A 65,890-nucleotide genomic window follows, 5' to 3' on the forward strand; every position below is an offset into this window, starting at 1 on the left:
ATATTGAGTAGAAAATCATGAGATCATTAGCATAGGTAGGATGCAAATTCCTTAGCCCATCTGACAAGGGCTTTTGAGTTTTGGCCTCTGCATGTCTCTCAGGACTATTTCCCTTCTGCTTTTCTTTGCATACATAAGATCCAGCCATATGGAACTACCCGCACTTCCCCAAAGAGAACATGGTCTTTCAAATGACCCCATTTTTATATATTTATATTTACATTTACATCTATGTCTATATTTATGCCATATATTTTCCACTTCCTGGAATACCAGTCTCCTTTGATTAACTGACAAACATACCTTCAAGATCAAACTTAAATATCTTCTCCCATATGAAACCTTCCTTGATCTCTTGGACAAGTTTGACCAATGACTCTTCTGTGGCTATAACTGTACCTAGTTCATACTTCAAATATTGCTCACCTTTTTTTTCAATTATTTGTTTTCTTTTTCTCCTCAATGAGATCTCCTAAACAAGACTCTGAACTCCTAGAAGGCAGGGTCTATGTCTTCCCTGTTTCTCTCTCTACTGCCTAGCAGAATTCTTAGAACATACTATATACTCATAAATATCTCTTGAATGAATGAAGCTTGCCCTCAACATCACTGTTTCCCCTCACTTTGTAGGCTCCCCTTGCCTAGTTTTCCTAGCCCTGGCCAGGCCATCCAGGGCTGCCTTGCTGGTCCTCAGATCTTGTATTATCACAGTTCGGTATAAGACCTGTACTGGGTATCGCTCCCAGGAGCAGTTATTTCTCTAGTTGGGTAACTCTCCAGGTAAACTAATCCACTTACAAGTGCTAGTGGTAAAGGCCCCCTCCCAGATTTGTGCTTATTTCTTTCACCATGTCCTTCAGTGATAATGTCTCTGCCTCTCTGCCTGCCCTTTGAGTGTCTCTAATGGGCATTGGTACCAGGCTGGAGGATAAATTTGGACCCATCACTGGACGACTGCGATAGCCTCCTACTATCTTCCTGCTTCTTGTTTTGCCCCTTTTCAGCCTATTCTCAATACACTCATCAAAGTGATCTTTTAAAAGTCTAGTCAGATTCATGTCTTTCTGTTGCTCAAACTTTTGCAAATGGTTTTTCCTTTCACACACAGTAAACACCAAGGACCCTACAGGGCTACAGAGTCTGCATGACCTGTTCCCCTACACCTCATCTCTCTGGCCTCATCTCCTACTCTGCCTCATGCTCACTCTGCTCCAGCCACACTGGCCTCCTAATCGCTCCTGAACACACCAGGCATGCCTCTGAACCAAAGCCTTTGTACTGGCTCTTCTCATTGCTGGACTGCTCCTTCCTCATTCACATGGATAATTCTCTCACTTCCTCCAAGTCTTTGTTCAAATGTCATCTTCTCAATGAGGCCAACCCTTATTTCTTTCTGTAAAACCGCAGCTTCCTGCATACCACCTCCGTGAACTCTTGGTTCTCCTTACTCTGCTTTTTCTTTTTCATTTTTACCATTACACTTATAGCTTTCACATGTACTATGTAATTTACTAATTTATTTATTAAGTTCATTGTTATTGTCTGAGTGGGGGAAAATGTAAGCTGAACAAAAAGTCAGGGATCTTTATTTTGTTCACTGATATATCTCAAGTCCTAGAATAGTGTCTGTTCTATGGGTGTATCATACATGTATGTGGAATGAATGAATGAAAGAATGAATGAGTGGATTATCCAGACACCTTTTTTTTTGACACCTTTTTCACAGTGGTCCTCCTGAGAACAAAGAGGACATGGATTTGCAGAATGCAGTGGTAGAATAGTTTTTTTTTTTGCGGTATGCTGGCCTCTCACTGCTGTGGCCTCTCCCGTTGTGGAGCACAGGCTCCGGACGCACAGGCTCAGTGACCATGGCTCACGGGCCCAGCCGCTTTGGGACATGTGGGATCTTCCTGGACCGGGGCACGAACCCGTGTCCCCTGCATCGGCAGGCGGACTCTCAACCACTGCGCCACCAGGGAAGCCCCTAGAATACATTTTTGATACTCACTAAAAGGAGTTATGTTCACAGAAAAAGCTCAAAACACAAACCACTTATATCTTATCACCCAAACTCACTAGAAACTTGCAAAACGTATCATTTGAGCAGTGCTACTGTGAAACTCCTTGAATTGAGAATGTTCAGCCAAACCATTCGCATATATTCTACACCCACTGTATCCATTTCTTCCTCTCTCTTTAACACTTTACAATCCAGCTTCTGTTTCTTTAATAACTGTATTTATGCTGTGCTTATACTCAGTCTGATTCTATGATTTTTTTTTAGCTCCGCAAGGCATCGGCTGAGAACCTCCAGTTTAAGAACTACTTCTCAAAGGTAAGAACTCTATTGTACTACTTTTTAAAAAAATCCCTAACACCTAATACAGGATATTGCACAGAGCAGGTATTCAATAAAAGTTCACTGAATGCATGAGTGGAGTCTCACCCTCTTTCAGTATATTTTCTGCATTATACCACATGAATGATTTTACAACATATTTGATGTGCATGGCTTCAGCATCCTTGAATGACCTCAACTCTAAATACATATGCCTCTGAAACTCAAACTCCTATCAAAATATAGAACTTTACTGGACTTCCCTGGTGGTCCAGTGGCTAAGACTCCATGCCCCCAATGCAGGGGGCCTGGGTTCAATACCTGGTCAGGGAGCTAGATCTTGCATGCATGCCGCAACTAAAGATCCCGCGTGCCACAACTAAGACCTGGTGCAGCCAAAGAAAGAAATAAATATTTTAAAAAATATATATAGAACTTAACCATCATCCCTAAGAGTTTACTTGTGTCCCATCTCAGTTAATTCCTGCCCCCATGCCCACCAGAGAAAATCACTCTTCTGATCTTTATTTTTTTAACTATAGATTAGTTTTGACTGCTCAATAATTTTCTATAAATGGAATCATAAGGTAAGTATGCATTTTTTTTTTTTTTTTGCGGTATGCGGGCCTCTCACTGTTGTGGCCTCCCCCGTTGCGGAGCACAGGCTCCGGACGCGCAGGCCCAGCGGCCATGGCTCACGGGCCCAGCCGCTCCGCGGCATATGGGATCCTCCCAGACCAGGGCACGAACCCGTATCCCCTGCATCGGCAGGCGGACTCTCAACCACTGCGCCACCAGGGAGGCCCAAGTATGCATTTTTATAAGGCTTTTTTCATTCAGTATAATTTTCCCAATATCTTGTTTAGAATATCTGCAATTATGTTCATGAGTGAGACATAAATTTCCTTTCTTGAACTGTCCTTCTTCTGGTTTTAGTATAAAGATTATTTCTTCTCTCCCCATGTTGGTTTTTCCCTTTTGCCCAACAGCTAATACAATGATTTATACATAGTGAATGAAAAAATAGATAAATAAATGGAGCTATAATAATTTCATAGTTGTTCTGCTCTAGCAAACTCATAGTCCGTGTCAAACTCTAAGGCTGTTCATAAAAAGGAACAAAATTGGCTCATTTGTAGAGATGTGGATGGACCTAGAGACTGTTATACAGATTGAAGTAAGTCAGAAAGAGAAAAACAAATATTGCATATTAACGCATGTATGTGGAATCTAGAAAATGGTACAGATGAACCAGTTTGCAAGGCAGAAATAGAGACACAGATGTAGAGAAAAAACATATGGACACCAAGGAGGGGGGAAAAGGGGGTGGGCTGACTTGGGAGATTGGGATTGACATATATACACTAATATGTATAAAATAGATAACTAATAAGAACCTGCTGTATAGCACAGGGAACTCCACTTCGCTGTACAGTAGAAACTAACACAACATTGTAAAACAACTATACCCCAATTAAAAAAAAAAATTCTAAGGCTGTTCAGTTAAGAATGGCAATACCATTAAATTGAACACTGGAAAGTTAGTCTTGACCAGATCCCAATGACAAACTTGTTAATAACAATCAAATTATAATTTTAATAATAATAAACAAAACATTTTTACTATATATTGCAGCTTACACTACTAGTTGCCACACGATATTCATCCATTGGTAACACCTTTAAGGCAGTGGCCACTCTGAAGTGCATTTTAACATTTTAACCAGGACAAAACAGATATTTATTCAGATTAAAAATATCTCCCTCACAAGGAAGAGAAAAAATTTTTTGTAACTGTGTGTTGACAAATGTTAACTAGACATTGTGGTGATCATTTCTCAATATATACAAATGTTGAATCATTGCACTGTACATCTGAAACTAATATAATGTTATATGTCAATTATAATTTTTAAAAAAGAAAGAAAGAAAAGCTCCCATACAGGCCATCACTGCTTGGTAACTTCTGAGACTGTAACTCATCGCACATGGAAAATGTCAGGCAGAAGTCACCAGGGGGTCCTGAAATTTTAGTCCAGTCAATAATCTTGTTCTATAAACCTCATGCAAACATCTATTTGGTGTCCCAGTCCTTCCTGACATCTGTCTTAGGCAAGTAACGCCTCTGTAATGAAATACCATAAACTGGATGGCTTATAAACACCAGGAATTTATTTCTTCCAGTTCTGGAGGCTGCATGTCTGAGATCAGTGTGCCAGCATGGTCAGGTTTTGGTGAGAGCCCTCTTCTGGGCTGTAGACTGCCAGGTTCTTGGTGTATCCTCACATGGTGGAGAGCAGAGCACAGGAAGCAAGCTTTTGTGACCCTTATAAGGGCACTAATCTCATGCATGAGGGCTCTATCCTTATGACATCATCTAATCCTAATTATTTCCTAAAGGTCCTGTCTCCTAATACAACACACTGGGGGTTAGGGTTTCAACGTATGAATTTTGGGGAGACACAAGCATTCAGTCCATAACAGCACTCATTCCCTCCCTGTATACCCAAAGCAAAGTGGGTGGTGAATATATGATGGGCAAGCCCACAGATATTTCTTGAGTGTCTATTATTATCAGCTATAAGAAACATTTCCTTCCCTGGCAATTCATGTGAGCATAGATATAAAAAGCTACATAGAATGAATATCAGTGGAATAATATCAGCAAGAGCCCTGCAAAGGATTAAAGAGGGGAGACCCTGACAGGATGGCATCATCAAAGACAGAAAATTTCATGGTGGAGGAGAACTTGGAGCTGAGCCTTTAGAAAGTGTTTAAGCTTTTGTGGTACACAGAAGATTCCAAAGAACACACAGATTACAAAGTGCTTTCATACACAGACCTGTGAGGTAGGTTTCATTACTGTGAAGACCAGTGGCTTCTATCTTGGCTACCTAACTCATGGACTGAAAAAATGGAATGACCTAACACTAGGAACAGAAGAAGATAAGTGGACTGCCAAATGAACTGAGTGTGAAAATATCTTCTTGATCTGGATGTCACTTACCTGGGTATTTTCACTTTGTGAAAATTCATTCATCTATATACCCACAACTTGGACATATTTCTACATATGTTATATTTTAATCTATAATTTTGCTTCAAAATACTTCTTCATTTAATTTACATATTGGAAAATCATCTTTACATCTCTAGAAAACTTAAGGGGGTTGGTCGTTCACAAATTGGAATAAATAGGTTTATCATTAGTGTTACTGGAGCCCAGTGTAAGCTAGCTGTGTAACTTAGGGCAAGTTACTTAGCTTCTTAATGCCTCAGTTTCCTCATCTGTAAAATGAAGACAGTAATAGTGTATCCACTTTAAGGGGTGGTCTGAAGATTAAATTAGTTAATGTGTCAATATATAAAGTGTGTAGAGCAATGCATAGCACATATAAGTATTTTAAAGAAAGAAAAATAAAAAGCAGGTGTTCTTGGCTTATTTCACTCTTGTAGTCACAAAAATCTAAATCAGAGTTTACAACTAGGTTCCATGGAAACTTCACATGTGGCTTCAGCAAGAAATTGTGATTGAAAACATCATTTTTGTATGTCGGGTCCTGCTCAGTACTAGTGCTTACAGTGAGGGATGGTGACACAACAACCCTACTAGCAATTTCATTAAGAGGTCTTTTGGTCCCACTGGTTGGCGCACAGTAGGACCATGTTCATTAAATTGACTTATTCTCGGTTTTCAATATGGTAATTGGTGAGTGCTGACCACATGGAAGGGAGGACTGTAGGCTTGACGATGTCAGCCTCTCTTTTCCAAATTGCCTCCCCCCAACCTCCTCTTATAAGCCACCAAGCCACCAGCTGCCTTAAAAGTGTTGAGCAAACTCTACTAGCATAATAAAGAATCACAGGGAAATTTTCATTCTAAAGAAGGAATTTTGGTGTGCCACAACTCAGCTGTTCCCTGCAGCTTTGCTATTGTTGTAAACATTGCAAAATATGGATTATCTGTTGGAAGTAAATGGTATTGTAAAGTTTTCATATTTCTTGTAATTTTCTCATTTAATTATATTTTTATACCCTTCCATTTTATATTATATTAACAGTTATGTTTTACCAACATGACCAATGATCACATGACAATTTTTGAAGATGAGTCATAAGATAAAAGGGTAAGAGTTTAGACCTAGGCCTGTGGAAAGTTTTGCTGAGGTCAGTGACAAAAATTACAGTCATTTGAATAATTTCACTGCACTGGTGCAATAAAGGACATAAAAGAAGTCCATTTTTACAGTAAAGGCTGATTATCAGTGGGTTTTACATAGGCTGGTAATCCAAGTTGTCCTAGACCATTTTGGTAGGCTCATAATGACTCTTAAAAATAGGTCCACTTCTATTCCCCAGAACTTGTGAATGTCACTTTGGAAAAAGGGTCTTTGCAAACATAACTGATGATTTTAAAATGAGGAGATTATCTCGTATTATATGGTGGTCCCTAAATGCAATCACATGTTCTTGTAAGAGGGAGACAAGAAGGAGAGTTGATACAGAGAAGAAGGTGATAAGAAGGCCGAGCAGAGTTAACATACACAGTTTCCAGGGATATCTTTGGGGACTATTATTCGGTCTACTGCATGTAGTATGAGAAACTGAGAAGGTTCCACTCTCAAACAGTACAACGAATCAACATAGTAATGACAAGTCACATGATACTGAAGAGGTTTTGTGTAAAAAACTGAAGAATGAGAATTTCTTTATCCAGGTTGATGAGTTAACAGGTTTCAGAAATAAATATGCTGTAGCACTTGTAAGATTTTTTAATGATATGTTTAAGAAAACATTTTCTGCTGCAAAGGGTAGAACAAAACAAGAAAAGGCCAGGAAATATTGTGTCTTTGTGTCTAGAAAAGATAGTTATCTTGGAGGCACTCTATTGGCAAGTATAACTAGTGGTGTCCCATCGATGGCTGGTTCCATATGAAGTTTCATTCTTTGTTGTTTAAAAAAAAATGCTGATGTTATCACAGCAGACTGCCTTCTTCAAAGAGAGGTGCTATTGAAAAACTCTTGGAGATGATACAAAAACTTATGATGATGTTGTTACAAAAATGCTTAACTTTATTAAACAGAGAACTGTTCACTCAAAAATGTTTAAAAGCCTGAGTAAACACCCAGACAAAGAACATGTCTCCTGCTACACACAGATATCTGGTAGCTGGCAAAAGAAGACCTCTCAACAGGGGGCTTGAGCTGAAAGGTGAATTGCAGGACCCCTTTCAAGAAATAGGAGGCCAGATTTTGCTGGGTGCTTTGAAGATGAAGAATGGCTACAGAAACTTTCTTAGCAGACGTTTTTGATCCCATGAGCAAGGTGAATTAGGTCTCTGTAAGGCCCTGAAGAAAATGTATGGACTTAGGTGACAAGATTCTTATATTTAAAAGGAAACTGAGTCTTTGGAAAAATCACATTGTAAAAGGAAATTTCACACTGTTTTCACTGCTGCTTGGGATTAGAAGAAACCAGCGAGTTTCAAGTCTTACTAAAAATGACCTGGAAGTACTAGAGAAAAAACTGAACAGTTTTTTTACTTTTTTCCAATCCAAATGGATGATGGGTGAGGAACTACTTCCCCCCAGCCCCGAATCTTCTGTGCTTGGCTTTGAGAGAAGAGAAAGTACTTTGTGATCCACAATCTGATCACACACAAAAGATGAGATGCACTGTCTGACCCCTAGACAAGTTTTGGATTTTGGCAAAATAAGGGTATCTTGCCATTCATAGAAAAACAATAAACATTTTGCTGCAGTATTCAACTACTTACATGGGTAAGAATGTTTTTTTCTGGTATGCCAAGCATCAAGAGGAGGGACAAAAATGATCTTATTTTATTTTATTTATTTTTTATTAATTTTTATTGGAGTATAGTTGCTTTACAATGTTGTGTTAGTTTCTGCTGTACAGCAAAGTGAATCAGTTATACATATATCCACTCTTTTTTTAGATTTCCTTCTCATTTAGGTCACTGCAAATCAAAAAATGATCTCATTTCATTAAAAAATGAAATCCATTCATGCTTATCTCAAGTTCAACTGAGAATTAAATATTTGTTTAGCAAAAAAAAAATCTAGCACAGATTAGACATTAAAGAAATAAAAATTTGAAACTAACACAAAGCACAATGTTGTAAATCAACTACAATTTAAAATTTTTTTTTAAAAAAGGAAAATTTTTTCTGCATTTGTGGTTTCAAAAATAAAACTTTCATATAAAAAAAAACCAATCATGTATATAATAATTTTGTTACAGCTACATTTGTGTTTGAGCCAGATCATGGCACTCAGTAAGAAAATATTTTTAAATTCTTGTGTAAATTTGTATCTTAAACTAGATTTTTATTCAGATTGTTTGGCTTATGATTTTAATAGCTTAACTATTCAATAAGTGTTAATAAAATGTCATGTTGTAGATGATGTTAATTAAAATAAATATATAACTTTTATTTAAACTAAATCAACCAAGCCTACCTTTAGAAAAATTGTCTCATTTTGGCTTAAGTCAGTTATTCAACAAAAATTCATTGCCTGCTTATGAATTTTTAAAAATTATGAAAAGAAAAGAAAGATTGATTTCAAAAAAGATAAGCTAAGCTTAACTCCCTATTTTTTTCAAGGAAGTTTGGCTAAAAAGTAATTTTTAGTTTTAAATAGGTGGGAAACTACTTTTCCCCAGGAAATATTCCACAGAGTACACCTCATTAGCATCTCACACAGTAGGAATTTATTATAAGACTTTTAGGCCAAGTTGGGTTAGGTAAAAAAAAAAAGTCAAAGGCATTTAAACAAAGGAAAAACTTTGGAAATTTAGGGAAGTTTTCTCTATCTACACTAATGACTTTCAGTAGAGTTGTGATCCTTTGTGGGGAGGGAGAACCACATAAAAAATACAGTAGTAATTGGACCAAAATAAGTAGGTCTGCAGGAAAACATCATTCTCTTCTAAACAGAGCATTGACCATTATTATCTACACCTTCCTGATGGCGTAAGCCAGAGATTTAATAATTTCTCAGTAGGGCTTCCTTGAGACTTGAAAATTATTTCCGGGATTTCTCCAGGGTAAGAAGACTGAGAAAGGCTGGTCTCAACAGTCAGTTGGCCTCCTCCCCCTCATCTCATGTATTAGTCAGGATCTAGTTAGGGGTCAGACACCACACTAGTAATTTGAGCAGAGAAAATTTAACATAAAGAATTATTAAGTAGTAAAAGGCAGTTAACTAAAAGGGGGAAAAGAGGACACTAAAGAACACAAGAATAGAAAATACAGGAAGCAGCTACCACCTCCAGGGTTAAGGGAAGGAATGCCCAAAGAGGAAACAAAGACTTTGGAAGAGGGTACCCACCATACAAGGTTGAGGTTCAGATCCTGTTGGAGAGAGCAAGGCCACAGCTTACCTGTAGGGCAACAGAGAAATTCGCTGGGCAAACTCACTGGAGGGTGCATTCTGTCTGGCCTCTCTCATGTCACTTGCAGCCACACTGGAGGAGGAAAACAAAGCGCCCCAGAAGCAGGGAGAGAAGCCCCATTCTCTGGCAGGGTCCCTCCAAGTGCCCTCTGATATTAACAGAGACAGCTGGCAATGGAGAAATATTCACAGGGTCCTGCTCCAGTGTCCCAAAGCAGGTCAAAGAAGGATAGATTTGAATCAGAGGCAAGAAATTGATAACTGGCAGATCTCACTGTATCTTCACATATCTTGCTAAACAAGACATTGTCTCCCAAGTGTACTACTTACTACGTTCTATTTCTGTTAACAGAGCATGGAGAATATTTCCAAGCATATATCATCACATAATTATATCTTCATAAACTTGCTAGCTGAATAAATTGAATGTAGTTATTCCTTAACCGAATACATTTCCCATCCTCCTAATATATTTCTATTCTGATCAGTGAAAACCATCAGATATTAAGTAGTTTGTTCTTTTCACAGATAGCTTAAGTTGAAGGCTTTATGGAAGTGTTATTTTCAAGCTTTTAAAGCCATAAGATTTTGCAAATGATACAGCTACAACAGCTTAAAATTTTCACTTTCATCTTTACTCTCAAGTAATAAGATAATACTTTTAATACCTGATGACTTGAGATTTTTTTTGTGTGTGAAATAAAAGAGCTAGGGAGCACTGACTTCCAAAAGAATCGTGCCTAGTCTACACTCAACATTAGTGCTCTACAATGCGCCACTGTTCAATAGTTTCACCAAGGGGTTTCTCGTGAAGCCCTACCTGAACTTACTAATTTGTAACTCACATGGCTCTCCCATTTTTATATTATATTTGCTTTTCATATCTGATTTAGTAGAATATTTCTCTCATGCCCTTTTTGATATCCATTATCTTTTGCCTAATTTATGTGTAGGTGTGTTATACCATTAGTTTCCGATACCACATGTGTAAAATAAACACACACACAGAAAGTATCTTCCCTTAGGCTTGCAAAATTCTTTATACAGAAGACTAATACAGAAAATCTTTATGGTCTATTAAAAAAAGAGTAAAATTTACATGTAAAAATCGTATGTCTAAAAATTTAAGTTGTTTTGATATAAAAGTAAGAATTTGGGCCTCCCTGGTGGCGCAAGTGGTTGAGAGTCCGCCTGCCGATGCAGGGGATACGGGTTCGTGCCCCGGTCTGGGAGGATCCCATATGCCGCGGAGCGGCTGGGCCCGTGAGCCATGGCCGCTGAGCCTGCGCGTCCGGAGCCTGCGCGTCCGGAGCCTGTGCTCCGCAACGGGGGAGGCCACAACAGTGAGAGGCCCGCATACCGCAAAAAAAAAAAAAAAAAAAGTAAGAATTTATAGAAAGTTGCCTGCTTTAATAGTGTCTGTTTCAGAATCAGCAGTTTTTCTGATTTTTTAAATTCACTAAACTCATTTGTCATTGAATTTTGTCTAGAGCCTTGGTAGTAACAACAATCAGAAGACTACAAAAAATCCTTGTTTTTGGTAAAGGTGTGGAAAGTGGCTATTGCCACCAAGTAGCAACTAATGAAGATTTTATGTCTTGGGAGAAAATTTTGGGAGAATGTAGTTTTCTGACAGGGCCAACGTGGCAGGTTAAAATCATACTAGTGGCATTAAAAACAGGATAGTTTTAAGGGTAATATCTTAGGTTCATGATCACTTGGGGAGGGGAGAGGATTGGAGGGATCAAGTATACCCATTCAATAAAACACACTGGCTAAATTTCAAAGAAAACAGCTCAAGATGGGGCTCAAAGATAAAAAAGAAGTTTTCCCACTGAACCAGTTTAATTTCCTGCCTACTACACCATCTACGTCTCTGACTCTCATCCTTATTCACTGGGTCTGCTGAGGGGGTCCTTGTAAGTGCTTACCACCATTCTAGAAAATAGAACAGATGAGATCATAGCACCATCTGTAGGTCCCAACAGGGAAGACAGTTTTAGAATGCTTCAATCTGATTCTCCCAGGCATTTTAGGGGTCAACGTGGTAAATAATTCGAAATCCAGAGAAGCATAACTAACAACTATTGCGTGCTTATTCTGTGGCAACCACTATGCTAAGCTCTTTAAACACAGTATTTCTTTTAGTCGCCATAATAACCCAATGACGTTTTAATGTTGAAGAACTGGAAGTTTAGTTAGGAGAAGTCACTTGACCAAGATCACACACATGATGGCAAAGTGGTGAATCCAGGGTTAGAAGCCAGGCAGTACAACTCCAGAGCCTAGGCTTTCAACCATCATCCTGGATATCTTAATATGTCATCTACAAAGAAATGGTATTACCTATCAGTTCTGCTGAGGCCTGCTAAATGCTTGCAGGGCAGAGATTTTAGATCATGATTACTGAATATATTAGAGACACTTTCTTCTTGAGAAATTTCATTTGCTAATTTATGGACTTTTCTCTTTAAGAATTTGCTAACCCCGCACTTCCCCCAAACCCACATCCTCCAACTAGAAAAGTTTAGTGCCTTTACCTTTCTGAGTTTTTAAGGTAGGCTCTGTTAATGCCCTATGTAATGGGCTGAGGGTCAGAGCTTGGAATTGCCCTGCTGCCATGTGGAGAGAGGTTGAACGCTTTAGTAAGAGAGGAGCAAGATCTGCTTTAGGGAAAAGGAAAACGTTCTCCTCATCCTTCACTCATCCTTATCACAATTAAGGATTGTTGCTGTTCCTCATTAGGCTTGGGATGGGTGTAGGTAGAATACAAACTTATCTTTTTCCACTGGACACCAAATAGGTTCTTTGTCAAAATCTCATCAATTTGTTCTATATTATAATACAGATCCAGGGCTTCCCTGGTGGCACAGTGGTTGAGGGTCCGCCTGCCAGTGCAGGTGACACGGGTTCGAGCCCTGGTCCGGGAAGATCCCACATGCCATGGAGCAGCTGAGCCCATGCACCGCGGCTGCTGAGCCTGCGCTCTGGAGTCTGCGAGCCACAACTGCTGAGCCTGCATGCCACAACTGCTGAGGCCCACGCACCTGGAGCCCATGCTCTGCAACAAGAGAGGCCACCGCAGTGAGAAGGGGGCCCGCGCGTGGCAGCAGGGACACAACACAGCCAAAAATAAATAAAATAAAACAAGTAAATAAATAAAGGAGAAGAAAAAAAAGAAAGAAAATGCATTGTATTAAAAAAAAATACAGGGCTTCCACGGTGGCGCAGTGTTTGAGAGTCCGCCTGCCGATGCAGGGGACACAGGTTCGTGCCCCGGTCCGGGAGGATCCCACATGCCACAGAGCGGCTGGGCCCGTGAGCCATGGCCGCTGAGCCTGCGTGTCCGGAGCCTGTGCTCTGCAACGGGAGAGGCCACAACAGTGAGAGGCCCGGGTACCGCAAAAAAAAAAAAAAAAAATACAGATCCAGCGTAACCAAAACAACAACAACAAACCCAAAACTTCAAACTGTTAACTCTCACTCTGCATTCATTTCTCTCCAAAAGAATAAATATGATATAAAATGTATTAAAAGATATAACATTAAAATATATAGTACCCATATATGAGCATAGCAAGGATCAGTAGCTTAATATCACACATGAACCCATGAAACAAAAAGAGTTTAATGAAATTTGCTCAGGCTGTAAGAACCAGAATAATAATTCATAAGCAGTGTCTTAAAATTTCAGAGGAAAACTGTTTGTACTTGAAGCAATAATAATGCAGCTCAGTGCAAATTAGTAATTAAGGAAGTTTGTTATATTAAGTAAAATAGTGACAAGTGATGATTTATATCTCTCTTTTGTGATTTTCATTATTTCAGGATCAGGAATAAAAACACAACACTTTTGAATCTAGAGACAATTCTTAATTTTATATAAATGTTTATGCAATTTCTGGATTATCAAGGCCTTTGATTTTCCTTGGTTTGGCTGACTATCTTTTCACTGTTTATTAACACTCCCACCAGAAGGTGGAGAACAGAGCAGAGAGGCTGAGAAGTCCACATCACCTGAACGTCACTGTCTGCAAAAGTGGCTTTTGTAAGAGCTGGACCTGGGAGAGAAAGGAAAGGAAGAGAGTGAAATGAATGGCCTGAGAGTGTTGAGAAGAGACTGTAGGAGGACAAGAGTGGGAGCAGAAAGACCAGTTAGGAGGTTATTTCAATAATCTAGGCAAGAGGTGATGGAGGCTTAGACCAGGCTGGTAGCTGGGAGATGGTTAAAAAAAAAAAAGTGGTTGAGTATATTTTGAAGATGGTAGAAAGATAAGAGTCAAAGAATGAGGCCAGGGTTTGGGGGCTGACTGGGGAGAAAGATCAGGAGTATAGTTTTAAATATATTAAGCTTGAGATATTAATAAAGTGTTGACTTGGCATAACCCAGTCAAAATTTTCAGGACAAATAGTTGCTGGGGCCAGTTGCCAAGAGTGACATTGAGGCATACCCCTTCCCCTTACCTAGCCTTTTCCTCAATAGTGTATACAGTGCAGAACTGCCTGCTAAATATTATCTAAAAGCCAGTTTCAAATCAAGAGATAGTGTATCAAGAAATCAAGATCTATCTTGAAGATAGATAAACACTCTGCCCTCCATATTCACGGTTTCACATTCACGATTTTCAGTCTTCTCTGGGGTTGGTAGAATCTGCGGATGTGGAACCCATGGATACAGGAGGTCCTCTGGGCTACAGGATTTTATATAAGGGACTTGAGCATCCATGAATTTGGTATCAGCCAGGGTCTTAGAACCAATTCCTCCACCCCCAGTGGATACCGAGGGACATCTATATACCACTCCATTTAAATCGACCCTCCTTTTCAATACAGTCCGCCTGCCGATGCAGGGGATACGGGTTCGTGCCCCGGTCTGGGAGGATCCCATATGCCGCGGAGCGGCTGGGCCCGTGAGCCATGGCCGCTGGGCCTGCGCATCCGGAGCCTGTGCTCCACAACGGGAGAGGCCACAACAGTGAGAGGCCCGCATACAGCAAAAAAAAAAAAAAAAAAAAAAAAAAAAAAATACACTTCTCATTGAAGTTATTTTCTCTTCCAGCTTTGACTTCTTTTCCCTTCCCTCTTGGGATGATGATACCATACCACCTTAATGGTAAAGCTTGGGGTCATCAGCAGCAGATCACTTTCCCACAATCATTATCTTAACTTTCTCCAATCTCAAATAATGAACTTTTCCTTAAGCTCTAAGCATAGTTCTTCACTTGTGCTTTTTTTTCCCCTCATTAAACTTGTCTGTCTCCCTCACCAGACTCTGAGTTCTTTGTCCAGGGAATTATAATAGTTCTTTATAAATTTTTATTGAAGTCAGGAATAAATGAATAAATGGTTTCAAGCTATCAGGCTTTTCTACCTTTCTGGATTTGGGCCCCATGGTCCTCTCTCTAGAATATTCTCTCTCTCTTGATGTAAAGGCCAAGACTAGACTGATTTTCATTAATGCTTGAGTAATAAGTGTTTCTACTATTTAGACCCACCTATATTACTAATCACCCATTTTTCATACAACAGTTGGTTTGAGACTTACATGATCTTCTGTTTGTGACTTCTTCACTTCTGCTGCCTTCATCTCTATAGGAAAATAATAATAATACCATGTTTTATAGCTTTCAAACTCTTTTCAAGCATAGTACCTTGTTCTATCCTGACAGGAATGAGAGTTGAAAAAGGCATACCTCACCACAGGCATATCTGAGTTGATTTCTCTCCTTTTATATCCCTTCAATTTATTCTTTTGGACTTTTGATCCCAAAGTAGTTTGAAGAAAAAGCCATCCCTGTTATGTTTTGACATGCTTCCTTTGAGAAGATAACTTCAAAGGGTAATATAGAGTTCTAGATAGGAAACAATAATTTTGTACAGTTTCTATAAAGAGCTATTGTTTATCAAAGATCCCTCATGATGTAACAGCTCACAGTAAGTGCTCTATAAAGTTTAGTTTCCATATTTTCTCAAAACAATCTCTCCCTTTTGATCACAGGTTAGTCTTTTTCTCCCCAAGTCACTCTACCTCTCCTTGGGCTCTGCTGCTGCAGCTCCAGCGTCAATGGACCTGCCTAGCTCTCTTGTGCCATTTGGCCAAGGACAGTGATCCTAGTGATCCTGGGATTAGACCTGGTGGGTGAATCGGTTGTCCCTCTCAGCTACCTGTTTTACAACCTGGAGAAAAAAAGCCTCTCTATCTCTGTGTTCCTCTGAGTTTGGGAGACTATTTCTGCAGTGCTTTGTGACATGGCTCTAGGGCCTCAGAGGCTGTAATTTCTCCATTGTAACAGAGGGAACCAATGCACCCTCTAAATTTAAGTTCCTCCCAGATCTCTTGAGTCACCAGTAGCCTCTAGTCCATTAAGATTTCAAATTCAAATATTTGGAGGTGATGGAATTCCCTGTCATATCTGGCTCACACTGACTTTCCCGAAAGTGCCTGCAAGAGGCATCCTGTACCACATTATCCTCCTCCATCTGAAGGGCAGTAAACTTGAACAGGAAAAGGAGTGTGATTCAGGTCCCTCAGATACCACAAGGGGACAGAATACCTGGAGGAGATATTTAGTAGTGTCAAGAAACACAGTTAGTTATCTGTAACATCTTTGCAGTCCACTGAAGAGGAGTCATGATGAGATGATGAGAAGGTTCTATTTTGTTCTAGTGGGCACTCTAAGTCTAAGCATAGGTAAGTGAAAAGAGCAAACCTTACTGAGAGCCCACTGTGTGTCAGGTACTTCATAAGATAATCTACATTTGTTGTTTTATTTAATTATAACAAAGCAGATATTTCGTCCCATTTTAAAATTAGCCAAGGAAACAAGGTCTAAGAGAGTTTGGCTAGTTTACTCAGGGACACATAGACAGTAAGTGGTAGATTGAAATCAGGTCTGACTCTGAAGCCAGGGCTTGGTCTCTAGACCTATAGAAAAAGGACCAGTCAGAGGGCCTGGCTCAGCCTCCTTCTAAAGCTGCTTGTGACATTGATGAGGATGTGGGAATTGAAAAGGTGGGAAATGTCATGACAGACCACCAATTGGTCCACTTACTTCAGGGTGTAGAACAAGGAAATGAGAACAGTCTCTTGAAATACCAGGAAGAAATGGGTTCTATTATATGAATCCTCAAGTGGCCAAAGTTTATGATAATCATTGTGCCTTAGTCAGTTCAAGCTGCTATAACAAATAACCACAGACTGGGTGGCTTAAACAACAATTTATTTCTTATGATTCTGGGGGCTGGAAGTCTGAGATCAGGGTCCCAGCATAGTCAGGTTCTTAGTGAAGGCCCTCTTCATGATTTATAAACTGCCAAATTCTTGTTGTACCCTCACACAATGGAGAGCAGAAAGAAAAAGCAAGCTCTCTTGTATCTCTTCTTATGAGGGCACTAATCCTATCACGAGGGTTCCACCCTCATGACCTAATTACCTCTCAAAGTCCTTATCTCCAAATACTATCACACTGATGATTGGGGTTTCAATATATGAATTTGGGGGCACACAGACATTCAATCTATAGCACACTGCAAAGAGATATTGTTCAGGAGAGAAGAAAGAACAGGTTAGAGAGGGACAGTAGATTCCTTACAGTTAGAGCCTGCAATTCCAAGTGAGCCTCTGGTATTTCCTGGCGTGTACCAGCCATGTGGAAAGAAAAGGATCTAATCAGAAAGACGATAGGAGTAAGGAAAGTAAAGGGAAAAAGGAAATCTACAAGGTGATCTTGCAAGAAAATTTACAGAAGAGAAAATTAAAATATCTAATAAAAGTATGAAGAAGGTGTACACTACTAATAATAACAAAAAATAAAAACTATATCAAAATATCATTTATTACTTATAAAATTAAAAAGAAAAAATTTTTATCATAATACTTTATAATGCTATGGCTATGGTAAGTCACACACTCTGACTGCTAATTAGAGCATAAATGTATACAACTAGTCTACAAAGCAATTTTTCAACAATGTTAAATTTTGCAGACATTAATTTATTCCTTTCTAGTTTAGTTTTTTCACTGCTACATTATAAATTACTCCAAAACTTAGCAACTTAAAACAATAATAAACATTTGTCATAATTTCTGCAGGATTGAATTCAGAAGTGGCTTAGTTAGGTGGTTCTAGCTTAGAGGTCTCTCAAGAGTTTGCAGTCAGGATTTCAGCCAGAGCTACAGTCATGTGAAGACTTGCCTGGGACTGGATGCTTTCTGTTGAGGCAGCCACAGGCAAAGTAGACTAAGAGGAGCACAGAGGCCTGGGCGTCCAGAATTATAGCCACTAGTGACCATAGGTGTGGAAGTGGTGTTAAATTAAACCCTTTCCTTTAGTAACTGGGGTATTTCCTCTGGGATCCTGGCTATAAGAAATGTAGGCGGGGTTGTATTTTCCTAGGTTCCCAGTGCTGAGGTGAGGTGCCTCAACAAGAAAAAGGATCAGTTTTAATTTCAGGTGATGTGTGTGAAAGCGGTTTACGTTGGACCTGGAACAGTGAGAACTCTCAAGAAAGTTTCACATCTCTCAACCTCAGTCCCTTCCTCCAAACCTGAATTCCTCTAATCAACTCTAGACCCCGCCCCTTCTGGGCCCGCCTCCTTCAGCCTGCAGGATTGGCTCTTCCTCCATTTCCGGCTTCTGGGACCACCCCGCCCCCCACAGCGCCTACGGTTTCCGGTGTCATGGCGGCCCGAGGTCCCGGCAGTCGGTGAGGCGGCTGCAGGCCCCTCCCTGCGGAGCCGCTGGTCCGGCGGGCGGGGATGTGACCGCGGGCCCTGCCGGCCTGCCCTGGGCGTCGCGTCAGCTCCGTGTCAGCGTCCTCAGTCCGCACCGATGGCGGGATCCGGCTGCGCGTGGGGCGCGGAGCCGCCGCGGTTTCTGGAAGCCTTCGGGCGGCTGTGGCAGGTACAGAGCCGCCTGGGTAGCGGCTCCTCGGCCTCGGTGTATCGTGTGCGCTGCTGCGGCACACCCGGCTCGCCCCCCGGCGCTCTGAAGCAGTTCTTACCGCCGGGCACCACCGGGGCTGCGGCCTCGGCCGCCGAGTACGGTTTCCGCAAAGAGAGGGCGGCGCTGGAGCAGTTGCAGGGTCACAGGAACATCGGTAATAGCCGCTGTCTCCCTTCTCGTCTTGGCCAAGTCCCAGTCCAGGCATGCACTCCCTCTTGCAGCCTGGCGTTCCGTCTTCCGTCTTTTAGGCTGGACAAGTGGGTCTGGCCCTGTCCTTATCACCCGGTCCAGGGCCCTTTTCCGTCCCCCTTTCACTCTGTAGTACGGTGGAGTTGGTGGTCTGCTTTGCCCGTAGTAGATGCTCAATAAATTCTGTTTTGATTCAGTTCTCTTTGGAGAATGCCGCACCTATTAGCACAGAGAATTATCTTCTCTAGTGAAAGGAGGCATATCTTTACTAGATTGTCATGTCTTATACGGAAATGTTTTAATCTTTGCACACCAGTGAAAAATGGGAAATATTTCTAGTACTTGTGACGTCAATGCTAATAACCCGTATAGGTGTTACTTGATACATATTTAGTATGGATTTGGGAGAAATGACTCCCAAATTTTACACAGTAGTCCTATGGAAGTGTGAAAATTATACATAAGCACTTCATACTTTTACCCAGGTGAGACCATGTTTCATGATTCAGATATTCGGAATGTAAGATATGTAATAGTTACTGATGATTGATGTATGAAAACAGTTTTCATTGTTACTATACCAACAGAGAGCTTATAATTAGTAACGGCTTTTGTTAATAAAGAAATGTCTTATTTCCTGGCAAGCATGATCCATATTTAATTTGAAGGTGACCTTTTTAATATTACCATTTGGAGAAGAATTTCTTAACACTAGTGTTGCTTTTTTATTTTTATTTTATTTTTATTTTTTAAGGGTTGCTAAATGGTGTATATAACCCGGGTATTTAAGACGGAAATTTTTTGCAGACCTAAGGAGTTGTTGAATCTTTACAAGATAAGGTTAAAATGTCATCTTGAAAGTCCCAATCTCTCCTTTTAATATTTAGATTATAGAGTGCTATTTTGGATCAAGAAACAATCTTCAATTTTGATTTTGCATGTTGTGACATTTGCCGTAAGAGTACTTAGTATTTGGATTTTTCTTTTGATCATTTTTGCTTGGCACCCTAAGTGCCTATTCACCCATCCCTGAGTGCTTGGGAAACACAATTTGAATTATTGTGCCATGTTTAATATCTTTGAATAGTAATCCGCTGTTGAAGGTCGCCTCATTTTATTAAAATAAAGTAACCCAGTTGCCCAAAAATCTTACTCATGGGAAAAATAAATTACAGTGGGCTTGCTTGCTCATCAAAGTTATCCTTATCTAGACTACCCCAAATTTGTATCTACTTTAATGGTCACTTACTCGGAGTCTGGTTTTTAAAGTATTATAATTCGTTTCTTTTTCTAGTGACTTTATATGGAGTCTTTACAATCCACTTCTCTCCAAATGTGCCATCACGCTGTCTGTTGCTTGAACTCCTGGATGTCAGTGTTTCGGAATTGCTTTTATATTCCAGTCACCAGGGTTGTTCCATGTGGATGATACAGCATTGTGCCAGAGATGTTCTAGAGGCCCTTGCTTTTCTTCATCATGAGGGTTATGTCCATGCAGACCTCAAACCACGTAATATATTGTGGAGTGCCGAGAATGAATGTTTTAAACTCATTGACTTTGGACTTAGCTTCAAAGAAGGCAATCAGGTAAGACATACTTTCTCTCCCCAGCCCCTCAGTGGTCTAAACAAAATATTTTTAAATAACAGAGGTGATTTAGTAGAGACTTAAGAGATATTTCTATGTAAAATACTGAAGTGCCTGGGGATGAAGCAAATAAAAAGAATTTCATTGCCATAATCATTAAAAAGGGATATATGTTTGGGTCAGGTAGGGGGTGCTAGTAAAAGAGGGCTGTGGAATTATTTAAAGTACTTTACCTACATAGAAGGCTTTTTTTTCTTTGAGCATTTGGTTAATTGCTGAATTACTGTTACTGGTGTCTTCAATGTTGGGACTCTGTCTAATGGCAGAACTCATGTGACAGTTCTGGCAAATGCTCCATTCTCCATGGTTTATCAGCTCTTTGCAGAGTGTCCTTATTTATCAGCAGTGTCGGACAGGCAAGAGAATATCTAAAGAAATGAGCAGTTGTATGGAAAGTGTACAGCTTGCCTTTGAGAACTACCCAGTTAATGAACCAAAGTATTATGGTAGCCAAGGACTCAAAATTTTGACATTCAGTTTGGCAGTGGCTCATTGCACTTTCAGAGAGGTAAATACACTGGTTGGATGGAAAGTGGGCAGTTTTTGATTGGTTACAATATTTACTCATCTTCTTTAGGATGTAAAGTACATTCAGACAGACGGGTATCGGGCTCCGGAAGCAGAACTGCAGAACTGCTTGGCCCAGGCTGGCCTGCAGAGTGATACAGAATGTACCTCAGCTGTTGATCTTTGGAGCCTAGGAATCATTTTACTGGAAATGTTCTCAGGAATGAAACTGAAACATACAGTCAGATCTCAGGAATGGAAGGTAAACTCTACCACTGTTTTGCTTTGGGGCCTTTAATCCCAATGTAAGTGTACTCATTTATAGTGATTCTCTTTGAGGACACTGATTGCTTCATCTCCTCCATATTCCTCCTACTGCATTCATGTTACCTTCAATGCCATTCCTCACTCCCGTAGCTACAGATGTGCTAGTGAGCATTGCATTCTCACTGTTTTTAGCTGAGGCCTGGCGTGTCGTAAGTGATTGAATGAATGCATTTCCCCAAAGAAGCAACAGTGATTTGTTTAGTAATGTAGTATTATATTCTAAAATATTACTAATACAATACTATTCTATGAGGACTGTTAGAATGGATATTGGTTATTCTTTTACAAATGAAAACTTGGAGGTACAGTTATGTAAAACCACTAGCTCCAGATAGTACAACTGGATGTTCTAGACCTGGGCCCCCAATTCTGTCCCTCCTACTCAAAAGTTCAGTGTTCTGTCCACAGTTCCACTCTGCTTCGTGTTTATTTGTATTCTATATGTGAACTATCCTGAGAAAGTGCTGCTAATAACATTGTTTCTTTGGGAACATGGGTTCTAAGTTCCAAACCTCTGACATAGGAATTAACCTTTCACATATTCATGAGTTAGGAATTAACTACATTATGTTTTCCAACATACTGGGGCTTTAATGTTGTGATGATATCATATCCTTTAGGTTAGAGGTTTGATAAACAGTACAATGTTTAGGAATTATTATTGGTTTTGATATTAAACAAGTATTTTTTTTGAGCATCTAATGCATAGTGTGTGGCCATTATACCATACAGAGTTTTATTTCTTTTAAACCCCTAGTCATCTATACCTGGTGAAGCAGTTCTTGGAATAAATACTTTAATAGCCTACTGGGTGTACCTAATGCTTACTTTTGGCAAAAAAAGTACTGCTATGTGAGTAAAACCAGTATCATTCTTTATCATTAGTACCCCAAACAGTCTGTTGTTCTTTCTCTAGTGCTAATATAGATAAACGGATCAATTTTCTACATTTAGCTTTGACTAACTTTGAGCTCTTTGGACTATTTCTTCTTGAGCCAGAGCCAACCAGAACTAGATCACATTTGGGCATTTTTTTGGTGAAATTTAGAGGCATGATGTGTACTAAAGCAATCCCCATTATTTGTCTCCTAGATATAAGCATCATTATTCTGTATTTTATCACTTTCTATAGAGGCAAAATTGCCGAGTATGAGCATAGGCTCTGAAGTTAAATCTCTAGGGTTTATATCTTCCCCTACCTCTACGTTATTTATTTAGGTTTACTAAGCTATGGTTTACTTTCTGTAAAATGAGGATGACAGTGTTGAGGTTAAAAAAGAGATGATACCTAGTTCCTAGCATAGCGTGTGGCCTGTGGTATTAGGTGATGATGATGATGATATCGGGTCTTTTTACTCACGTACACACTTCCACAGTACTCAGGGAGAAAATGTTATGTTCCACAAGGATTTAAGGTATGAATAATGTGACAGATGCAATTTTTAAATACTGTCCTGGTTTCTCTTTGATAGTTTATTTTATTTCTGTCTGAAAACCAATTGAAGACTCATCATGAAGACAGTGACTCACCTAGCACACATTTACTTTCTCATTTTGCATTAAACTACATTTCTGTGTGGTTGCTTTGGTATTTGTTTCTTTATTCATTCATCTGGTAAGTGTTCAGAGTGTCAGGTACTGAGAATGGAGAAAAAATGTTCCTCTTCTCTAGAAGTTTTATAATAATGTACCAATCTCCTTCATTAAGATTGTAAGCTCTCAGAAGAGAGTGTTTTCTGTTGCATTTAATTTACCAAACCGTTCAGTGCTATGTGTCCAGTACTCAGTAAATACAGACTGAATTGAATAACCAAAGGAAGACCTTTTCCGTCTTTTTAGGCAAACAGTTCTGCTATTATTGATCACATATTTGCCAGTAAAGCAGTGGTGAATGCCGCAATTCCAGCCTATCACCTAAGAGACCTTATCAAAAGGTATGTTACATGTACTTTAAACTGGCTTTTTTTTCTGAATGGATTTATATTATTATTTCTGGTTTGCTTAATCATGTAGAGCTTTTACTTCCTTAGAATCAAAAATCTTTAGATATTCTATATAGGCTAGCTTCTAATAAGAAAGCAATCAAGTTGTTTTACTAAATTTATTTTCAAAGGAGTGTTCTTTTTTCCTAGTGAGTACCAGGTATTAGGCTCTTCCTAGCAGTTATTCAGTGGAAGATAGATGATGGATCACTGTACCTTGGGCCTTTCGTAGCTCTGGCAGTTCTATATGTGATAGAGAATAGGTGTTTATTAACTAAAGACTAAGTTTACTTTGGACTACCAACTAAAAGTTTCAAGTAAAGTAATTACATATTATACTTTAAATAATTACCATTGAAAACTCTGGGGACAGATACAGTGGGGTTTTTTTAATTTTTAAATTGTTTTTTAATATAAAAATAATACCTGTCTTTAAAAATGTAGTGACATAAAATAGACTTTCTTTGAATTGACAAAACATGATTTCTGACAAACGGTTTAATTAAAAGGATGTGTACCCTATTCTTAAATTTTCTCCAAACTGGCTTTTAAAGCTTCATTAAAACTGCTCATTAGTCCACTCCTACCCAGGAATGTTTGTTTCTCAGAGTAAACCTACGGCCATTCAGATTCGGTGGCAAGTTAGTCATGCCCTTATGATAGTCGTTGTCAAACTTATTTGAGAAAGCTGGTCCATGTGACTCCTGGGCCAGGTGTTGCTCCGGAGGGTGTTCTGATTAGTGTCAGTTATTGTAAGTGAAGGTGTCTGTTTTTATCTGGCATGATTGATTGTTTTATAAATCTTGGTGTCTAAGGAAATGACACTGCGGGTTTTTTTTTTTTTTTTGACACTGCGGTTTTTGATCAGAGATAATTGATATTACACATGGGTATATAATGAAATGAGTCAGGCGGTTATGGAGCTTTTTGCTTAAAGTATACAGATGTAGTGTTTTGATTTCACCCAGTTTCCCCTAGCGGTAACATCTTATGAAACTAGTACAATATCGAAATCAGGAAATTGACATTACAGTCCATGGAACTCAGATCTCACCAGATTTTTTTTTTTGTTTTTCTTTTTAACGCTTCAAATCCTTTAATCCCAAATTATCAGTCACAGATAGCAGTTTTTAAAGGATTAAAAAGAAAGACTGCTCCCCTCAAAACATGTCCTACTACAGTAAGCAGTTCTGTAAGTTAAAAAAAAAAAGTGTGTTTTAATAAAACTGATAAATCATTCTGTCTTTAGGATAGTTATGTTCAACAAACCCACATATGCTTGATATCTGCATCTTACCTCCTAGGATCTCAAACTTTATTTTAGAAATAAAAACATGGGGAGAGGACAGTTCATTGTAAAATATGAAAAAGCAATGATTCAAGTATGTGAGTTTTTGCTTTATATTCCTAGCCAGAGCACAAATGACTGGATATTCTCATCAATACCGAGCTAAAAAAGAAACAAAAAACAAAACTGGAACCACCATGAAGACAACGCCACATTAAACTCTCTTTCTCTTGATAATTTCTGGCTTCCAGCTGACTGGATGAGTTCCTTCTGTCGCTGTATCATCCTCTCTGTACACTTTAATGTTTTTATCAGCTTCAGCTGTTAATAACCGACTTTCAGACTGATCAAAAGCACAAGCAAATATTCCTGACTCACTGTCCAAAGACCCAGGCTGCACTGCTGCATGAACTCTGTGGAAATTGTAGCCAGTTCTCCAGTCCCAAAGATGCGTAGTGCCATTGTCAGCTTCACCAGTTTTACTTGCACTTATTTGTGTGTGTGTCTTACAAATTACAGTAGTTTTAAATAGCTGTCAGTATCTGACTGATACTAGATATTAAATGTTGCATTTTATATTGAAAAGAGGCAGTGTAAAATTATATAACGGATTCTAGGATAGAAGTCAAATTATGTAATGGATGCTGGGATAGACTTAAAAGTCTAATTGACCTTGTTATTTAAGCTTGAGGGGTTTGGTTTTATTTTGTTTTTTTTTTTTTTTTTTTTGTTTTTTTTTTTTTTTTTTTTTTTTTGCTGTACGCGGGCCTCTCACTGCTGTGGCCTCTCCCGTTGCGGAGCACAGGCTCCGGACACACAGGCTCCGCGGCCATGGCTCGCGGGCCCAGCCGCTCCGCGGCATGTGGGATCTTCCGGGATCGGGGCACGAACCCGTGTCCCCTGCATCGGCAGGCGGACTCTCAACCACTGCGCCACCAGGGAAGCCCTTATTTTGTTTTTAATAATACTTTTTTTCCCCGTTTTTCTACAAGTAATACTAGATTTGGAAGCTATAGAAAATTGTGACAAGAAAAATAAAAATTATAAACTCATTTTCTACTGTTAGCACTTTGGTGTATTTCTTTTCAGTATTTTTCTTCATATTTTGTTGTATATGCATGCAAATTATTCGAACCTTTTTTTTTTATTGTAGACTAAAACGTAGATACTGAAAACAAATGTGTAGCTTAGTGAATGCTTAGGAATACTCTTGTATCCACTATATTCAGGTTGAGAATTAGAACTTTACCAGCTACTCCTGAAGTCCTCTACGTACCCTATCCCAATCTCAAGCCCCTTCTTCCTCCCTAAAAGTAACCGCTACCCTGACTTTCATGGTTATTACTTCCTTGTTTTCATTATAGTTTTATTACCTAAGTGTGCATCCCTAAACACTATGGATTAGTGTTGCCCTTCTATTAAAAAAAAACAAATCCCTTTTAAGTTTCATTTACTCTAAAAGGTCTCTTTCCATCTCCTACTCTCCCTGTTCCTTTGTTTATTTGTTGAATAGCCTGAGTTGTTGACTCAATATAGTTGTCCACAGTCTGAATTTTACAGATTGTGTTATTGTAGTATAGTATAGTCTAACATATTTCCCTATTTTCTGTAAATTCATAGTTGTATATTTGTATCTAGAGAGTTTTTTTTTTCCAGACTATAGATGGTATTCTGTTTTTTTATGTCAGCACATAATGTGGCCATCTCCATTTTGTGTGTTAAGAACTGTTAATACTTAGTGCCTAGATCCATGACTTTGTTAGGGGTTGTAGAATGGTGATGTTCTTATTATGTCATTTTCTCTTCATTTAGTTAAGACGAAATAAATGCTTGATTCTCTTGACTTGTTTTCATAATGAATTGATTCCCTGTCATCTTCCAAAGCAGACCATCCCCTTTTTGAAAGGTCAAAGTATCATTATTAATTAGTGAATTTAAATATATTTGGTATATTTCAATCCATTGCAGCTCTTATCCTAATTGAAGCTGAAATTATCCCATCTTTGAGGAATGTGAGCCTCTGCAGGTTGGTTTTGGCAGACCTTATTATCTGTAATAGTTTCATTTTTATCTGGTGTGGTAAGATGTTCCTAGTTCAAAGTATACATTTCCTGCCCCAGACCTGGAAGTAGCATTTCTCCAAGAAGCCTGGTTTCTTTTAGTAGGAAATGGTATTTTAAAAACCACCATCTGGGTATTAGGAATACTCACTGCTACTGGGGCGGTCATTGTTTCAAGGCCTATTAAGTGGACAGAGTTCATACTGATGTTTCCAGTTTAAATTCAGAACCACAGTGTTTTTACTTCTTCTGTTTTACATCTCTTTCTCTTATCTTTTATGTCAGGAACTCTGGTTCTTAAGGACAAAGAGAATGCCAGATTAGAATATTTCATAATTACTCATTTGCTTCATTCCACATTACACTAAAACAGTCTCAATAATAGTGGTATAGTAAGATTACTGAAAACAGTTGTTTTTGCATATGCTTTTCCCATTCTTCCCTCTTTTGAAAAATAGTTATATCTGCATTGTCAAATTATATAGCCATTACGTGCTATGCACTCTGTTTTCAAACACTCTCATTTAATCTCAGTTCTATGTGTAACTAGATATTTAATGTTCATCACTGATCCTTGTGTTGATGTCTCTCTAGTCATTTTAGTTTACTAAAGCTTGTTCTCTTGATCATAGGATTAATATTCTCTGAGTTCTTCATGTTTTTTTCTTTTAACATTTTTTTAAAATACTGTTTTATTTATTTTTTAATTTATTTGTTTTATTTATTTATTTTTGGCTGCGTTGGGTCTTCGTTGCTGCACGTGGTCTTTCTCTAGTTGCGGAGAGCGGGGACTACTCATTGCGGTGGCTTCTCTTGTTGCGGAGCACAGGCTCTAGGTGTGTGGGCTTCCATAGTTGTGGCGCATGGGCTTAGTTGCTCCGTGACATGTGGGATCTTCCCGGACCAGGGATCAAACACGTGTCTCCTGCATTGGCAGGCAGATTCTTAACCTCTGTGCCACCAGGGAAGTCCCTTGCATATTAATAATAGTTAAACTGTGCTTATTATAATTGAAAGTCTGTTTACCTGGGTATAAAAATCCTTAGCAGACACTTTTCTTGAGTGTCTTAAATTACAGTTGACCCTTGAACAACATAGGTTTGAACTGCAAGAGTCCATTTATACATGGATTTTTTTCAGTAGTAAATAGTATGTTACTACATGATCTGCAGTTGGTTGAATCTGCGGCTGCAGTACCGTGGATACAGAGGAACTGTTAATATGGAGGGCCAGCTATAAATTATATGGATTTTACACTGTGGGGAGGGGGTGTGCCCCTAACCCTGGAGTTGTTCAATGGTCAACTGTACTCTGTTTTCTTCTAGCATATAGTGTTGCTGTTGAAAACAGCGTGTTGATGACACTCTGTATTAAAAGTCACTTGGGGCTTCCCTGTGGCGCAGTGGTTGAGAGTCCACCTGCCGATGCGGGGGACATGGGTTTGTGCCCCGGTCCGGGAGGATCCCACATGCTGTGGAGCGGCTGGGCCCGTGAGCCATGGCCGCTGAGCCTGCGCGTCCGGAGCCTGTTCTCCGCAACGGGAGAGGCCACAGCAGTGAGAGGCACGCATACCGCAAAAAGAAAAAAAAAAAAAAAAAATTTTTTTTCTCTTTTCTGCCTTGTTTGTCTTTAAGACATTATCTCTTGTGTTTATTCATCTTTATGTCTCTTCTAGCTTAAGCTTATTTTATGAAATTATTTTTTCCTTTTGTTTCTCCTGAGTTCTGTTATCTGATTTTTGAAATTTTCTAATTTGATTTATGTTACTCTTTCATATCTTGTATCTTTGTAAAAAATGCCTTTAGCTCGTTTGAAATGATAGGTTATAGTGTTCATCTGTGTTGTGGTCATGTCTTTCTTGCATGCATTCGTTGTCTGAGGGCAGTTATTTTGCAATTCTCTTTTCTTGTATAGTAACTTAGTTATAATACTTTTTATGTGGTTCATTTTTATATGAAATTCATTTTCCTAAACTTACAGAAGAAGGTGTAGCTTTTCTAACTACACAGGGCTCCTTCTGTTGTTTTGTGTAATTTTTTTTTGAAAAAGTGTTTTTTTTCTCTTCCTGAGATCTCTTGGCTCTTCCCTGCTTTTTTCCTGGTGTCTTTGTCTCTTTCTCTCTCAATTTATTTACCCCATCAATGTGGATTCTCTTCCCAAGATTTCTTTTCTTTGCAGGACTCTGCCCTGGAAGGGAGCTTCAGCTGGTTGGTTTTGAGAGGTTCTAGCGTCCAGATTACTTCAGCCCCCTCAGGTCTTACAGAGGACCCCTTGCATTCACTTGGAATTAGAATGTATAACCCCTGGTAGTTTCAGCTGCTTTTCTCAAATTGGCTAACTGTGCTTTCCAGTGAATACCTTTTGGTTCTTTGGGATTATTTTTTTCTCTGGTTCATCAGATTAACTGTTATTTTTGTCTGCTTCCTTCTGCATACATGCCAATGTGGTGCAAGTCCTACTGCTATTGATGGTTTCTCCCTAGCCTCTTTTATTTTGGAGTCTAGTGGGGTTACCTACTTTTTTTTTTTTTTTTTTTTTTTTTTTTTTTTTTTTTTTTGCGGTATGCGGGCCTCTCACTGTTGTGGCCTCCCCCGTTGCGGAGCACAGGCTCCGGACGCGCAGGCTCAGCGGCCATGGCTCTCGGGCCCAGCCGCTCCGCGGCACATGGGATCCTCCCAGACCGGGGCACGAACTCGTATCCCCTGCATCGGCAGGCGGACTCTCAACCACTTGCGCCACCAGGGAGGCCCGGGTTACCTACTTTTGTTAGAGATGTTGTCCATAGATTTTTGATTTTGCTATCAAGTTGCTTTATTATTAGGGGGATTCGACAAGACTCAAAAGTCATCTCACCTCTTTTTGTTTTTTTTTTAATTGGATTACCCTAAATCTACATCTAGCTGTTTTTCACTTAGTGTTACAGAGTGTGGATCACTTTCCCATGTTGTATTTATTAATCAAAAAGATTTTAAATTAAAATATAATATTATGTCTTAGGTATATATAATTATTGGACTATTTACTCATAAATAGCATTTATTTTTTTGTAGATGAATGATTCAGTAAGTCATGCTAATATGATTAATGCTGTGGTGTACATTTAGACGTTCTTATTTTCTTTAATGGTTGCATTTTCAGAAGATTTGACAAAAATTGTAAAGATACCTATTTTTGTGTTTTAGCATGCTTCATGATGATCCAAGCAGAAGAATTCCTGCTGAAATGGCATTGTGCAGCCCCTTCTTTAGCATTCCTTTTGGTAAGTTGTATACGTCTTTATTTTTTTCTTGGTTATTTTACAATCAAATAAAACGTTAGAGCTAATTTATATTCCCAAGCTTCTTTGCCTGGTAGTCATCAATTTATTTGGGAGAGTTTACATTTAACCATGTTGTAATGAATTTAACAGCCCCTCATATTGAAGATTTGGTGATGCTTCCTACTCCAGTGCTAAGACTGCTGAATGTGCTGGATGATGATTATCTTGAGAATGAAGAAGAATATGAAGGTCAGTGTTTCCTAAATTATATTTTAATGTGTCTTTCCTAACTGTGTGGAATAATCATACCAATTAATAAGATTCTCATATTTTACTAATTTATATAGTGAGGATATTGAACTATATGATCTCTAAAATACTCTCACTTTTGATTCCTGCTATAGATTGAATGTGTCCCCCACCAAATTCATATGACAAAGCCCTAATCCCCAATGTGATAGTATTTAGACTTGGAGACTTTAGGAGGTAATAGGGTTAGATTAGGTCTTAAAGGTGGGGCCCTCATGATGGAATTAATGCCCTTTAAAAAAGAAGAGACAGGAGAGGTGTCTCTCTCTCCTCCCTCTCTTTTTCTCTTTCTCTGCCATGTGAGTATACAGCAAGAAGGCAGCTGTCTACACCAGGCAACAAATCTGCCTGCACCTTGATGTTGGAATTCCAGGCCTCAGAACTATGAGAAATAAATGTCTGTTGTTTAAGCCACTCAGTCTGTGGCATTTTGTTATAGCAGTTCGAGTACACTAAAACAATTCCTAAGGTCCTTTCAACTCTTTTACATCTCATAGGCCTTCACAAAATTAATAAAGAAGGCTATCTTTCCCAGCAACTTCTTTCTCCCTGTCTATTCTAGTCCTGCCCTAATCTTTCACTTCTCCTTTTAGCTCTCTTGTTTTGCTTTTAATAATTCATTCACTCAAGACATATTTACTGAGTATATACTTGCCACTGTGGAATTATTTCATGACTTCAGTGTGATCGGGGAGACAGTTATATAAACAATTATAGTTTTGATAAATCTGAAGGTAGGGTAATGTACTGAGGCAGAGAGGAGGGGTATTTAACTCAATCTGAGTGATGCATGAATGGGCATCTCTACAGAGGTAACATCTGAGCTCTGTTAGTAAACAGAATTGCTTGGCTAAAAGTTGAGGGGTTGAGCTAAAAGTAGCTGAAAGAAATAGAGATGAGAGAAAGTGTGGCATGTTCAGAGAACAGCGAATTGTTTGGTATGGCTGTATCTTAGGATATTTATTGGGGAACAGTCAGTTAAAGTTAAAGAGGTAGCCAGAATACAGATATCTAATAGACTTGTTTGCTGTGTTTAAGAATTTTGACTTTAATCCCAGAGGTAGTAATATTGGAATATAAACTACACAAGAGAACTTTGCATCAGGGGTAGAATAGTCCCTGGCTTCTGATAAGTACTCAATAAATATTTGTTCTTTGTTAAATGCAATAAAGAGCCATTAAAATTTAAACTAGGAGAGTGATATAGTCAAACTTGTGTTTAATAAGAGCATTCTGGAAGCAGAGTGGTGAATGGACTAAAAAGCAGGACCAGGGGCTTCCCTGGTGGCGCAGTGGTTGAGAGTCCGCCTGCCGATGCAGGGGACACGGGTTCGTGCCCCGGTCCGGGAAGATCCCACATGCCGCAGAGCGGCTGGGCCCGTGAGCCATGGCCACTGAGCCTGCGCGTCTGGAGCCTGTGCTCCGCAACAGGAGAGGCCACAACAGTGAGAGGCCTGCGTACCGCAAAAAAAAAAAAAAAAAAAAAAAAAAGCAGGACCAAACATACAAATATTAATTGCTTAGTATTAAACATTTTCTTTGTGGAAAATTAAACCATTACAGATGAAGCTAATTTTACCATACTGTCTCTTGTAAGGGTAAATCAGCTTTATATAGTTATCTGACAAATGAAACAAACATAATTTCTTTGAATCTGTGACAGTTGTAGGAATCTCCAGTCTCTACTTTTTAGGATGCCTTTTTATCTGAAAGAATAGTCTTGCCCTCAGCATTGTTTTAATCAGGTCCTTATGGTACAGTAGTTCTAAATAATCTCTACATCTAATTCAAATTACTACTTAAGTCCTTTTTCTTTTTTTTTTTTTTTTGTGCTACGCGGGCCTCTCACTGTTGTGGCCTCTCCCGTTGCGGAGCACAGGCTCCAGACGCGCAGGCTCAGTGGCCATGGCTCACGGGCCCAGCCGCTCCGCGGCGTGTGGGATCCTCCCAGACCAGGGCATGAACCCGTGTCCCCTGCATCGGCAGGCAGACTCTCTACCATTGCGCCACCAGGGAAGCCCCACTACTTAAGTCCTTCAAGTCTGTCTACCTACTGTACTAAATTCTGTCTCCTCCTAATAATTTTTATTGCTGTAAAACTCAAGCTTGGATTTCATTGGATAAACGTTAGGGTAAACTATACCTACTCTTTTCTGGGTATATTGCTATGTAACACCTTTTTTCTACTTCTAAATACATTGAGCATTGAAATGTTTAAACGTTGCTATTAAATCTTACTGTTTAACAGTCTTCTGTGAACTAAAGTGCAACAGACTATGTAGTACCATTAAATGCCTTGTTAGTTCTAATTAGCAAGGTCATCTTCAAATAACACTAGTTTTAGGTAAGTTTGCCTTGCTAGAAATCATAAGTGTTAGGACAGCTGTCTTGTAATCTTGATGGTGGTGGGGAAGAAGTTAGGTTCAAACCTTCCACTTTAGACCAAAATAAATTGCAAATCATGTACAGGTTAGAGTTTAAAGCAAAACAAAGAAGTAAGGGAGGGAGTAAAACAGGGAAAAAAGAAAAAGAAAGGAGGGAAGGAAGGAAGGATGGAAGAAGGGCAGGCAGGAAAGAGAGAATAAAGGAAAAAAAATTTAACTAAAAAATCATGGGAGATTAAAAATATATATATTCTTGGAGTGGGGAAGGCCTTTTACTAGTCTGACACAAAACTCCGAAGAGGTAAAATTTTAATTCAACAAATTTTACCTTGCATAAACCACCAAAGACAAAATATTTACAGCTCTTATCACAGAAAGAACCCCTATAAATCAAGCCAGTAGATAATGGGTAGAGGATACAAATAGACAATTTATATGAAAGGATGTACAATGTATCTCACAAACATATTTCATTCTCATTTATTGAAATGTTAATACCATACTATGATATCTTTGTTACCTATTACATTGACAGTGAAGAAAATATATGAAAACCCTCCTGTGAGTGAGGTATAGGAAAACATATCCTCATACATCACTGGAGAGAGTTTAAGTTGGTGAACCTTTATGAAAAACAAATTGGTAACTCTTAACAATTACAAATTGATATCCATTTTGACCTAGCAATTCCATTTCTAGAAAATTAATTTAGAAATACACAAGTGAAATGAGATATGTACAAGTTTATCTATTACAATATTGTTTATAATGGCAAAAAGCTTGGGAATAGTTTAATTATTCAGCAGTAGGACACATCAGAGAATTTATCAACCATGTATAGAGTGAAATACTACACAGACATAAAAACAAATGAGAAAATTTCATGTAATGATATTGAAAGATCTAAAAATGTAATGTTAATTTGAAAAAAGCAAGATTAGAACTTTTTACTTAAAGCATATATGATCATGTTTGCTTGTATAAGCTTATAAGATTTATGGAAGGATACAGAAGAAACTGATAATGTTTATTGTCTTCAGGGAGAGGAACAGAATGACATTTGGGAAAGTGGGAAGGAGACTATTTTTTTGGATTTCGAGTCACTTGAATGTATTAACTATTCAAAACAAAGTAAAATATAAAAAGAATTATTAAATGCATTGAATTTGTATTCTTAACTTAAGCTTAATTTTAGAAGTTATAGAAAATGACCTCATTACTTAGATATGGATTCCTGAATTCTTTAATTTAAAATATGAAAATAATGAATGCTCGTTAATTACATCTGATTACTGTTGTGTTTATTAATAACCAGATGTTGTAGAAGATGTAAAAGAGGAGTGTCAAAAATATGGACCAGTGGTATCTCTGCTTGTTCCAAAAGAAAATCCTGGCAGAGGACAAGTAAGTGAATATTTTCATAATTCCAGAATGATTCAGAGGTTATTAAAATCCTGTACAAAATGTTTAATTTTGTAGAAAGATGTACACAGAATGTTGCTAGGGATTATGAATTTTGCATTATGGCTGTTTTTATTTTCTTGTACTTTTCACTTTTTCCAAAAGTTCTATAATATGCATGTAGTTTTTTATCTGTTAAAATTTGTTTTTTTAAAAAATATTAACCTACTTTTAAGCCATTATATACAGGCCAGCTGAATCATATGCTAATTTAGGTCAGGGTCAGCTACAGAAATATTTGGCCTAATTTTGTTCTAATTAAGTATAGTTAGGAAACCATTTAGGTTAGATTCTAATTGTAATAGAATTATCGGTGATAATTTAAACAAGGAAAATACACTGGACTGAGAATCCTGAAAGCTGAGTTCCAGTTTCAACTTGACTAGCTTTGTGATGAACTGTAGTTTTTTCGTCTATAAAATGTATAGGCTAAAACTATGATCACAGTTTCTAAAGAAAACTCTGTATCCTAAATTAAATCTTTCTTTTATCTGTAGTTTTTTTTTTTATTTTTCAGAAAACAGAATATTGTTTTACTCTAAGTGTTTCTCAACCTCAACACCACTAACATTGAGCTGGATAATTCTTTGTTAGGGGAGCTGTCATGTACATTACAGGATGTTTAGCAGCATCCCTGGCCTCTACTCACTAGATGCCCTCCCTCCATCCTCCTCCTCAGTTGTGACACCAAAAATGTCTCTAGACAGTGCCAAATGTCCCCTGGTGGTTGAAATCACTTCTGGTTGTAGATTTTGTTTTTCATGGTTCAATATTATGAAAATTCTTGGCAACTGAAAAAAAAAAAACAAAAGAAATCTCACTCTAGTCTTAGTGAAAAGTTATTATTGCCAGTCTAGTAATAACGGCACTTACCTCATTCAGTGTCAGGAACATACTGAATACATCATTGCTGCTTATTTATTCAACCAGTATATGTTGAGCATCTGTTATTTTCTAGGCACTGGGATACAACAGTGATCAAAACATAAAAGAATATATAGTGAAAAGTGCTATGGGGAAAAAGAGATTGGAGAAGAGATCTAAAGAGTGCTGTGGAGGGGTGGATTGCAGTTTTAAATAGGCAGGTGAGGAAGCACTAGTGGATTACACTTGAGTCAAAATTTGAAGGAGGTAAGGAAGAGAATTCCAGCAAAGAGAACAGCAAGTTCCAAGGCCCTGAGTATGCCTGGTAGGTTTGAGGAGGTCAGTGTGGCTATGCAGAGTAAGAAAAATGGGGAGTAGTAAGAGATTAGATCAAGGAAGTATGGGAGTGTAAGGGACAGATCAAGTAGAGTGAGCCTTGTAGGCCTTTGAGATAACATTGGCTTTTACTCTGAATGAGAAGGGAAGGTATTGGAAGATTTTGAATTGAGGACTAATGTGATCTGACTTGATATTAATCTGAGTGGTCAAAATAGAATGGGAAACACAGCATAGAGAAACGGGGAGTATTTTCAGGGGGGAAGTATCCCTCTTTAAGATGATATGAAAAAAATAAGTCTTTATGAGCAAGAAGGCATTTGCTTTATCACCAAAAGAAATAAGAAGCTTCTACTGACATTCACTGGAGAGTGAAAGCAACTTTTGATAAACTCTTAGAATCACAGATTTAACTTCCTTGGGTTATTGAAAATGTTGCCTAGTTGGTAAAGCCAATTTGACTATTTCAGTTCAAATTAACATGTTATTTTTTTTAAGGAATATTTTAAAAACACTGGAAAGTAGACTATGGGATGCATCTTACAATTATAAAAAGCAGTCAAGATTAAAATGATAGAGCTCTAATATAATTATTTAATTACATAGTAAGTTATAAAATATGTTTCCTCTTTATTTAGTTCAGAATGATGTAATGTGTAAAATTATAGGTTATCTATGAAGCAAGGAATCTGATAGAAAGCTTGGTATTCCTTCTATAATTGCATGTCTACTCATTTATTGAACTTTGGTGTATGGATTTTGGAGTAATTATGAATCAATTTTAAAAAATCAGAAAGAGCTTCATTTTTCTCACTGAACATCATCTAATCTTCCTTTTGTATTTAGTGAAAAAGTATATATTGCTAGAAACTACAGCTAAGCTCATTTTTTTGGGTAAGAAAAGGAGATATAAAATATTAAGTATATCTAAGGTGAAAAAATGAACATCAATTTTTAGCGCTGTATGGTCTCTACTTTGTGTTCAAGAGTAATGCATAGCTTAAAATGTCATAGAATGGAAGAGACGAAATCAGTTCTACCTGTCCCTTTTACAGTAAATATGAATTCAGAAAATCCCATCACAGGCCAAAATATCCTAGGTCTAATGTCACACATCATCCTTAACAGAAATATTTGCATGAGACAGGGAGTGACCAGTCATAGACAGGGCATGGAGCTTTGTTTATCAATGAAGAAACAGTCCATTTAAAAAAGTACTGTATTTGAAATTGCTTCTTTTTATGCCCTGAAGGTTTTTATGCCCTTTGATAATAACTTCGCTTCGTCAGCTGGGAAAAGGGCTCCTATGAAAGGGGAAATGAAAAGGGATAACCTGCCTGAACTTCTAGGTAGATCCAGTTTTAGGAAAAGGTACAAATGAAAGTTAAGAATTTGGAAATTGATGTCCTTAAAACTGTCTATTCTTGCTTCCACTTTGAAAGTCTCTGAGTGTCCTAGGATGCTCGCACCTCAGTTTGAAGAATATTGATGTAACAAATGAGGCATACAACTGAGGAGGGAAGGCAGTTCTTTTCCTGGCTCACATATTTACGGGTAACTGAGGACAAGTCATTTCAAGTCATGTCACCTCCCTGTAACTTTTGCTTTAGATCATCAAAAAGAACTAATAAATTATTATGCTATTTCATTTACCTATGGGAAAGGAAATTACCTAGTTTTAAACCTCTTCCTTACTATAGTTGTGGCTTCTGCAAATCTTCTTTGAGACACTGTCGAAATGTCATTGTTCTCTGGGCTGTTCAGCCCTGTCTTCAGCAAGTGTCTAGCACTGTTCAGCACTCCTTTATGAACCTGACAAAAGGATGTATGTTTTGATGGAATTTTTCAGAATTGAAATGAGTTCTAAGGAAGTATTCTAAACTTTGCTGTTCAAAACTGTGGTCCCTGGACCAGCAGCATTGGCGTCACCTGGAAGTCTGTTTAGAAATGCAGAGACTCAGGCCCCACCTTAGATCTACTGAAGTAGAATCTGCAGTGTAACAAGGTCCCCAAGTGATTCATATATATATATATATATATATATACATACATACATATGTATGTATATATATGTGTGTGTGTGTATATATACACACACACACATATATACACACACACACACATTAAAGTTGGAGAAGCACTGTTCTAAAACAACTTTGATAAAAATGAAGTTACTTTGTTTTCTCTGTCCTTTTACAGGTCTTTGTTGAGTATGCAAATGCTGGTGATTCCAAAGCTGCTCAGAAATTACTGACTGGAAGGATGTTTGATGGGAAGTTTGTTGTGGCTACATTTTACCCACTGAGTGCCTACAAGCGGGGATATCTGTATCAAACTTTGCTTTAATCAGTAACCTAAGGACTATTCCCTGTTTCTCCTCTTCTATTTCCTGGGTTATTGTATTCTACATCTGAATGCAGAAGTACCCCCTTATCATTTTAAGGGAATACTTTGTATATTTATTCAATCCTACCAATGTGCAGCCATTGCTCAAGCAGTGACTACATTGCAAACATTTGGCACTGAGTAGGACAAGACCTCTCAGCTATACATTGAGGGGTTTTAGAGCATCCATGTGGGCAACCTTTTTTTGTGCAGTAGGGCAAGTGCTGCTCTTCAGTATGTAACCTAAAAAGATATTAACTCTTTCATGTGATCATGAAGCAAGGATGAATAATATCATGTTGTAGTGAATATTATTAACAAATTTGTTAGAGTTGGTGACATCACTTACAGATTATTCCTTTATGTTGTCAGAGGGGTCTTCCTTATTGATATCTGTAGTTGGCACTGGATGCTCTCAGTAATGTTAAGTAATTGTTAAGCAGCAATTCCCTACTGTGTTCTTAACACTGAGTTATGAATTTTTTTAAAGAAGTACTGTAGTACTGAATATTCCTTTAAAGAAACTGCAGTGAGCCTATCTACATTTTTTTTAAATTAAGGCTTTTAAAATAGAAAGCTAATGCTTGATCTTGCACAATTTTTATGTCCAGTATGTATGCTCGAGTGAGTGTGCAGGTGTGAAAGATTAGAGAAAATTTGAGTAGCTTTCTTTATAGTGTGAATCTTGTGAGTTAATACAGTCTATGCCCATCTCCTCCCTACCTGTTTAGTATCTGTAAGATTTAGGATACAAGTTTTTTGGGAGTCGGTCTGTCTGATAGAATGAAATGAGAAAATAGTTCATTCCTGAGAGGCCCAGAACACACAAGTCTAAACTGGGTTACATTGAAACTCTCTTAAAGTGAGAAAACTCTTGTAAAAGTTTTGGTACACATAAATTGCCCCTTCTTTCAGTCTGCTTTAGACCCTGCATTAGCTCATCTGTTTTGTACTGAATCTTCTAGGATCACTGTAAAATTTCTCAAGATAGAGTTCTGTCTACTATGATGAAAAATTGACGTGGGTCAGAAAGAAAGAATTAGTTGTTCAGTGAAGGGAAAAGGAAAAAAAATAGGCAAAGGGTGCATAGTCAAGGATTATTTGTTTCTTTCTTTCTCTTTCTCATCTCCCTCCCACTCCTTTTTTTCCTCTTCCCCCATTCTTTACCTCTATCCTTAGCTGAAGAGAAGTTAGAGGAAAGCATCCTAGGTGGTCAGGTGATCTGACTTCTAATTACAAGGAAGTTAAGGAAGATGTAGCTCTAATAAGGTGGAAATATAAAAGAAGAAAAACTTATGAAGAATTCTTAAAAAGATTCATAGCAATCTAATGTGTCCCCCATTAGAGGAAACTAGTATTCGTGAGTTCATGGGCACAGGTTGACTGCATGGTTTTAGGAATTATAATTATGGATTCCTCCCACTTTACAGTAGATTGTCTTCAAAGGTTTAAATCTTAGGAAACCTTTATAAAGCACTGATTATACAAAAAAAGAAAAGTATACAGGTTATGAATTTTTTGCTTTCTTAACTAAATGAAAAATTTATTTATTTATTTATTTTCCTAAGGAAAAAGCTTTTATATCTTTCCCTGCTGGAAGCCTCCTCATATCATCTTTCCTTGTGTGTGCCATGCAGGTTATTGAGAGCCCAATTAAGAATTTATGTCTTAGAGGATGAATTATTTTACCCTATTCAGACAATTACCATTTGATATTTTAGTTATTCACAGTTACCTAATTATTCAGGACTCTCGCTAATATTTGTTATGAAGCCAAATTTGGTATAATGAATTGCCAAAAGATCTGTGGCATGGCGCCCAAGGGAGAACTGTAGAGTAAGCTTCTAATATGTGCCCTTAGAAGGAAGAGCTATTATTTTTCATTTTGGCCTTTTCAGAGGTTGATTAGCCGGTTTGGTTTCAAATAAAAATTCAAGAGAGTATTGTGGAGACCAAAGCTTTCCTAAAACATAAATGTTTATATGGTAGCAGCTTCCATGGTGATTAAAAACACCAGGTCTTTCCATACATACTGATGAACACAGAATGCAAATGAATTCTTTTTAAGGGCAAGTATTCTAGGTTAGCACATATACCTTTCTCATTCTCCCTCCCCCCACTACCACCAAAAAGAAAAGTCCTTACAAATAAACTGCAGGTAGGCTTCTAAGCTTAATGTTGCAGTATGCTGCTAACATCTTGATGCTGAATTTCACAGCATTCTTTGATCGTCTTCTTATTGCTGATGTATTCATGCGTATATGTAGTGTTTAACACTGTAGAATTTTATTACAGAAGATGCTAACTAGATTTTAAGGGAGCTGAGGGAATAACTGATGAGCCTAAGTAACCATGCATCGAATTAAATATTTTATATTTAAGCCACAAAATTGAATGGAGGTGCCTCCTTTGATTTAAATTGTTATTTTATAGCTCTTAGCCCATTACTACCAAAGATGACATTTGCAGATTCTCCCTCCCTCTTCTGATATTATAAGAAGTTTAATCTTGTTATCTTTTTTAAACCTGAACCAAATATTGAATGATGCAATTTTCATGATCCTTTAGAATGAAATATATACACAGATTTTGATTCCTTGAAGTTTTAAAGACAGAAATTTTCTTTTTGAGAGGTAGGGTAAACATGTGAGGGTTCATGTCACTTAACCCCTACCATTTTGGGAAAATTTTATCTCAGGTAGTTTTTCTTTCCCTAAATTAATATCTGTGCTTCCTTCTCTCTTGCCTTCCAGTTTCTTCTTTATTATTCCATGGTATTTTCATGGTACATTTTTGTCCCAGAAAAGGCATGTAAATTGATAATTCTATAGGAAATCTTTGGTTCTTTGGAAACATATTTGGAGGAGGTCACTAGTTGGCTACTTTCAAAACTTTAATGCTGTATTTAGAGAAGAATAAGTAGAGTTGGACACCTCAGTGAAAGATAGCACTGCTAAAAGAAACTATTTGCTGCATTTTAAAGGAGTAACAAAATGAGCCTCTTGCAATAAGAGATTGCATTTATTATTACTGAATGTCTTCCTTGTTTTGTGGCCATCAGTATAGAAAATCTTTAGAGAAAAATTCCCTCTCTGCTATGCCTTGAGCCAATACTAGGCTTCTTTTAGAACAAAACCATAAATATAGTTTTACTCATCCTTCTCCCTGTTTTCATTGAGACAAGTGTTGCCTTCTTTTTGGTATTCCAGCTGCTAAATAAAGAGGGCTGAGCTATGTTAAATTAACCTTTTTAAAAAAATCTCTCAATTCTTATTTAACTTGCCTTCTAGATTCATATTGCTTGTACTTATATTTTAACCTTTGAGCAAATTTATTATAAGGAATGCTGCCAGAAAGAGTGCTGCCATGTAAAGGAAGTTGAAGAAACTATGAGCATAAGGTTTGTTTCTGTCTTAGTACACTGGGCTTTCACCCTGGTAAGGGAATCAGTTACCTTTATGGAATAAATTATAGTCAGAGTTACAATACTCAGATGCTGTTTTATGGCTCACTTGAGCTATTCCTCAAATGCAGGTAACTGGCATTTTGGCATCATTATCTTTTTAGGCTTATATTCTGACCTTATAAAATTAGGCCTATCTTACATAATTTCTACTGTTATACTTGGCAGCATGACATTTTATTTTTTATAGTTTAATGAAAATCAGCACCATAGTAACTGATGATAAGTATAATAACATAGTTACTGGGTGAGGGAGTGGGGGAGACACTCAGTAACCACGTGTTTTACCTGGACTTTTATGCAAAGGTACGTGCTAGGTGGCTTTATTCAGGTAAGTGTACAGATGGAATTGCATCATGACTTTTAGTCTGGTGGATGTGTAGACAGTCAAAGATTTAAGCAAGTGCCTTGTGTTTCTTGGAAAATATTAAAACTCATTTGGGTGAAAGCTTCCCAAATGATAATTATTGCTCCTTTGCCTTTTCCTTGGAATAACTTTTGGATTGAGTCACTTAATATAAAACTCCAAAATTGCCTGGGTTTGCCTTTTTTTATATGTGTAAAACTATTCATATTTGTTTTTTTCCCCCAATATTACATATAACGGAAAGCCAGAGTTATCTGGCAGAATCAAATTCTTCCTTGGATCTAGTTCCATTTTTAATATTAGGTTCCTTCTTCAAATCTTATTACTCTAGCTCTGATAAAATTTATTTCTTGTCAAGTGTGGTCACAATACAGACCAGCCTTTGGTCACAATTAGCTCAAAAGAATTTCCATTTCTTCTTAAGGTGCTCAATAAATCACCTTTACTTTGAGATGTTAGCCTTTTCAGGTTAGTATTACTTTCTAGCTTTCTCAATGAATATAGGACTGTTGAATCTCTATGATATGGAATTCATCTGAGCCTCTTATGGTATATTTGGGTAAGTTATATTTTCCTAGTTATAGAGGAACCATGGATGTTTTAGTTTTTGAAGTACCCCAAATTTTAAAGAATTTGTTTTGTGTTAGGTTAGCTGCTTCTCTACCTGACACCACAGGGTGTATCATGTTTGTTATCTTAGCCACCTCCCCTTCTCCAGTGTCTTTCACTGCTTTTTAAATTCACACAGTGAATGACCAATAGATTTACACAGTGACATGCAATTGACAAGTACTTATGGATATTTAAGAAGGTAAACAATTTTAACTTTTTGCTGCAATTTTATAGGAGAAATGGGCTGTAAAAGAAATATCTGTAAACCAGAGAGCATTTAGGAAATTGTTTATTTTATAGGTGGTCATGAAGGTGATCTTCAGGATATCAGATGTATAGTTTATACAATCTTTGTTCTCCTGATATGAAGTTTTTATTCATTTTCCTACAACTCAGCACTTTTGTTGTCCCTTATACTGTTTAGAAGGATTAATGTTTTATTTGCTTTATTTGTGCTTTTCAGAGAGTTGTCATAATCATGGCAGTTATGTTTGTGACACCATAAATGCTGGAATTCATGGGAAATTTATCAAATGATTGCCTGAGTGTTACTTCCCATTACATAGAGTAGCTGTCACAATATCCTAAAGAAAACTGATTTTTGTTTTTGAAAGTCATGTATGTTTTATGACCTAGCTTTGGGTATTTTAATTTAAAAGCAAAGAGAAGCCTCGTGTCTTATTTTGTCTTATATGACCGTTGATCCTTGTTGTGTTGTGCAGAAAAGAGCTTCTTTTGTTATACTACTTTGTAGTATATTTTTTTCTGAAGAAAAAAACCCCAAAACTGGAATTGTCAAAATTTTTTTCCTTTTTGGGAAACCCTTTTGTAAACATCAGAGCTATTTGTTATCATAAACTCTTGATTGTCAGCAAGAGAATTGTTCATAGTCACTTCTATCCCAGGGTGGAATTGCCTTCCCCTTCTAAGCTCTCTCCTTAATAGTATTCATGATGTCAGGACAGTGAGTGTGTAAAAGCAAATGTAGTGAGGTGTTCTAAATCACACATCCAAAATCATGCATTTGTGGACTCAAAACTCTTTTCAGTTATTTGAATTATCTATAGCTGTATTATTTTATTAGCATGAGTTGTCAGAAGTCTGCCAAATTTAAGAGTAAAGAAGAGAAAGATAAGTAATAAAAATAGATGAGGGGAAGAAAATAGCTTCCTTATTGGTGTTATTAATTGTTCATATAGCTTATGAACTAAAAATGATATTTATTTTTAAAAATCCAGGTTTGGTACCTGTAACATAGAAATGTTGCCATTTCTACACATTCCTCATCATTGTTTCCCCAGAAAATTGTTTTAAGAGTGTGTGAGATCAGACTAAATATCCATATTCAGTTTGGTCTAATTTTTTAAAATAAATATTTAAGTTAAACTCCATCTTTTGTGTATTTGGTATACATCAACACTTATGCAAATCAAGGATCAGAAAGAAACGGGATTAGCCATCTCCTTATTTCCCTTTGCACAGTGGGTACAGTGGGTGGCATTAGTATGCACTAGCTGCAACATTATAGCACCTTATGAAGTAAGTAGTGTTTATTATAATAAAAAAAAGTTAAGCCGCATCTCTGTAGAATATTACTTTGCAGAGTGTAAAGCTGTCATATCTTTTTCCAGTAGGATTTAACTCCTTCATTCTTAATTTTATTGAAAAAAAAATCTTCAGTAATTTAGCATTCCTTTATATCCTCTTAACAGTGGCAAATCTGGGGTAGAAGGGATTTTTTTTTCCCCCCAAAGGGCTCCATCTTTGTTATCTTTTGGTCACTCTTTGAAATCCAGTTATCATTAATAGATTTTTAACAGTTTCTGGCTTCCCATATCAGCACTGGAGTGGCTGGTTGTGAATATTAAAACCTACTACTATTTTCCCTCAATAACATGTAATTGCTATGTTTTTGATTAGAAGGTATGGTTAGAAAAAATGTGAACGATCACTTAAACCAAAGCCAGTTATAAGGAGTATTCTCTCCTGTTGGTTTACCTTCACCTCAGAACTACAAGAATATTACAGTACATAGTGAATTGTCTGTAACATTTCTACCAGTTGTTTCAATAGCGTATTGGTCTTGGCATTTCTTGGCACTATGGTTCTCTGTTCTTGGTGATGTCTTACTATTTTGTGATTTTTTTTTTTAATAACTAAGTGGGACTATAAATGTAGATGTGTATCAGTACCAAGAAGTTCTTTTCTCAAATCCTTATATTTCTGATTTCAAGTCTTTTAAACCTGTTTTTTTCTTGCTGAGTAGCAAAGAACTTTTATTTTCCACTTTCCTATATACCTAAAAAGTATGGACACTGCGTTTCAATTAATTGTACTGCATATAGTTTTTTGCTGAAAACTTTATCTGTAAACACAATTGCCTTGTTCAGTTTTGTTGTAAACTGACTTACCATAAGATGCACTGTTGATATGCTTTCTGATGTGTGTTTGTTTGATAAGGGTGATAAAATAAAGCTTAAAAATAAAGGAATTGCTTTTTTATTTCAAATATGTCTGTATTTAGTATAAATATTCAAGTTTAGATAACAGGTAAGTATACTTATTTTACGATTTCATTTTTACTGCGAGCTACCATTGAAAAATTTCCATGTAGCTTCATTCATTCATTTCTAAAGAATGTGATTTTTCATCTTTGAAAATAGTACATCAAACTGACAATACTGAAACATAATTTTTTTTTTTGGAATAAATGTTCTTGATAATGTAGAAACAGCCTTGTCTCCGGAAAAGAACCAGAATTCATAGTTGGGAGACTTGTGTTCTAATCTTGGTTCTTTTATCAAGTTGGATGACTTTAACCAAGTGACTTAATTTCTGACAACACTGAGATAGTAGGTTCAGCCATCAGTTGTGGAGCATCTCCTAGATGATGGTACTGTTTTAGATAGTTTATGTCATGTTTAATGTTCCCTTTTACATATGAAAACTGAGGCCCAAATAGGTTAAATAAACTTGCCCAACATTTCCTGTGACTTAGAGGTGATAATCATATACTGGTCTCTCTAGGAGTGGCATGTTTTTTAGGAAGCCTATGGCTGTTCTTTATGATGAATTCAAGGGAAAGAGACTGCTGAGAGGGATACCCTAAGAGACTGTTTTAAGATAAGAACTCAGAGTTGAGAAAATGAATTTTTAAATCAGTAATTCTCACAGTCACCATATAACAGTATCACCTGGGAGGGCTTGTTAAAATACAGATTGCAGGACCCCCACCTCTAAAGTTTATAACTGTAGTTCCTGCTGGGTCTGAGAATTTGCAGTTCTACCAAGTTCTCAGATTATGCTGCTGCTGCTGGTCTGGAGACCGTACTTTGAGGAGCACTGGTCTAAACAAAGGACTTGGGCTGTAGGATCGAAAAGCTAGACCAGATTTGAGCTACTTGGGAGTCATTCTCAATCCCTCCTTCTCCCTGATGGTTGCAGCAAAAATAGTAACTAATTGAGCACTTATTTTGTGCCAGGGACTGTGCTAAATGATTTTTGTGCATTATCATTTTTTCCCCCACACTAAATCCTTAATCACAAGCCTGTGAGGAAGGTACTGGTATTCACTTCATTTTATGGTTGGGAAAATGAACATTTAGATGATCTTACTTCCTATGGTTACATAGTGGGTAAATGGATGTCTGGCTCTAAAATTACGTTCTTAACACCACTATGCTGGATTGCCTTCTAGTCAACCCTAGTAATTCCTCTCTGATCCATCTTCCCTTTTCCATTTCCTCTGATACTACTTAGTTTAGTCCTTGGTCTCTACTCCTTACTCTAGCTTCTCACAAGATACTCATCTTTAGTCTCATGCCCTCCAGCCTCTGCTTCGCAATGCTGACAGTTTTCATTCTTAAAAATAAACCTGATCATGCTACTCCCCGCTTCAAAAATTCTTCACATTATTTCCTATTTCTTTTCCTGCCCATTTGCCTTCAAAATAATATCTAATTCCCTCAGATTGGCATATAAGATTTTCCACAATCTGGCCCCTCCTACAAATCTTGCTGCATTTCCTCTCTGTTTATACTTTATGCTTCGTTTGTACTTAACTATCTTTCTACAAATTTCATGCTTTTTCTTGTATCTGAGCTTCTTATCAAAATGTCATTCAGTTCTCTGTCCCCCCACCTTACCTGTGTGATGAAATCCTGCTCATCTTTTAAAACAGCTCAATTGTCACTTTCTCAAGTTATCTTCCCTAAGCTACACCCCCAACTTCCCACCTCCCCAAAAATGTCATTAATGCTTCTGTGCCAACTTCGTATTTGTATACATGTATTTCCAATGTGGTTAGACTTACCATTTTGTTTTGCCCAAAGTGCACTCCTTGAGGACATTGGGTCACCATATTCTGATCTGTATTCCTAGCACCTAGCACCATGCTGGACTACAGTAATTGCCCAATAAATGTTTGTTGATTTGAAAATGAGTTTGTAGAATCTGGCAACCAGTGGTTATGGATGACTTCAATATTTCAAAGAATGACAATTTGGTAGTTTCTACTTCAATTACAAAGCAAAAGGGAACAGTTATAAAATGTTAACCTATTGACACGTGAATAATAACATTGGCAATGAATCACGTTATTGAATTTGGAAGGGTAGACTTTCTTTGGACTTCTTAAAGATATGGCAAATTATTTTTGTGAAAGAGTGTATGTGGTCTTACAGTTAAGGAATTTGGGTTTTTCATTTCCTTCTACTGCAGAAAACTGTATGTCTGAAAAACCCAAATCCTTGAGTCTTAGCATGATTATATTAAAAAGCAAAGCAAATTTCCAGTTTAAAAACATGAGGTGTTTCATTGTAATTTGTACTTCTCTCCACCATTCTGCAATTTTTAATAAGAATCCTTGACTTATAAAACAGGGTAGAACACAAGAGAGTTTGCAACACATAATTACTAAACCATTTCCAAAAGCCCATTTTCCGTGCCATATTTTTTGTTTGTTTAAAAAGGCAAACCTGCATTTTAGAGCATGTTTAGACAAACTGTTATGAGAGAAAGGATCAAGCATATAAAGGCTCATCTTTAAGAATGAAAGCCAAAGTTTAGTTAATCAGGAACTGAACAGTTGAACTTAGAGAAGAGTCTATTAGTGTTTAGCTCAGTATTTCCCAGACTATATCCTTGGAACACTAACATGCTGTATGATATTAAGAGAAGCTTTGGGGAGCAGGGTAGGATGAAAATATTCCGTGGTTAAATAAGTTGGATATGCTGCATACATTTTCCCAATTTTATTAGAGAAGTCTTGAACAGAAGCCTGTTTAAACAAAGAGTTAGAACGATAGTATAAGTAGATGCCAATATACTTTTCACCTAAATTCACCTATTGTTAACATTTTGCCACATTAAAACATTTCTTTGTGAAGTATAGTTGATTTACAATGTATTGGTTTCTGGTGTACAGCAAAGTGATTCAGTTATATATATATATATATATATATATATATATATATATATATATATATATATTCTTTTCCATATTCTATTGTGGTTTATTACAGGATATTGAATATAGTTCCCTGTGCTATACAGTAGGACCTTGTTGTTTACCTATTTTATATATAGTAGTTTGTATCTGCTAATCCCAGTCTCCTAATTTATCCCTCCCCCACCCCTTTTACCCTTTGGTAACCATAAGTTTGTTATCTATATCTGTGAGTCTGTTTCTGTTTCATAAATAAGTTCATTTGTGCCATATTTTAGATTCCACATATAAGTGATATCATATGATAGATATTTGTCTTTCTTTGACTGACTTCACTTAGTGTGATAATCTCTAGGTCCATCCATGTTGCTGCAAATGGCATTATTTCATTCTTTTTATGGATGAGTAATATTCCATTGTGTATACATACCACATCTTCTTTATCCATTCATCTGTCGATGGACATTTAAGTTGCTTCCATGTGTTGGCTGTTGTGAATAGTGCTGCTGTGAACATTGGAGGCCATGTATCTTTCTGAATTATAGTTTTGTCTGGATATATGTCCAGGAGTGGGATTGCTGGATCATATGGCAACTCTATTTTTAGTTTTTAAGGAAGCTACATACTGTTTTCCACAGTGGCTGCACCAATTTACAATCCCACCAGCTGTAGGAGAGTTCCCTATTCTCCACACCCTCTCCAGTATTTATTATTTGTAGACTTTTATTTTCTTAATAATCTTTATTGAAGTATAATTGCTTCACAATACTGTGTTAGTTTCTGTTGCACAACAAAGCGAATCAGCCGTATACATACACATTTCCCCATATCCCCTCCCTCTTGAGCCTCCCTCCCATCCTCCCTGTCCCACCCCTCTAGGTCATTGCAAAGCACCAAGCTGATCTCCCTGTGCTGTGCTGCTGTTTCCCACCAGCCAGCTATTTTACATTTGGTAGTGTATATACGTTGATGCTACTCTCAGTTCGCCCCAGCTTCACCCTCCCACCCCATGTCATCAAGTCCATTCTCTGTGTCTACCTCTTTATCCCTGCCCTGCAACTAGGTTTATCAATACCATTTTTGTTTTTTTAGATTCCATATATATGTGTTAGCATACGGTATTTGTTTTTCTCTTCTGACTTACTTCACTCTGTATGACAGACTCTGGATCCATCCACCTCACTACAAATAGCTCAATTTCGTTTCCTTTTATGGCTGAGTAATATTCCATTGTATATATGTGCCACATCTTCTTTATCCATTCATCTGTCATTGGACATTTAGGTTGCTTCCATGTCCTGGCTATTGTAAATAGTGCTACAATGAATATTGTGTTTGAATAATGTTTTTCTCAGGATATTTGCCCAGTAGTGGGATTGCTGGGTCATATGGTAGTTCTATTTTTAGTTTTTTAGGGAACCTCCATACTGTTTTCCATAGTCGTATCAATTTACATTCCCACCAACAGTGCAAGAGGGTCCCCTTCTCTCTACACCCTCTCCAGCATTTATTGTTTGTAGATTTTTTGATGATGGCCATTGTGACCTGTGTGAGGTGATACCTCATTGTAGTTTTGATTTGCATTTCTCTAATAATTAGTGATGTTGAGCATCTTTTCATGTGTCTGTTGGCCATCTGTAGGTCTTCTTTGGTGAAATGTCTAGGTCTTCCACCTGCTTTTTAACTGGATTGTTTGTTTTTCTGATATTGAGCTTCATGAGCTGTTTGTATATTTTGGAAATTTATACCCTGTCTGTTGCTTCGTTTGCAGATATTTTCTCTCATTCTGAGGGTTGTCTTTTCGTCTTGTTTATAGTTTCCTTTGCTGTGCAAAAACTTTTAAGTTTCATTAGGTCACATTTGTTTATTTTTCTTTTTATTTCCATTACTCTAGGAGGTGGGTCATAAAAGATCTTGCTGTGGTTTATGTCAAAGAGTGTTTTTCCTATGTTTTCCTCTAAAAGTTTTATAGTGTCTGGTCTTACATTTAAGTCTTTAATCCATTTGAGTTTATTTTTGTGTATGGTGTTAGGGAGTGTTCTGATTTCATTCTTTTACATGTAGCTGTCCAGTTTTCCCAGCACCACTTACTGAAGAGGCTGTCTTTTCTCCATTGTATGTTCTTGCCTCCTTTGTCGTAAATTAGGTGCCCATATGTGCGTGGGTTTATCTCTGGGCATTCTATCCTGTACCATTGATTTATATTTCTGTTTTTGTGCCAGTACCATACTGTCTCGATTACTGTAGCTTTGTGGTATAGTTTGAAGTTGGGGAGCCTGATTCCTCCAACTCTGTTTTTCCTTCTCAAGATTGCTTTGGCTATTTGGGGTCTTTTGTGTTTCCATACGAATTGTAAGATTTTTTTGTTCTAATTCTGTGAAGAATACCATTGGTAGTTTGATAGGGATTACATTGAATCTGTAGATTGCTTTGGGCAGTATAGTCATTTTCACAATATTGATTCTTCCAATCCAAGAACATGGTATATTTCTCCATCTGTTTATGTCATCTTTGATTTCTTTCATCAGTGTTTTATAGTTTTCTGAGTACAAGTCTTTTGCCTCCTTAGGCAGGTTTATTCCTAGGTATTTTATTCTTTTTGTTGAAATGGTAAATGGGAGTGTTTCCTTAATTTCTCTTTCTGATTTTTCATTGTTGGTGTATAGGAATGCCAGAGATTTCTGTGCATTAATTTTGTATCCTGCAACTTTACCAAATTCATTGATTAGTTGTAGTAGTTTTCCAGTGGCATCTTTAGGATTTTCTATGTATAGTATCATGTCATCAGCAAATAGTGACAGTTTTACTTCTTCTTTTCCAATTTGTTTCCCTTTTATTTCTTTTTCTTCTCTGATTGCCGTGGCTAGGACTTCCAAAACTGTGTTGAATAAGAGTGGCAAGAGTGGACATCCTTGTCTTGTTCCTGATCCTAGTGGGAGTGCTTTCAGTTTTTCACCATTGAGTTTGATGTTTGCTGTGGGTTCATCATATATGGCCTTTATTATGTTGAGGTAGGTTCCCTCTCTGCCCATTTTCTGGGGAGTTTTTATCATAAATGGGTGTTGAATTTTGTCAAAAGCTTTTTCTGCATCTATTGAGATGATTATATGGTTTTTATTACTTAATTTGTTAATGTGGTGTATCACATTGATTGATTTGCGTGTATTGAAGAATTCTTGCATCCCTGGGATAAATCCCACTTGATCGTGGTGTACGATATGTTTAATGTGCTGTTGGATTCTGTTTGCTAGTATTTTGTTCAGGATTTTTGCATCTATGTTCACCAGTGATATTGGTCTGTAATTTTCTATTTTGTCATATCTGTTTCTGGTTTTGGTATCAGGGTGATGGTGGCTTTGTAGAATGAAATTGGGAGTGTTTCTCCCTCTGCAGGTTTTTGGAAGAGTTTGAGAAGGATCGGTGTTAACTCTTCTCTAAATGTTTGATAGAATTTGCCTGTGAAGCCATCTGGTCCTGCACTTTTGTTTGTTGGAAGATTTTTAATTGTGGCTTCAATTTCATTACTTGTGATAGGTCTGTTTATATTTTCTGATTCTTCCTGGTTCAGTCTTGGAAAATTGTACCTTTCCAAGAATTTGTCCATTTCTTCGTGGTTGTCCATTTTATTGGCCTATAGTTGTTTGTAGTAGTCTCTTATAATCCTTTGTATTTCTGCAGTGTCAGTTGTGATTTCTCCTTTTTCATTTCTGATTATATTGATTTGAGTCTTCTCCCTTTTTTTCTTGATTAGTCTGGCTAAGGGTTTATGAATTTTGTTTATCTTCTCAAAGAACCAGCTTTTAGTTTTATTGATCTTTGCTGTTGTTTTCTTCATTTCTATTTCATTTATTTCTGCTCTGATATTTATGATTTCTTTCCTTCTACTGACTTTGGGTTTTCTTTGTTCTTCTTTAGTTGTTTTAAGTGTAGGGTTAGATTGTTTATTTGAGATTTTCCTTGTTTCTTGAAGTGAGATCGAATTGCTATAGACTTCACTCTTAGAACTGCTTTTGCTGCGTCCCGTAGGTTTTGGGTCATCCTGTTTTTGTTGTCATTTATTTCTACGTATTTCTTTATTCTTTGATTTCTTCAGTGATCTCTTGGTTATTTAGTAGTGCACTGTTTAGCATCCATGTATTTGTGTTTTTTATAGTTTTTTTCCATTAATTGATTTCTGATCTCATAGTGTTGTGGTCAGAAAAGATGTTTGATATGATTTCAGTTTTCTTAGATTTTCCAAGGCTTGATTTGTAACCCAAGATGTGATCTATCCTGGAGAATGTTCCATGTGCACTTGAAAAGAAAGTGTATTCTGCCACTTTTGGGTGGAAAGTTCTGTAAATATCAGTTAGATCTATCTGGTCTTTTGTGTCATTTAAAGCTTGTGTTTCCTTATTTATTTTCTGTTTGGATGATCTGTCCATTGGTGTGAATGGGGTGTTAAAGTCCCCTACTGTTATTGTGTTACTGTCGATTTCTCCATTCATGGTTGTTAGCATTTGTCTTATGTATTCAGGTGCTCCTATGTTGGGTGCATATATATTTATACTTGTTATATCTTCTTCTTGGATTGATCCTTTGATCATTATGTAGTGTCCCTCCTTATCTCTTTATTTTAAAGTCTATTTTATCTAATATATGTATTGCTACTCCAGCTTTCTTTTGATTTCCATTTGCATGGAATATCTTTGTCCATCCCTTCACTTTCAGTCTGTATGTGTCCCTAGGTCTGAAGTGGGTCTCTTGTAGACAGCATATATATGGGTCTTGTTTTTGTATCCATTCAGCCAGTCTTTGTCTTTTGGTTGGGGCATTTAATCCATTTACATTCAAGGTTATTATCGATATGTGTATTCCTATTACCATTTTCTTAATTGTTTTGGGTTTGTTTTTGTGGGTCTTTTTCTTCTCTTGTGTTTCCTGCTTAGAGAAGTTTATTTAGCATTTGTTGTAAAGCTGATTTGGTAATGCTGAATTCTTTTAGCTTTTGTTTGTCTGAAAAGCTTTTGACTTCTCCATTGAATCTGAATGAGATCCGTGCTGGGTAGAGTAATCTTGGTTGTGGGTTTTTCTCTTTCATCACTTTAAGCATATCCTGCCACTCCCTTCTGGTCTGCAGAGCTTCCACTGAAAAATCAGCTGATAACCTTATGGGGATTCCTTTATATGTTTTTTTTGTTTGTTTGTTTTTCCCTTGCTGCTTTTAATATGTTTTTCTTTGAATTTAATTTCTGTTAGTTTGATTAATACATGTCTTGGTGTGTTTTTCCTAGGGTTTATCCTGTATGGGACTCTCTGTGCTTCCTGGACTTGGGTGACTCTTTCCTTTCCCATGTTAGGGAAATTTTCAACTATAATATCTTCAAATATTTTCTCAGAACCTTTATTTTTCTCTTCTTCTTCTGGGATCCGTATAATTCAAATGTTGGTGCATTTAGTGTTGTCCCAGAAGTCTCTGAGATTGTCTTCAGTTCTTTTTTTTTTTTTTTTTTTGCTGTACGCGGGCCTCTCACTGCTGTGGCCTCTCCCGTTGCGGAGCACAGGCTCCGGACACACAGGCTCCGCGGCCATGGCTCGCGGGCCCAGCCGCTCCGCGGCATGTGGGATCCTCCGGGATCGGGGCACGAACCCGTGTCCCCTGCATCGGCAGGCGGACTCTCAACCACTGCGCCACCAGGGAGGCCCGTCTTCAGTTCTTTTCATTCTTTTTTCTTTATTCTGCTCCTCAGCAGTTATTTCCACCATTTTGTCTTCCAGCTCACTTATTCATTCTTCTGCCTCCGTTATTCTGTTATTGATTCCTTCTAGTGTATTTTTCATTTCAGTTATTGTGTTGTTCATCTACGTTTGTTTGTTCTTTAGTTCTTTTAGATCTTTGTTAAACATTTCTTGTATTTTCTCAATCCGTGCTTCCATTCTATTTCCGATATTCTGGATCATCTTTACTATCATTAGTCTGAATTCTTTTTCTGGTAGATTGCTATTTCCTCTTCATTTATTTGGTCTTGTAGATTTTTACCTTGCTCCTTCATCTGTGACATATTTTTTTGCCATCTCATTTTTTTTCTTTTTATGAGTGGGATTGTGTTCCTGTTTTACTGGTGTTTTGGCCTGAGGCTTCCAACACTGGAGTTTGTAGGCTGTTGGATAGAGCTGGGTTTTGGTGCTGAGATGAAGAACTCTGTGAGACCTCACTCCGATGAATATTCCCTGGGATCTGAGGTTCTCTGCTAGTCCAGTGTTTCGGACTTGGAACTCCCATTGCAGGAGCTTCTGCCCGACCCCAGGCTTGTGAATCAAGATCCTGCAAGCCGTGTGGGACAGCAAAAAAGAAAAAAAAGAAAACAATAACAAAGTAAAAAATAAAATTAGACTAAGAAGCTAACAGATATGTTAGAAAGAATGTAAAAGTAAAAATATAGATGAATCAACAACCGGAAAGTACATCAGTAACAATAATAAAAAAGAGCAGGAGGGAAAAGGAGAAAAAAAAAAGGGTGGGGGGGGAAGGCCTTGGCTGTGGAGGGCGGGGCCTATGCCAGGGCAAGGTTTGGATGGTGGGTGGGGCCAATGGTCAGGACTCACAGGCTGGAAAAGGCCCTGGGGGCTGTGGGGGGTGGGGCTTAGGCTCAAGGAACATAACGGGCCCAGGCGTGCCCCCCACCCCTGGTTTCAGAGAGCAGGGTACCTCACCAGGGAGCCCAGCAGGCTTCCTGGGCTTAAGTGGGTGGGGCAAATGCCCTCCTCTCCTGCTTCTCTGGTCTGGGGTCTGGGAGGGCCCCTCCTGTCTGCCTCTCCTGATCTCCCTCTTATGCCCCCAAGGGCCCACATGGCCTAGAGGGGGCTTTGGAGGGAAGGGCATCTGCCTGGGAGCTCAGCAGGCTCGCTGGGCCTCAGTGGGTGGGGCAATCACCCTCCACTCATCTCTGCTCCTTCCTGAGGGCCCCTCCCACCTGCCTCTCCTGATCCAGTAACCCCCCGCCTCCCTACTGTGCCCCCAAGGACCCATGCAGCCTGGAGGGGGCTTTGAAGGGCGAGGGATCAGCCTGGGACCTCGGCAGGCTCCCCAGGCCTGAGTGGGCAGGGAAGTCACCCTATGCTCCTCTCCTGCTCTCCTCCTGGGTGTCCCCTCCTGCCTACCACTCCTGATCTCCCCTGGCCTCCCTCCTATGCCCCCAAGACCCACGTGGCCTGGATGGGGCTTTGGAGGCAGGGCAACCGGCTTGGGAGCTCAGCAAGTTCCCCGGCCTGAGTGGGCCAGGTGATCGCCCTCCACTCCTCTCCTGATCTTCCCAGAGAGTCCCTCCCACCTGCCTCTCTTGATCTCCCTGGCCTCAGGAGCGCTATCTTGTCTGGCCTCCACTTCTCCTCCCCACTGGGTCCTTCTACATCCTACCAGTTCACTCTGGGGTTCCTCCCGTCTCCTTGGGGGTCAGAGTCTCTCACCAGTGGCAGGCAGTTGCCCTAGTTGTGGGGAGATGCTAACTCTTTTCTTCCCACACCGCCGTCTTCTATTTGTAGACTTTTTAATGATGACCATTCTGACTGGTGTGAGGTGGTACCTCATTGTAGTTTTGATTTGTATTTCTCTAGTAATTAGTGATGATGAACATCTTTTCATGTGCCTATTGGCTATCTGTATGTCTTTGGAGAAATGTCTGTTTAGGTCTTATACCCATTTTTTGATTGGATTGGGTTTTTTTTGTTATTGAGTTGTATGAGCTGTTTGTATATTTTGGAAATTAAGCCCTTGTCAGTTGCGTTTGTAAATATCTTCTCCCAGTCCGTATGTTGTCTTTTCATTTTGCATATGGTTTCCTTTGCCGTGCAAAAGCTCATTAGCTTGATTAGGTCCCATTTGTTTGTTTTTGCTTTTATTTCTATTGCCTTGGGAGACTGACCTAAGAAATCATTGATGTGATTTATGTAAGAGAATGTTTTGCCTATGTCCACTTCTAGGAGTTTTGTGGTGTCATGTTTTATATTTAAGTCAAGCCAATTTGAGTTTATTTTGTGTATGGTATGAGGGTGTGTTCTAACTTCATTGATTTACATGCGGCTGTTCAGCTTTCCCAACACCACTTGCTAAAGAAACTGTCTTTTCTCCATTGTATATTCTTGCCTCCTTTGTTGAAGATTAATTGACTGTAGGTGTGTGGGTTTATTTATGGGCTCTCTGTTCTGTTCCATTGATCCATGTGTCTGTTTTATGCCAGTACAACACTGTTTTGATTACTGTAGCTTTGTGGTATTGTGTGAAGTCCAGGAGGGTTATGCCTCCAGCTTTGTTCTTTGTCCTCAGGACTGCTTTGGCAATTCTGGGTCTTTTATGGTTCCATCTAAATTTAAGATTATTTGTTCTAGGTAATTAACCAGAAAATGTCTGGTTAATTTGATAGGGATCACATTAAATCTGTAGATTGCTTTGGGTAGTATGGCCATTTTAACAATGTTAATTCCTCCTATCCAAGAGAGTGAGATATCTTTCCATTTCTTTGAATCATCTTCAATTTCCTATATTAATATTTTATAGTTCTCAGCATATAGGTCTTTCACCTCCTTGGTCAGGTTTATTCCTAACTATTTTTTTGGGTGCAATTTTAAAAGGGATTTTTTTTTTTTTACTTTCTCTTTCTGATATTGTTATTGTAAAGAAATGCAACATTAAAGCCTATGCTCCGCAATGGGAGAGGCCACAACAGTGAGAGGCCCATGTACCACAAAATAAATAAATAAATAAATAAATAAATAAAGACCTAAATGTAAGGCCAGAAACTATCAAACTCTTAGAGGAAAACATAGGCAGAACACTCTATGACATAAATCACAGCAAGATCCTTTTGGACCCACCTCCTAGAGAAATGGAAATAAAAACAAAGATAAACAAATGGGACCTAATGAAACTTCAAAGCTTTTGAACAGCAAAGGAAACCATAAACAAGACCAAAAGACAACCCTCAGAATGGGAGAAAATATTTGCAAATGAAGCAACTGACAAAGGATTAATCTCCAAAATTTATAAACAGCTCATGCAGCTCAACAGCAAAAAAACAAACAACCCAATCCAAAAATGGGCAGAAGACTTAAATAGGCATTTCTCCAAAGAAGATATACAGATTGCCAACAAACATATGAAAGAATGCTCAACATCATTAATCATTAGAGAAATGCAAATCAAAACTACAATGAGATATCATCTCACACCAGTCAGAATGGCCATCATCAAGAAATCTAGAAACAATAAATGCTGGAGAGGGTGTGGAGAAAAGGGAACACTCTTGCACTGCTGGTGGGAATGTGAATTGGTACAGCCACTATGGAGAACAGTATGGAGGTTCCTTAAAAAAACTAAAAAGAGAACTACCATATGACCCAGCAATCCCACTACTAGGCATATACCCTGAGAAAACCATAATTCAAAAAGAGACATGTACCAAAATGTTCATTGCAGCTCTATTCACAATAGCCCGGAGCTGGAAACAACCTAAGTGTCCATCATCGGATGAATGGATAAAGAAGATGTGGCACATATATACAATGGAATATTACTCAGCCATAAAAAGAAACGAAACTGAGCTATTTGTAATGAGGTAGATAGACCTAGAGTCTGTCATACAGAGTGAAGTAAGTCAGAAAGAGAAAGACAAATACTGTATGCTAACACATATATATGGAATTAAAAAAAAATGTCATGAAGAACCTAGGGGTAAAACGGGAATAAAGACACAGACCTACTTGAGAATGGACTTGAGGATATGGGGAGGGGGAAGGGTAAGCTGTGACAAAGCGAAAGAGAGGCATGGACATATATACACTACCAAACGTAAGCTAGATAGATAGTGGGAAGCAGCCGCAGAGCACAGGGAGATCAGCTCGGTGCTTTGTGACTACCTGGAGGGGTGGGATGGGAAGGGTGGGAGGGAGGGAGATGCATGAGGGAAGGGATGTGGGAACAGATATATATGTATGACTGATTCACTTTGTTATAAAGCAGAAACTAAAAAAAAAAAAAAAGAAATGCAACAGATTTCTGTATATTAATCTTGTATCCTGCTACCTTGTTGAATATATTTATCAGTTCAAGTAGTTTTTATGTGCAGTCTTCAGGGTTTTCTCTATATAGTATCATGTCACCTGCATATAATGACGTTTTACGTCTTCTCTTCCAATTTGGATACCTTTTATTTCTTTTTCTTGTCTGATTGCTGTGGCTAGGACCAATACTGTGTTAAATAGAGAGTGGGCATCCTTGTTTTGTTCCAGATTTTAGTGGGAAGGCTTTCAACTTTTCACCTTTTAGTATTATGTTGACAGTGGGTTTGTCATAAATAGCTTTTATTATGTTGAGGTACGTTCCCTCTATACCCACTTTGGTAAGAGTTTTTATTATGAATGGATGTTGAATTTTTATCAAATGCCTTTCTGCATCTATTGTGATGATCATGTGGTGTGTCTTTTCTTTTGTTGATGTGGTGTATCACATTGATTGATTTGCGTATGTTGAACCATACTTGTGACCCTGGGATGAAGCCAGCTTGATCGTGGTGTATGATCTTTTTTATATGTTGTTGGATTCAGTTTGCTAATTTTGTGTTGAGGATTTTTCAGTCTATATTCATCAAAAATATTGGCCTGTAATTTTCTTTTTTGGTAGTGTCTTTGTCTGATTTTGATACCTGGATGATGGTGGCTTCATAGAATGACTTCGGGAGTGTTTCTTCCTCTTCAATTTTTTGGAAGAGTTTGAGAAGGATCAGTATATTTTTGTATTTCTTCTTTGTATTTTTGGTAGAATTCCCCAGTGAATCCATCTGGACCTCGATTTTTGTTTGCAGGGAGTGTTTTTTATTATTATTATTACAGATTCTATTTCACCTCTATTGATATGTCTGTTCAAATTATCTATTTCTTCTTGATTCACTTTTGGTGGGCTGTATATTTCTAGAAACTTGTCCATTTCTTCTAGGTCGTTCAATTTGTTGGCATATAACTTCATAGTATTCTCTTATGATTTTTTGTATTTCTGCGGTGTTGGTTGTTATTTCTCCTCTTTCATTTCTTATTTGTTTATTTGAGTCCACTCTCTTCTTCTTGATAAACCTGGCCAGAGGTTTGTTGATTTTGTTTACCTTTTCACAAAACCAGCTCTTGGGTTTTTTTGTTGTTGTTGTTTGTTTTTTAATCTCTACTTTATCAATATTTAATTCCCTCTGATGTTTATTTCCTTCCTTCTGCTGACTTTAGGTTTTGTTTGTTCTTGTTTTTCTAATTCTTTTAGATGGTAGGTTAGGTTGTTTATTTGAGATTTTTCATGTTTTTTGAGGAAGACCTGTATTGCTATAAACTTCCCTCTTAGGACTGCTTTTGCTACATCTCATAGATTTTGTATGGTTGTATTTTCATTGCCATTTGTCTCAAGATATTTTTAAATTTCCTCTTTGATTTCATTGTTGAACCATTGGTTTTTTAGTAGCATGTTGTTTAGTCTTCATATAATTTTTTTTTCTCGTTTCTCTTTCTGTGGTTGATTTCTAATTTCATGCTGTTGTGGTCAGAAAAGATGCTTGAAATAATTTCTATTCTCTTAAATTTGTTGAGGCTTGTTTTGTGTCCTAGTATGTGATCAATCCTAGAGAATGTTCCATGTGCATTTGGAAAGAATGTGTATTGGGTTTTTTTTGTTTTTTGGATGTAATGTCCTGAAAATATCAATTAAGCCTAAGTGTTCTATTGTATGATTTAGGATCTCTGTTGCCTTATTTTCTGTTTGGAAGATCTGTCCATTGATGTGAGTGGGGTGTTAAATTCTCCTTCTATTATTATATTCCCATCAGTTTTTCCCTTTATGTCTGCTAGTATTTGCTTTATGTATTTTGGTGCTGCTATATTGGGTGCATATATGTTAATGAGTGTAATATCCTCTTGTATTGATCCTTTTATCATTATATAGTGTCCTTCTTTATCTTTCTTTATGGCCTTTGCTTTAAAGTCTATTTTGTCTGATATGAATATTGCTACCCTCACTTTGTTATTTCCATTTGAGTGAAATATCTTTTTCCATCCTCTTACTTTTAATCTATGTGTGTTTTTTGCCCTAAAGTGGGTCTCTTGTAAGCCGCATGTTGTAGGCTCTTGTTTTTTTACCCAGTGTACCACTCTATGTGTTTTTTTTTTTTTTTTTTTTTTTTCGGTACATGGGCCTCTCACTGTTATGGCCTCTCCCGTTGCGGAGCACAGGCTCCAGACGCGCAGGCTCAGTGGCCATGGCTCAATAACCTAGCCGCTCCGCGGCATGTGGGATCTTCCCAGACTGGGGCACGAACCCGTGTCCCCTGCATTGGCAGGCGGACTCTCAACCACTGCGCCACCAGGGAAGCCCAACTCTATGTGTTTTGATTGGAGCATTTAGTTCATTGACATTTAAGGTAATTATTGATAGATATGTATTTATTGCCATTTTATACCTTGTTTTCCAGTTGATTTTGTATTTCTTCTTTGCTCCTTTTTCTTTTTGTTTTTCCTTTTGTGGTTTGATAGTTTTCTTTTGTATTACGCTTGTGTTCTTTGCTTTTTGGTTTTTGTGAATCTATTGTATATTTTTGATTCCTGGTTACCCTGTTTTTTAAGTATGTTAACCCATTACTATATCTACTTGCTTTAGACTGGTAGTCATATAGGCTCAAACACATTCTAAAAAAAGAAAAGAAAATCTACATTTTCTTACTCTCCTCCCTGCCATTTTATGATTTTGATGCTCTCCTTTACATCTTCATGATTATCCTTTTGCTGTTCATTGTAGTTTTCATCACTTTCACAAAAATTTGAAAAAAAATTTTTTTTGATAATCTATGTACAGACTTAAGTGATTTACTTTATAGTTGTCATTTTCTTTTTCTTATAGATTCTTGCTTCTTTTCTATTTCAAAAAGACCTTTTAATATTTCTTTTAGGATAGGTTTAGTATTGCAGTATTCTTTCAGTTTTTGCTTGTCTGGGAAATTCTTCCTCTCTCCTATTCTAAATGATAATCTTGCTGGATAGAGGATCCTAGGTTGCAGGTTTTTCCCTTCCAGGACTTTGAATATATCTTGCCACTCCCTTCTGGCCTGCAACGTTTCTGTAGAGAAATCGGCTGATAGCCTTATGGCAGGGGTCCCTTGTAATTAACTCTTTGTTTTTCTCTTGCTGACTTTTGAATCCTGCCTTTAAGTTTTGCCATTTTAACTATAATGTCTTGGTGTAGGTCTGTTTGGGTTCATCTTGTTTGGTGTCCTCTGTGCTTCCTGTCCCTGGGTATCTGTTTCCTTCTTTAGGTTTGGGAAGTTTTCAGCCGTAACTTCTTCGAATACATTTTCAGTCCCATTATCTCTTTCTTTGCCTTCTGGAACTCCTATTATGCACAGATGGGCATAATTTATATTATCCCATAGGTCTCTTATGCTGCTTTTATTTGTTTTTTTTTTTTCGTTTGGCTTTCTGTCTGCTGTTTTGTTGGGTGATTTACATTATTCTATGTATCAGATCACGTATTCATTTTTCTGCATTATTCATTCTGCTATTCATTGCCTTTAGCTCAGCTTTCATCTTGGCAAAAGAGTTTTCTAATTTTTCTTGGCTCCTCTTTATAGTTTCTACTTCCTTTTTACAGTAATATGTATTTCTATGAATAGCCTTTCTTTTTTTAAATAATTAATTAATTATATTTTTGGCTGCCTTGGGACTTCATTGCTGTGTGCAGGCTTTCTCTAGTTGCAGTGAGTGGGGGCTACTCTTCTTTGCAGTATGCGGGCTTCTCATTGCAGTGGCTTCTCTCGTTGCAGAGCATGGGCTCTAGGTGCATGGGCTTCAGTAGTTGTGGCACGCAGACTCAGTTGTTGTGGCTTGCAGGCTCTAGAACGCAGGCTCAGTAGTTGTGGCGCGTGGGCTTATGTGCCCCACAGCATGTGGGATCTTCCTGGGCCAGGGCTCGAACCCATGTCCCCTGCATTGGCAGGTGGATTCTTAACCACTGAGCCACCAGGGAAGTCCTCAATAGCCTTTCTTAATTCCTTCAGTATTTTAATTATCTCTTTTTTGAACTTGGTGTCTACCAGACTGAAGAGGTCTGTTTCATTGTTTTTTTCAGGGGAGTTCTCTTGACCATTTAACTCGGAGTGGTTCCTCTGCTTCTTCATTTTACTTATATTTCCCTGACTCTATGAGTTTAGGAGAAACTCTTATCTACTGTGGTCTTGAAGGGCTGTTTTTATATAGGAGTGTACCTGTGTAGCCTCCATGAGTCTAATATTTTTGGTGCAAGGGCTGTTTTTAGTATGGATGCCTGCCTCATTTTTCCTCAGTGTGTGCTGTCCGTTATCCCCTTGTTAGGGGATGTGATTGTTGTTGTGATGACCAGAGCCTGAACTGGATGTTGAGTGGAGCCTCCTCTTTGCTCTGTGGTTGTCACAGCCCTGTGGAGACAGGTCTGCTCTCCTGTTGTTGGAGTAGGCTCCCCGACATCTGTTTCTGAGCTGTGGTGTGAGGTAGGTGGGGCTGGAGTGTTCCTGCTGGGAGAGGAGCCACTGAGTATTCCTTCACAGGAGTTGTCCACTGGGAAGTGTGCTCTGTGGTGTCACCTGTCACCTGTTGTGTGGGCTCACAAAGTACATTGTTTTTGGCACTGCCATCAGCCCTGCCTCAACTGTGGGAATTCAGCTAATTGGACCAGTTTTCCCTCAGGCACTGTACACAAAGCCACAAATGCAGATCTGTTGGCACAGAACTGCTGAGGTCAGGCACAGGGACCACTGCAGTAATGCATCTGGACCCGCAGTGGGAGCTACTGAGTCTGCCCAGACCCCAGCCCTGCTTCTGCATGTGCGCACCCACAGAGCTCACAGCCACCATTGCTGGACCCATGTAGCTGCAGGAGCACCAGTAATCCACTTGGATGTCCCACATCCAAGTGGTTTACAAAACCACTGCCAGCACATAAATCTATGGATTGCACAGCCACTGAGACAGGGCTAAGATTTCAGCTCCGCTTCTGCATGGGGGCAGCCGCCAGTGCTTGCATGGTCCCAGAACTCTTAGAGGTGGAACTGCACCAGCTGTGAGCAGGCCGAGAATGAGGCTGCTATGGTGGGCCCAGCCCCTCCCTTTGAGCACGCAAGTTAACAATGGGGCTTCAGTGGCAGACCCGGGCTCCTTCCTGCACACACCCTGGGTGTGGCCCAGACCACACTCCAGCTCCTTCAGACTGTCTCCATGCAGCCTACCTCAGCCCTCTCCCTGGGTCTGCCTGCTGAAGCCAGAGTTTCAGCATCCAGCCCCCATGTGCACCAGCGGACACGTATTGGTCCTGGGGAGTGTAGGGGGGTGGCACAGACCCTCTCTGCTGGTCTCTCTCTGTTCTGCCTGCTGCAAGCTGGCTGCTATACTCTCCTTTGAGCCTCTGAAGCTTCCTTTCTGTCCTGGCTGACCTCCCCACTGGTGAAGGGGCTTCTCAGGGTGAGGGAACATTTCCTCTTTCACAGTTTCCTCCTCCGGTCCCGATTCCTTTTTTTTTTCTTTCATCCTACCCAGTTACTTGGTGATCTTTCTTGCAATTTGTTTTACGAGATCTGCCAGTGTTCAGCAAGTATTCTGTGAGCATTGTTCCACGTGTATTTTTGATGTGTTTGTGGGAGGAGGTGAGCTCCATATCCTTTTATTCTGCCATCTTGATCTGGCCCCCTCTAGGAATTTGCCACATTTGTTTTATCTCTTGCTCTTCCCCCTTTATATACATAAGTGAATGGTAATTTCTCTTTTTCTGAACTATTTGAAAGTTGAAGATATCATGACACTTGACCCCTAAGTACTTCAGCATGACTCTCCTAAGAATAAACACTGGGGACTTCCCTGGCGGTCCAGTGGTTAAGACTCCACACTTCCAATGCAGGGGACGTGGGTTCAATCCCTGGTCGGGGAACTAAGATCCCACATGCCACATGGTGCGGCCAAAATAGATAAATAAATAAATAAAAACATTGTCCTCTATAACCATGAAACCTTTATCACACCCTTGGAATTTAGCATTGATACAGAAATATTCAATATACAGTCCATATTTAGTTTGTCTCAATTGTTTCAATGTCTTTTATAACATGTTTTTCCTCCTCCCCAGGACCCAATCAATACTCTTTTGTATTTAAAATACCTATTGGGAATTTGTGGGATGTTAGTGTTCTGCAGAACTCAGTTTGGGAAAAAGTAGCTTAGATTGTATATTTAAATCTGTCCCTTTTCTTGTAATTTAATAAATGCTAACACTTCATTTAAAATGTGTTTTCCAGGAATTCCCTGGTGGTCCAGTGGTTAGGACTCTGCGCTTTCACTGCCAGGGCCTGGGTTAAATCCCTAATCGGAGAACTAAGATCCCACAAGCTACGTGGCACAGCCAAAAAATAAAAATAAACTTAAAAATAAAAAATTTTTTAGGGGAAACAATATTGCCTGAACTGTATATTTTATCCTTTGGATTTCTCAATTATGATTGCAGGGGAAAGCAGAGCTATAATTCCTAAGTACCTGAATATGCCTGACAAAATAGTAAATATCATACAAAAAATTAACTATCTTCAGGACTATGCCCTTTATTTTAATTTTTTTTTTGTTTTTTTTAATGTGGACCATTTTTTTAAAGTCTTTATTGAATTTGTTACAGTATTGCTTCTGTTGTTTTTACATTTTGTTTTTTTGGCCTCAAGGCATGTGGGATATTAGCTCCCTAACCAGGGATCAAACCCTCACCCCCTGTATTGAAAGGGGGAGTCTTAACACTGGACCTCCAGGGAAGTCCCAAAACCATGCCTTTTAAACTTAATATGTGTTAATTGCTAACAATATATGGACAACAGTAGATTTTTAAAAAAATTCTGTTTCTAATGACAAATTCCATGGTCAAAGAAAATTTGGAAGAATTAAAATGTTTCCTTCCTGTCTTTTTTCTATGTCACTAAATATGGATTTGGGACAGAAGAATGGCATATGCTTCAAGGCCTAAATTTTAAAACAATATTTTAATGGAATGTGTGACTTTAAAAGGAAAAAGAAGGAACAAGTAAGATCCAAGGAACCATCATAACTGACAAACGTCTTAGTGACCTTTAATAAAAAAGTTAAACATTTTATTGCCCAAAGTCCCATGACAAATAATGCTTAACACTTGTTTGGAAATCATCCCAGACCACATCCCAGGGCCACTGCTAATTTAGTAGGTATGGTAAAGTTTTGACTCCACGAGGCATTCTGGTCCTCATTTGTAGCTAAACTAAGAAATCCTTCTCAATCTCTTTAGCAAATCAGTTGTGTTGCATCCTGAATTTCTGCATTCTGTGAAGTGGGTGTTAGGGTCATCAAAGTTGTCCACTAGTCGTTGGGTTTTCCTGAAAGGAAATGGAAGGCACTGCATGAACATTCTTGCTCAACTGGAGTAAATACTACTATGTCAAATTTGCATGTAGAGGTTTCTTTCTAATAATGTCTGCCATTACTCATCACTTACAGTATTATTAGATTAATTATGTTTTTAGACCTTAATCATACTTAATAATTCTAAGAATTAGGGAAGATCCTGTTTTTAACCACAACAACCAAAGGATCTTTTCTACTCCCTCAGAAATAACAAGCCTTTAACTTTCCTCCAGAATCATTTTAGTGTCTAGATAGCATATATTTATCTCCTTTCCCATGATCTAAGTGACCATAGCCATTCTCACTCAACCTCAACCTATATGCCAAACACAGGCAAATATGTATTTCATCCCAGCCATTCCACCGCTTTTTTGCACACCAGACTAATATATCAAACATCCTACTAGATGTTTTCACTTGGATGTCCTGTGGATACTTCAAATTTTGATATGTCCAAAATCCAGTATGCAGTCTTTATCCCTGTATGGCACATAAAGGAGAGCTGAATTGAATAGACCAAAAAACAAAAGGATGTATCATAAGGACACATTTGAGTTTATGAAATACAAGAGTAGCAATACAGCCAGGTCTTACACAGAGGTAGGAACCAAAAATGGGAAGCTGCCGGTATCCTCCCTGGTTATTTTCTTAATCTCTGCTAATTTTGTGGTATGTCTGCTTTAGTAGTGCCTCTCCTCTTCCTCTTCTTCCTGCTACTACTACTATTACTATTGCTGTCTTCTCTCTGGATATGGCTGCCCACAGCACAAGCAATTAAAATTCCCACCACAGTTTAAAAACTCTGGCTTTCCATAGGTCCAATCACAAATTACCAGAAAAGAATATCTAATTGGCATAGTGTTTTTAAG

At 38.2% G+C, this 65,890-nt stretch overlaps 1 protein-coding gene across 1 annotated transcript; it reads left to right on the top strand.

Annotated features, from left to right (window-relative positions):
* Positions 1-18,412: 18,412 nt before the first annotated feature.
* UHMK1 (U2AF homology motif kinase 1) lies at positions 18,413-44,626 on the top strand. The gene is made up of 8 exons (XM_060090843.1): positions 18,413-18,853; positions 20,183-20,475; positions 21,113-21,304; positions 23,209-23,303; positions 29,882-29,958; positions 30,109-30,207; positions 33,967-34,055; positions 37,512-44,626. The coding sequence occupies exons 1-8, from the start codon at positions 18,586-18,588 to the stop codon at positions 37,656-37,658; spliced, it is 1,260 nt and encodes a 419-aa protein (XP_059946826.1). The 5' UTR covers positions 18,413-18,585; the 3' UTR covers positions 37,659-44,626.
* The last annotated feature ends 21,264 nt before the right edge of the window (positions 44,627-65,890 follow it).

Source organism: Mesoplodon densirostris, chromosome 2, assembly GCF_025265405.1.
Source record: "Mesoplodon densirostris isolate mMesDen1 chromosome 2, mMesDen1 primary haplotype, whole genome shotgun sequence".
Taxonomy (NCBI): Eukaryota; Metazoa; Chordata; class Mammalia; order Artiodactyla; family Ziphiidae; genus Mesoplodon; species Mesoplodon densirostris.

Bases quoted from the DNA above. Each gene is read 5' to 3' on its own strand.
- UHMK1 (XM_060090843.1), top strand. From the start codon at position 18,586: ATGGCGGGATCCGGCTGCGCGTGGGGCGCGGAGCCGCCGCGGTTTCTG. The intron at 30,208-33,966 runs GTCAGTGTTTCC...ATTAATAACCAG, and splicing joins GAATGAAGAAGAATATGAAG to ATGTTGTAGAAGATGTAAAA. The intron at 34,056-37,511 runs GTAAGTGAATAT...GTCCTTTTACAG, and splicing joins AAAATCCTGGCAGAGGACAA to GTCTTTGTTGAGTATGCAAA.